General features: G+C 46.8%; 1 long non-coding RNA gene across 1 annotated transcript; it reads left to right on the top strand.

Annotated features, from left to right (window-relative positions):
- Positions 1 to 26,692: 26,692 nt before the first annotated feature.
- LOC129406765 (uncharacterized) lies at positions 26,693 to 66,662 on the top strand. The gene is made up of 3 exons (XR_008631222.1): positions 26,693 to 27,745; positions 28,477 to 28,592; positions 65,871 to 66,662. It is a non-coding gene; the product is annotated as an uncharacterized LOC129406765 (long non-coding RNA).
- The last annotated feature ends 5,254 nt before the right edge of the window (positions 66,663 to 71,916 follow it).

Below are 71,916 nucleotides of genomic sequence, written 5' to 3'. Positions count from 1 at the left end.
AGACTCGATTTAATCTGTCACTTGATGTCCTTCCTCAAAAATAGAGCCGGGGGGCCCTTGGGGGTTTTATTTAGAGGCTCTTAGGGCTTGGCAGTATGTAAATTATGTGTGAGTGTCCTTCATAGTTCCCGCTGGTCACAATCAGAGCGATTTAAACATGATTTAGCATTTCAGATGATTTGTAGGAGTGTTGGAGCCAGCCAGCGCAGTGGGGACAGCCCGGGCTGGCTTTCTCACCATTGAATTAAATTGGTTTCCATGTCTGGGCTGCACTGTCAGTTCTCCTCCTGGCCTTACACTTGATCTGTAGAGTTCCCAGGGTTGGTAGGTGGCCCCCTAACTGTCTCCCTATATCTGGGAATTCTGATATATATATATTTTTTTCAAAACCAAAGCTTTGTAACTTGAAAAAAAAAACTCAATCTATAGGGCATCCTCACACGTTCAGATTTATTCACTCCCTTCATTATATATCCTGTAAACTCACATGTATTAAGAACCAGTACATGTCAGTGTCCAGCCCCTGTGCTGTCGCTCCACAGTGGGTAGGGCATTTTCCTTGCATGCAGCCGACACAGGTTTGATTCCTCTGCCCCTCTCAGAGTGCCCGGCAAGCTACCGAGAGTATCTCGCTTGTACAGCAGAGCCTGGCAAGCTACCCGTGGTAAATCCGATACACCAAAAACAGTAACAACAAGTCTCACAATGGAGACGTTACTGGTGCCTGCTCGAGCAAATTGATGAGCAACGGGATGACAGTGACAGTGACAGTGACACATCAGTCTGTGTTTGAGGTATGAAGAATATAATGGAGAACAAGGTGGATAAGATCCTTGGTCTTCTGGAATTCATGAAGGGAGTAGATGTTTAGAAAGAAGAGATTCAGGAACTAGAGGAAGAACTTCATGACTTAGAACGCTTGTGTGGTAAGAGTAAGGTCAAGCGTTCAACCCCTGGGGCTAGACCATGTCCCATGTCCAATCCTGGCTGTGATCTTGCTGAGCACCGTAATTGATTTCCAGCCACGCAACAGCCAGGAGAGTTTAAGTGTCCGAACAAAAGGCGGCAACGCTCTGTGAGCATGATGAGCAAAAGGAGTTAGGCAAGCCTTATGGCCAAGAAGTGCAACACTTAGCAAGCACATTTGGTATGGACCCCAAACAATGTGGTCCCCATCCCCCAAAGAGTACCATAATTAGAATGTGTGAGATCATCACCGCCAAAGAATGTGGTCCTCAGCAAAGATCGCTGCTCAGATGCCCAGAGTAAAACAGTGCAACATGGTGTGCAGCTATCAGCTGCCACCAAATGTTTGAGCCACCCTGTCTGGTGTGTGTGTATGTGTACTAGTCTCAAGAACAGAATCAACAGTGGGGCTGGAGAGAAGCTCGACATACTGGGCACACCTTGGGCTTGAGCCCCCAAAATATCATGCAGTACCCTGAATACGGTGGGGAGAATAGCCCCTGAGCTCTGCTTGGGTGTGCCCCCAACCCCTAAGTGTATTTAATTAACAAATGACAGTAATCCTCAGAGAATCTATTAAAAACAAACAAAAGGGCTAGAGCCATAGTATAGCAGGTGGGGCACTTGCCTTGAATGCAGTTCACCTGGGTTCAAGCCCTTGCATCCCATATGGTTCCTTGAGTTTTGCCAGAAGCGATCCTTGAGCACAGCTGGATTTGGCCCCTAAAACTAAAACAAATGAACAAATAGAGTAAGCAAAAATGAAGGGAAGGAGAATGACTTTCTTTTATTGAAAAAAAAAAGCTTTTAGAAAATGTCAAGATTCAACAAATCATTCACAGAATGGTAAGTGATATTGACAACATAAAATTTGTGAAGTGATGGAAAATGATTTTCCATCATTTGAATGGAGGCATGGGAGAGGACATTGGAGGATCAGGGCAGATTCTGGGGGGCAGTGACCTTCAGGAGAAGGGGTTAGTTTTGGAGACATAGACACTCTAGTGCAGAGTTAGTGCACAGGGCACTGGGAACAAATGAGTTTTTTTGGTTTTGTGTTTTTGTCTCTTCCTCTTCCCTGTTATTATACTTTGGGAAGGATGAAGGAAATTTTTAAAATTTTGAATAAAATGAATCTTTCCAGTTGCATAGATAAAACAAATTGTGGACTTTCTATGCAATAGAATTAAATTTAAAAAATGTTTAATTTTTAGACATTAAAAAAGGGGAGGTGCAGATTGAGAATACAGCAAGTAGGGCATTTGCCTTGCATGTGGCAACGCAGTTCCATCTCTGGAATCCCATGTCTGTCTCCCCCCCACCCCCAGCACCACCAAGAATAATTTCTGAGTGCAGAGCCAGAAGTAACCCCTGAGCATCACTGAGTATGAGCCAAGAAGCCAAGAAGGGGCCAGAAGAACACACATGACTGATATGTACAATGATGTCAGTTAATTACAAAATAATAGTTGTGCTGTGGGGTGGAGCTATAGTACATCGAATAGGGTGCTTGCCTTGCACGTGGTTGACCCAAGGGAAGAGAAGGAGTATTCAGTATTGGGGGTAATTGAATTATGTGGTAGTGGCATAGTTACAGTCTCATCTCAAAACTGACCTAATGGTATATTTTATGCATATGTGGTTCTGAATACATTTCAATCTTGCTTCAGTAGAGTTGAAAATTAGGTTTCTCATTTTAGCTAATGTTGAAAACAAATGTTCTACATATATGGAATTTAAGCCCAGCCTTGAATTAGGTCCCTGCCAATGGCTAGAGAGAGGATCACAGCCTTGACCCATCCAGCAGAAAGTAAGGGTCTGAAGCTGGACCAACACAGTCCTGAATCCCCAGGCTTACCCCTGGCTTATTCTCCACTTGGCTGTTTTGAAATTCTGGGGCCCAATTATGATGAAAGGTCAATTTTTGAAAAACAATTGTCCTTTTTGCCCCTCCCCAATGTGTCATGGAGCCATGGTTTTGAGAATATAATGAAAATATATTAACTAGGGGAAAAATAAGGTAGAAAATGAAGTCATAGAAACTCCAAACTCCAAATTGTACTCCCATGCTGTATATATCCCACATGGCAGGGCTGTGGCTCATGGCCTGACTCATGTCCCAATGAAGCATTAAAATGTGTCTCATTCTTCCAGGTCAAGTCAACAACGGGCCATACCAGGCACCTGTCCACAGACCACAGTTTGAGTAGCCTTGGAGTAGACAGAGTTCTAGGCAGAGCTCAGCTGACTTTGTGACTTCTCTGGTCTCTGATTCCAGATGAGTTTATGACTGAAGCAGTGACCGGTCTCACTGGCCTTTACCATTAATTCTGCCTAGCATCTGACTCACTAAGGCAGGTGGATACTTCTGCTCCTTCTCTTTGCTCTGATGGTTGAAGTTAAAAGGCAACAAGTGTGTAGTAGAAAGAGGTAGAATGAGGGATTTGGGGAAGGGATGTCTGGGTTAAAACTCTTGATCTGGCTATTTGCAGCTGGATACCTGCCCCCAAATCTCTTAAGCTAGTGGAGCCTCTTTTTCTATGTAAATGAAGGTGATCTGTATCGTCACCAGTCTGGGGATGTGGGGAAAGAAGTGCAGATCATCCACCCCTGGAGGGCGGGACCCAATGGTTGGGGAGCTTCTGCATACTCTAGATAGTTGCTGGTTCCTTAGAGAGCTCAGCTCTCAAGCACAATCTGATTGGTGACAAGTGGGGCGGAGATGTTAATGGCAAGGTTAAGGTGGGCCTGATTCTCCAACAAGCGTTGGGTGTCTCAGCTGTTCCTGGAGCATACTGGGGTTAGTGGGAACGGAATGGTAAGGAACGCAGGGTGGAGGGTGCTGGGAGGTAGCCACTGCACAGAGCTTTTCATCAGGAACAGGGCTCAGTGCTCCAGCTGGATCTGTGTGTAGGATGGCCCTGGTCTGACTTTGTGCTTAATAAGGGAGGGAAGCAGGGGCTGGAGAGATAGCACAGCGGGTAGGGCGTTTGCCTTGCATGCGGCCAACCCGGGTTCAAATCCCAGCATGCCATATGGTCCCCTGAGCACGGCCAGGGGTAATTCCTGAGTGCAGAGCCAGGAGTAACCCCTGTGCATCGCCAGGTGTGACCCAAAAAGCAAAAAAAAAAAAAAAATAAATAAGGGAGGGAAGCAGGGTCCATTCCATTGGGCCACAGAGAGCCAGCCTGACAAAGGGGCACTTCTGCTCAGCCTGATTTTTGGTGCAAGAATGGTTGAGTTGCCAGAGTGAGACCCTAGTATGAATAACTACTAGTGCTTGCCAAGTATCTGTGGTATCCCACAGCTGGTAATAGGCACTTCAGAAAACGTAGCTGAGGAGGAGGAGAAAGAAGAGGAGGAAGAAGAGGAAGTGGTAGAGAAAGAGGAGCAGGAGGAGGAGGAGGAAGAGCAGAAGAAGAAGGAGCATGAGGATGAGGAACAGGAGGAGGGAAAGGAGGAAGAGGAGGAGGGGAAGGAGAGGGAGGAAGGGGAGGAGGAGGAAGAGGAGGACAAGGAGATGCTTTTGGAGACTCACCTCTGACTTCTGACATCTCAGGTGTTTAGGTGTGGGAAAACTTGTCTCCCCATCCTGGAGAAAGGGATCCTGTTCTTACCTCCCTACCTTTGCTCAGAGCTGTGGGCTTTTTCCTGGGGCTCTTTCTATCTCCAGGGATGATTGTCAATGTCTAGAAACTTTCCTCTCTCCTCCGCCCCAACCCTCAGGTTGGAGAATCTCCCCAGTAGCGTTCAGGAGACCAGGGGCTCCTCCTTGGTGCTACTGGTTGGGCTACTGGTTCAATACAAGAACCTGGGGATGCGCTACTGCTTAGATGCTGTGTTGCCAAGGATCCCCTGGGCCACCTTGGTGATGTTTAGGAGCCTCCAGGACTGAACCCAGTGGTGCTCAGAGGACCACACCATGCCAGGAGCATACCAGGTTGACTGCAAGAAATGCAAGTGCCTTAACTGCTGTACTAACTTTCTGCCCCCTGCTCCCCCTATTCTCCCCCCCAGACATATCTGATGGTAACATTGGAAGGTGTTGCTGGTGCCTACTGGGTGAAGACCCCATGTATTAATTAGCCCGAAGTGCAGAGCACTTGCCCCTCCCACTCAGCAAAGCCTTGTTGGCTCAAAAAGGCTGAGTGTGGGGCTGGAGGAACCCTGGCGTGAATGACTCCTTTCCTAGAGCAGCATCCCTGTTTCCACCTGCAAATACTCTGCACATGCCTAAGCTGGTTCAGGGCGGGTAAAGTCTCATTCTGTTACTGCTGCAGGCTCAAACTAAAGCCAGAGAGGGCTCCACGACCCTTCTTTGCCCCTTTTACCATCAGGACATGGTGGGTGGGAAGATCTTGTTTGTGCCTTTAGGGTGAGGAGGGAGACGGAGAGGAAAAGAGGACCCAAGTGGGGCTGGGCCTTTCCTGTCTGTTCCACAATGAGGCCCTGGGGCTCGCTGATCACTGTGGGCCTGAGTGGCCAGCATCGAGGTCTGCCTCTCTGGAGACAGGAAGTGAGGAATTGGCCCTCCTGAGACTGCCTCCCCTAAACTCACTTTTATTTTATTTTTATATAAGAGAGAAAAAGGAGAATATAAAAGTTAGGGAGCCAGCTTGGCAGGATAGAGCCATTTTCTCTACAGAAGATGAGGCAGGAGGGATACCCTGGGGCCCCTCTGGAGTCATGCAGTTGGGAATGTCTCTGCATCACATGTGAAGCCCTGCCATCATGTCTGCTGGGAGCTGAGGCCGAGCCTCCCAGGGGATTCCCTGGGAGACGGGCTCCAACACTCACCAGGACCAGGAAGAACCTCTTGAGCAACACACGGAAATGGGAAATGGGAGGTGGGAGGTTGCCATGGCCGCTGGAAATGGTTCCTGCACCACTTGCCAAGGAGTGGGGTGAGGCCAGGCCCGTGGTGGGCACTGTGTCCACCTCCAGGAGGCTATTCCTCTAGGTTGAGGTGTCATCAGGACCAGTTGGTTGGGAGAAGAACATGCCTGCTGGATTTGCTATGTTCCAGCCTGCAGGTCCACACCTTGCTCCCTGTCCGTCATCACGCCGTGGCCCCGCAGACCCAGCCCTGGCCCACCCAGCCGAGAGGGAGGAGCCTCGCTAGTGCTGAGCACCGGGGGAGAGGGGCTCATGGCTCCAACCAGTCAAAAGCCCTACCTGTCTGCGGAAGTCACACAAGTTCTATTCATCTCTTGCGACACAATCCTTCCTGGCCTCTCCAGACTTTTGCAGGACCAAATGGATGGAAATTGCAAACCGGGCCTGGGGGTTGAACCCAAGAGTCATTGTGCCCAACTGTGATCAACATACTGCCATCAACACTGATAAGAGCCAGCTGCTGCTGGGGAGGGTGTTGATGGCGGTGGTGGTGGTGGAGGGGGGTGCCTGGCCATCAGGTATCAAAGGTACTGGATGATGAGGAACGTTTGGTCTGTATCAGTGTCAGGCCAGAAACCTGTTGCACAGGGAACTTGGTGCAGGAAGACCAGGCTGGGCACTTTCAGAACATGCCCTGTGTGTGTCTGTGTGTCTGTGTGTGTGTCTGTGTGTCTGTGTATGTGTGTGTGTCTGTGTGTCTGTGTCACTGTTTGAACTCCAGAGCTGGGCTTTACCTCTGCTCCTGCTGTCCACAGGCTGTGTGTCCCTGAGACCATAAGGTAGCTTTAACCTTAGGGCTAGAAAGTGTGCCAGACAAGGGAACTCTTGACAACATGGATACTCTACCTACTTTTTAAATTGCTTTCTGGGGTGGGGGGGCACACCTAGCAGTCCCACCAGTGCTCAGGGGTGGGTCCATGCTTGGATGTCACACCCATTGGTGTTCTGGGGATTGAACTGGGATCAGCCCCATACAAGGTAAGTGCCTTAATAGCCCTATAATGTCTCTTGGTACTGATACTCTGCACTCTTTGTGTGTGTGTGGGGGGGGGAGATGTCAGGGTAGGCACAACAGGGAGTACTCAAGGCTTACTCCTGACTCTGCATTTAAGAATCACTTTTGGGGACCATATGTGGTGCTGGAATCAAACCTGGGCCCACTTGTGCAAGATAAGCACCTTTCTTTGTTTGGAGTCACAATAATTGGCAGTGCTCAGCCCTGGATCTGCACTCAGGGCTCACCCCTTGCAGGCTAGGAAGAGCATTTGGAATGCTTGGGATCTAACTTAGGGTCATCTGTGTGCAAGATAGACTCCTACCTGCTGTACTATCTCTCTAGCTCAAGCAAACAAGCAAGCAAACACCTCCCTTAACCACTGTTCTCTCTCTCTCTCTCTCTCTCTCTCTCTCTCTCTCTCTCTCTCTCTCTCTCTCTCTCTCTCTCTCTCTCTCTCTCTCTCCTCTGTTCCTTTACTCTAACTTTTTTTTTTTTTTATTTTGGAATCATTCTCTGGAGGATCTGGGCCTTCATTCCACCATGTTGCCAGTTTGGTGAATTTGGCTTTTGGAAAACTCCAGACAGCCAGAGTCTGAGTGGAGAGGGAAAGTTGCCAATTTGACCACTAGGATTCTGTGTACTCTTTTTTAAAGGTCAATTAAAACCTTGTGTTTAACTCAGATCATCCCGTCATGGGGGCCATCTGAGCCCATAATAATCTCAATAGCTGACATGTTGAGAGCCAGGCGTTCAATGAAATGCTTGACAAGTGCGATTTCAGCTCAGTTTCTCAACAGCCTCACAAAGAAGGCCCTTTTATCCGGCAGCGTTCTTGGCTGTAAGCAACTGAGGCCAACTTACTAAACCAGGAGGGAGTTTGTAGGAGGGAGATTTGGGGAGGCCAACATTGCCAGGAGGCTGAAACACAAGGTTCTGAGAAGGGTTGGAACCTGGTAATGCCCAGAAGGACTCGGAGGCTGGCAAGGGCTCCCCCATGTACTACCTCCGCTGCTCCAAGTCAATAGCTCTGCCCACCTCTCCCAGCACTGGGGAGGGCATCTAGGGTACCAATCTGTACTGACTGAGCTGCCAACAGAACTGCCAACTGGTGAGGACATGGCAGGATAAAAAGTTCTTGTTTGTGAAACATCAATAATTCTAAGGAGGCTCGTCTATCTTTTATCAAAACTATGCACGAAAGTGGTCTTGAACCGGGGTAGCAACTAGGTTCTAGATAGCCAAAATTGACAAATTCCCACCATCGTGATATTTATGGCCTATTGTACAGATGGATAAACTGAGGTCCAGAAAGGTTGAATAAATTGCCCAGTATCAGAGCTTAGTGTTACTGTCAGAATTCTCTGGGCACGTAGGATCTTTCCCTTTCCTCTGAACTGCTGACGCTTGGATGAGCTCTGTCAAGGGTCACACTAGACTCAGTGATTTGACAGGAAGGGAGTTGATCAGCTGCCATCCAGCAAGTTGGTTTATTCTGGGTCTTCACCATGGCATTAGGAGCCTGTTCTCAGGGGAAAGAGAGTAGACTTTTGTTCTCTCCCTTCTTCCCGCTCTCTTTCTCTTTTCTTTCCTGCTTCCCTCTTCCCCCACTTTTCTTCCTTCTCTAGTTCATTAGGGAACTTTCACAGAAGCCTCTGCAACCCTCTTCTGGAGTATCATTGGCCAAAAACATTGGCCACATCAGGCTAAAGGGATAGTACAGTGGATAGGTAATTTGCCTTGTGGGCAGCTGACCCAGGTTTCATACCCTGCATCACATGTGGTTCCCTGTCAGGAGTAATTACCGTCAGGAGTAATTCCTAAGTACAGAGCCAGGAGTAACCCTTGAGCATTGCTGGGTGTGGCCCCCAAACCTAAATAAATAAATAAATAAAAATGTAAAAATAAACCAGAATTGGACCACATGACCACAATTAGAAATGTGCTTGTATGATTGACCACGTTATGATTCAAGATGACAGAGGAAAGATGAGAATATGGGGTGGTGGGGATAGGGCATGTGGAATGAGCTGATGTGGTCCACTACAGGAAATCAGAATACATTTAGGTAATCATAAATATAAGTTGGACTCACTTTTAACTGAAACAAGGACCCGAAGCAGCCGATATACACACCTTCAGATACCCATCATCCACTCCAGCTCTTTCACCAGCAGCTGTATCAACAGAATGAAGGTATGCAATTTGTCCCTTCTTTCCATGCAGGATTTCAGAATCTGTGGCTAGAACACACCAGCAGATGCCTGCCCTAGAATCTCAATAACTTCCTTCCAGCACCATGAAGGATCCTGTTGGTTTTCATCGTTTTATACAGGGCCTGCAACTTGGTCTCCCTCTACGATCAGTATAGTCCTTGGGTGGTTTAGCTTGGGACAGTGGTAAGGGAAGGTCAGTGGGAAATTTCACCAGAAGTGAGCCACTTTCCAAGTGGAGAGCATGCCCAGAGTGGTTAGGTACCATTGGTCAGGATGATCTGGTTTGCAGAATCTCTAGTGCACTGATTTTTTTAAAGTGGGGGTTGAGAAAACCTAAACGGGACTCGGGAGGGTTCAGACACTATGGAAAGGAGGGGCTTAGAGTCCCCTCTCTTGGTCTGCCTCTCACCGAGTGTCTGCCCCTACTTCCAATGACAGGCTCCTGGAAGGAAATGGTGCTGCCTGCCGGGCTGGACCTACCTCCCGAGTTCGTGTGACCCTCCCAGTACTCTTGAAAGCTCTCTGAAGGGCTCGGTATGGCTCCAGGCTGGTCCTGGGACTGTCATACTAACTTCTCTGGTGTGAACTTCTAAGTGACTGTGTGAAGGGTAAACATGGAGAGCAGAGCAGTTTCTAGAAAGAAAGTTGAGAGATTCCTGGGGCTGGAGCGATAGCACAGCAGGTAGGGTGTTTGCCTTGCACATGGCCGACCCGGGTTCAATTCCCAGCATCCCATATGGTCCCCTGAGCACTGCCAGGGGTAATTCGTGAGTGCAGAGCCAGGAGTGACCCCTGTGGATCATCGGGTGTGACCCAAAAAGAAAAAACAAACAAACAAACAAACAAACAAAAAAGTTGAGAGATTCCAGTTCCATGGATTCCCAAGTCTTATCATTTAGTCTGTGTGTGTGTGAGGGAAGTGGGGCAGGAGAGCAGGCAGGGTGTCCCCAGCTTTCATGCAAACAGCCCTGCTTACCACTTTCCTGGAAGCTCGGGACCCCTTGAGTTCATTTCTTCCTCCTGAGGATTCGCCAAGAAGCAGCTGCATCTTCCAGGAGATGGTGGCTAGCAGAGATGGACAAGTGGACAGGACCCAATGCTCACCGTGAATCAGACTCCAGACTGGTTGGGAGGACCAGAGTGGGTGTGCAGGAACCTTTGTGGGGATCCTAAGAGGTGGAGTGTGCAGCACACAGGGCCTCATGCTTTCTCAGCTGTATCTGCCCCTCCTCCGGGCTCCAGACCCCGATGTCTTTGCTGCCACTCCAGGCCTCTGCTGGCCCCGGGCAGAGTGGAAGAGGTGTTCTGACCCAAGCAAGCTGGATGCTTGCAGGGGGAAGAAGTCGGAGCTTTCAGTATGGCGGGAGGGGGAAGGCGTCCCAGATGAGTACCAAATGGGCCCTGAAGACTCAGTAAATGGGAAAGGAAGAGCTGGCGGGTCAACTAACTCCCTCTAGATGATTTTGGAGGCACCTTGGTGCTTTGGTCTAGGCTCTGACACCTCAAATAAGTACTCCTTTAGAACACCACCTAAATTGCAACCAGGAAACCTGAGTTACTCCAAGAAATAAACAATGACTTGGTATCTATGATACCCTTTGGGTTCTCCATGTATTTCCATCTGGACATCACTTATTGACCCACAGACTACCCCAGAGGAGTGGGAAAGAAGAAGGAGCAGCTGGTGAGTAGGAGGGTAAGGAAGCCCAGTGGGACTTCCAGCTGGGTCAGTAGCATATCCCACTAAGGCCAGGTGGGTACCTTCCAGGGACTCTAGCTCCCTGTATACAAAGAGGAGTAGAGTGTGGTTCTGACCCAATAGCATTAGTGGCACCTGGGAGCTTGTTGAAGATGCAAATTGTCCAGTCTGTCCTCTCTATGCAGTACCAGAAGTTCTAGGAACTGCCAGGTCACCCCAGTGATTCTGATCCATGCTCAGGTTTGAGAGCAACTGCATTATCTATACTAGACATGTCTCATCTAGTTTATAGAACCGTCATTCTCAGGTCCTGCCTTTGGGGTTTGTTCAAAAACCATGTTACCAAACTTTCTGAACTCCTGCCGGGACTCCCTATCCAAACTCCTCTTGCCCAGCTGACCTTGACACCCTTGTATTACATGTTCTTGTCAATCTTGCCAGGTCACCTCTCTGGTTCATACATGGAATTTACTCCTGCTGGCAGGCACACTGACCTCACGGTGAGTTTCTGTTTGTCACTGCCCTCAGCACTGTTGGCTCTTGTCTGCCTCTACCTCAATGTTAGCTGCATCAGACAACGCCCAGCAGCCTAGTAGGTTCTCAATAAATACTCAATAAAGGAATTAATGAGTATCTTCCGACCTGCCACACCTGAGAATGAGTCACAGTCACTTGATCATTTCTAATCCACCCCTCCCCTCTCCAACAAGGCCTCTTCTTTTCGTGGGTAGCAATGAAACACCTTCTCTGATTGACCAGGGCCTGGCTGTATTCCAGAAAATCCATCTGACGTTGAAAACCTCTAAGTCAAAAACCATTGAATACACCTACGAAATTTCTAAATCCTATGATTCTTTGATTCCCTAGTCCTCCAACTTAATCTGTGTGGGATAAAAATTCCACTGAACTCAACGTTAGAACGTTGGGGTTTAGGGCTAGTTTCCAGCACAGCCTGACTCATTGACTGAGCAAGTTCATGAATACGGTTTGGCTTATGACAGTTGGGATCACACCTGCCCAGGTTTCCTTACAGAGATGGCGAGGGGCAAATGGGAGAGAACCTAGGAACGTACATTCACACACTTCACACCTAAAACACAAATTAGCATTGGGGTACTGCCCTTCCCAGGAAGCTGGGTGTGTAAGCCCACCACGGTGGGAGCTAGTGAACAGGAAAATACAACCTTGTCTTCTAAAAGGCATCCATCCCTGAGCCACTGGGTTTAAAGACGGGCTGGTGGAGATTTGCATAATGATTTGCATCTACTTTGCAAGTCCTTTGAGACAGGTGGGTGCACACCAGGATCCCTTTCCTAACATCCGTGGCCTCTTCACCTTCAAGTCCTCCCTGCTGGAGCCCAGCCTGGAAAAATGGTGGGTTGGGCTCCCCCTGGGGGATCCCCCGAGGGTCTCCTTCTTCCAGGCACCAGGAGAGCCAGCCCAGTACCACCCGCCTGATAGATGGCAGGCTTTAAGTTTGACTGAGCATTCACAGTTGAAACCATTAAAGGTTATTCTCCTTTTAATTCTTTGTGGTCGGTCTCACTCCTTCCTTAGAGAAACCTCTGATTTTCACTTGTGCGACGCTTGGCTGCGCTTGTCATACCCTAAAAGGTGATTTCAGTTCTCCGATGCCAAAGAACCTTTTCTGCTAATCAAAACACAGCTGCAGAGGCCCGTGTGATCTGCTAATGGGCACCCCAACTCTGGGGTATGTCTGTCTGTACCTGGGAAAATAGATATAATTAGGATAACAGATATCATATGCATATGCAAATGCAGCAGGTAAAAATGACTAGCAGTGAGACAGGGCTGGAGTTTGCCAAATCCCATCCGCCCAGCTGTGCCGCTTCACCAGACACCCACAGCCTACTCCCATGCCTTCCCCAGAACTGGCATGAAAGTCCTTCCTTTACCCCCTTCCCCTCTAGGCTGGACCCCTGGGCATATTTTTCTATATACCCCTCCCATTCCTTCCTCTTTTTTGCTGTTGTTTCCCTAACAGGGGCGCTTTGGATGCAGAGCTGCAGCACTCAGCCTTGGTGCTTCCCAGAGCCCGCGTGTTTCTCTGTTGCTGTGTCCACCACAGCTGTACTCCCGTGGTGGTGCTGGGGACACCATGTCCAGCACCTATGAGCAGCTCTGGGATTCAAACCCACAGCCTCATGCTGGGAAGGCAGATGCTTTTAGCTTCTGAGCCATCCCCAAGTCTTTATGATTTTTCCTCTTTTAATATAAAAATAGCTGCCCGCAATTTTCCAAGAAGGCTCCTTCCGTAGTCCCAGCTCGTAGGGGGCTGCAGCGGTTCTAGTGTCTGAGATCAGATGAGGGACAAGAGGCAAGAAGAGAGATTGTCAATGGTTGGCCTCTACCAAGGGCTTTGTGTCCAGAGTGACAGCGTTATGGACCGGTTGAACCTGGAAAATCCTAAGAAGCCCATGTTGCTTGTTTTCTTCTGAATGTTTGGGGTGAGGGGCATCAGCTCACCCCAAAGTTGTGCATTTGCTTCTTGAAGGTGGTGGGGGTTTGGGCAAGGACTGCCCGTACTGTTCCTTGGCATCCCCACCCAGGGAAGCTCCGGCACCTGGAACAATAAGCCTTGAGGCAGGTGGACTTGGCACAAGAATCCGTGTTTAAATCTCATGACACGGTCTACTAGCAGGGACTTGATAAGAAAATGGTTGAGGGGCCAAAGATATGGTACAGAGGTGCTAGCCTTGCACACATGGGTGACACCAGCATTGCACCTGCTCCCCTGAGCACTGCTTAGTGTGTCCCAAAGGCCCCCCTCCCCAAATGAAAAACTGATCGACTTTGGTGTGCTTCGTCCATAGAGCAGGGATAGAAGTACCTCCTTCTGGGGCCAGAGAGATAGGAAAGAGGGTCGGGCAATTGCCTTGCATGGGACTGATCCAGGTTTGATCCCTGGCACCCTGAGCCTGTCAGGAGTGATCCCTGAGTGCAGAGCCGGAAGTTAGCTCTGAGCACTGCTGGGTGTGCCCTCCCATCTCTGGTCAAACAAAACAAAACAAAACAAAACCCAGAGCTATTTATTTGATAAGGCACTATGTAACTCTTGGGCTTGTACTGACCAGTGCCAAGATATTCCTTTTTTTTTTTTTTTTGCTTTTTGGGTCACACCCAGCGATGCACAGGGGTCACTCCTGGCTTTGCACTCAGGAACTACCCCTGGCGGTGCTCAGGGGACCACATGGGACGCTGGGAATTGAACCCGGGTCGGCCGAGTGCAAGGCAAATGCCCTACCTGCTGTGCTATCACTCCAGCCCAGCGCCAAGATATTCTTAATGGAAGGAACTGAAACCGAAGGGCCTCCCCTTCCTACTCCTCCCTTCTCCACTTGCTCATTACGAGGATTCCTGGGATATGTCCTACCTCCTTCAATCCAGGCCTACAAAGTGAATCTGACTCTTTATCTAGTTGTGACATTGATGTTCTTTTTTTTATTGTGTTGAAGGCATCAATATTTGTTCAATAGCATAAGTCTTAAATAAGCATCTAAATGACGTATTACAAATGATGAAAGTCATTTCCTCACTGAAGATTATCGCACACGATCATGTTTCCATCGCACTCGGGGGAGCCTCTGCTGTCGGCAAACCCCAGCCGCTCTGTAGATGATAACATTAGTCCTAATCCCATGTAAAATGACTAGTTCCTGGGCGTAGGTTTATGTTTAATAGTGGATGTCAGCAGCAAATAGCTCGGAAGACCCCAGAGGAGAGAAAGCACAGCCCCTCGCTCTCGCTGAAGCGATGATATGGATATATTTAATATCTATATTAAAACCCTTTTAGACGCCATGGTGATAGTGAGCGGGATAGTTAGATGTGTGCAAGTCCAGACTCGGGCTGTTTATGGAGCAAGACGCAGTGTGTATTACAGGAACCTCTGAGGAGGTTCAAAGTCCGTTTGGGTCTTCAAAAATCTTGGACAGACATTTGACCCCAGTAGTAAAATACTCTGAAACACAAGCTGGGAAAATAAAATTGCTTCCTTTATTTATTTTATTTATTTATTTTTGGGTCAGCCTGTTGATAAGTTTGCTGGGCTATTAAAACGTTTAATCACTCGCCTCTAGCAAGCACAGCCTTCCAGCTGTAGTTGCAATTTATGAGAGTTCCTGGAACATACCAGCTCAAGTACCCCCACAGATAGCCAGAAGATCATGAGAGGGGAAAATAAATGAGCCACAATATGAAAACCAAGGTAGAGTCACATCATATGAACAGACTGAAAACAAGAATCCTTTCGGTGATGACGTCAAGGGAAGATCAGGTGGAGCTTGCCCCTTCTTCTGTGTGCTCAGGGTGTCATCACAGAAGGGGACCAGGTAGGACCCAAGTGGGACTGGCTAGGACAGTTGGTCAGAGGCCAGCCACCTCCGCAGCATGGAAGGGAGAGGAAGCAGCAGTGACCATGATGGCTTGCCAAAAAGGGACATAGTTCTCGGCTTCAAGACAGAACAGCCCAGGGGTCAGAGCGATAGCACAGTGGGTAGGGCGTTTGCCTTGCACACGGCCGACCTGGGTTCGATCCCCGGCATCCCATATGGTCCCCCAAGTACTGCCAGGAGTAATTCCTGAGTGCATGAGCCAGGAGTAACCCTTGAGCATCGCTGGGTGTGACCCAAAAGGCAAAAAAAAAAAAAAAAGACAAAAAATCCCAGTCCAGAAGGGCCCTGAGCAGATGCCCAGTGGCCCAGTGATAGCAGCTGTTGCCTCGATGTCCCTTCTCCCTCAGTCTTCTATCTTCTAGGTGTGGGCCTCATTTTGGCCTTCAGATTTAACGAAAGACAACGTGAGTGCTGGGCAGGGGGCTGCTGCCCGAGGAGGGAGCACTGTTAGAGGATGACAGGTGCAGCTCTTGGGTTGCCGCATAAGGCTCAGTTCCTTTGTCCTTGCCCTTCGGCAGTGGACTCTCTCTTCTATCCAGTCAGCTAAGACTGTGCCTTGTGTGGCAGCTGGACCACCAGGAAGACATCAGATCCAGAGTCTCTGGGAGACAGAGAGTCAGAGGGATTTCCCTGTTCATCACCCTGCATATGTGTTCCACAAAGCACCAGTGTTCCCTCAGACCATTGTATGACTCTCCCCACGCTAGTTCCAAGGAAAAATAGCCCCAGAGTAGCATCTTCCTGGCTCTGTGAGGCATCGGTCTGGCCATCAAAACTGGTTTCATTCTTCTTAATCCCATGTCGCCCACAATTATTTCTTCACAGAACACCTACCATCATCTTAGCCCAGTAAAATGCAGCTGACATGTGAGGTAAGCAGAATTCTAAACGTGCAGATCTTTCAGATCCACCTCCTCTGGATATTTGCTAGCAAACCCTAACACAAGGACTTAGATGAGTGGCTTTTGCTGAAGGAATTAAAGTCCTAAATAAATAAACTTGGGTGGATCTGCCTAGGTCCGTTGATTGCTTGATGGAAAGAGTGAGAATGGTTAGCAGTGCCCTCGCCAGCTCAGAAGGCAGAGGAGACCTGTGAGAAGGAATGGGAGTGACCAGCACAAGCACAGACCCCTGTCCACTTCTAACGGCCAGCAAGGCAGCGGTACTCAGACAGACCAGGAGCAGGACTGTACCAAGGACTTGAAAGAGTCTGGAAGTGGAGTGAGCCAGAGCCTTAGTTGAGAGCTTTAATGGATGCTCTCGCTCCCGCCTCGTAAGATGCTATACAGAAAACGCAGGTGAACGCACCCATCTCCTAAACCCTCTTCCTAACTCCGCCCTCAAGCTGAGATAATAAAATGTTCTTGTTTGTTAACTTTGTTCTGGGCCACACTCAGAGGTGCCCAGGGGTGACTCCCACCTTAGTGCTCAGAACTTATGCCCAGTGGTGCTCAAGGAACCAGGTGATGCTGGGAATTGAGCCCAGGCCTCCTGCCTGCAAGACATATGCTGAGGCCTTTTGAGCTCTCTCTCTCTCTCTCTCTCTCTCTCTCTCTCTCTCTCTCTTTCTCTGGCTCTGGGACTTGTTTTCTGAAGTATGTGAGATACCAGGTCTTCATTTGATAAAGATCTGGTATAGGATGATCTGGAGACATCCCCCCAAAAGAATGAATGGTGGCATATTCTTCCTTGCCCATGGCATTCATAAAGTGTTCCAATTGTCACCAATTCCTTCTGTCTTGCTACTGCCTCCCACCTGCAGGGCTCAGATCAGGGCTCTGCTCTTAGCAGGGGAGGGAATGCTCAGGAAGACCAAGGGGTTTAGACACTCAACCAGGAACGGAGGCGAGGGGCATGCCTATTATGACATAGAGTACTTGGGGTGTGTGTGTGTGTGTGTGTGTGTGTGTGTGTGTGTGTATGTGTATTGGGTTGTCCTTTACTTTGTAGTTTTCACATAAAAATAGGAGCAGGTAGAGACACCCCTCTGGGGAGCTTGGAGTAGAGGGAGAAAAAAAAAACAACTCTGAGAAGTTCCTTTGAGTGAGCAAAGGATTTGCCTGCATTAGCTGAGAGCTCTTCTTTCACTCTTGGCCAACCAGAAAAGCTTATCAGAATAAAGAACCCACAGCAGTGGTTTGTGACAGTGTGTGGGGGAGGGTCGGGAGGCTGCCGGAAGTGCACTGCTGGGACGTTGCAGTAGGATGACCAGGCAAGAGGAGCAACAGCACTCGGGCTGCCAATATCCTAAAAGCTGTGCCTGTGGGGCCTGTGCAAAGGTGGGGACTGCAGGCAAATCCAGCTGGCTTGATGGGCACAATGACTATTTCTACCCGTGTGGCTACACCCCCTTAAAGAGGCCCCTAACCTGCCCTTATGGAGCAGATAAGTCAAGTCGGACCCGCCCCAGTGATGCAAGAGGAGACTGAGATAAGGCACCTTAAATCCAAGGTACCCCTCAAGAATTTCACCTCTCTCTCTCTTTCCCTCCCCCCGCCTCTCTCTCATACACACACACACACACACACACACACACACTGGGGTATCAGAGCAACCTTCCATGTTGGTTGTAATGATGAGTCAGATCTCCTCCTTTGATCCCCTTCAGTGTGTGAGTGTGTGAGTGTGTGTGTGTGTGTGTGTGTGTGTGTGTGTGTGTGTGTGTGTGTGTGTGTATGTGAGCGGGTGCACGTGCTCTGTCCAATGAGTCAGAACCACATGAGAGTTTATACTTCTAAGAATATGACGTCAGTCTGCAGAGTACAGACCAGTGCTGGCTACTGCCTGGAAAATGCCCCGAGTTAGGCCCAAATTTGAACAGGAACCTACAAGTCTCCAGGGAATCCAGGCAGGGTTCGGACACTTGCTTCTGACCAAAGGCAGAGCCAGTCTGGAGCACATGTGATTTTTCAGGGGAGGAGTATATTTTTATCTATTTATAATGGAATTTATTTGTATAATTTTTTGGGCCGCACCTAGAAGGGCTCAGGACTTACTCCCGGCTCTCTGCTAGGGGCTCACTCCTGGTGGGACTCAGGGACCCTAGGGGGTACTTGGGATGGCACTGGGCCCAGCCTCCTGCAAGGCAAGCAGCCTACCCTCTGTCATACCTCTTCTCCAACCCCAGGAGTGTGCTATTGAAGGAAAAGGAGCCTCAGCTGCCAGTGCGTGCCAGGCCCGAGCCTGACTCTGTTCCTCTGTCTCCCGACTCACGGATGGTGACCGCCCGCCCCGGGGAAGGATCCCTCACATCACCACGCGCCCAGCTACTCCGAATAACGGCATGTGAGTAAAATGGAGGGGTTTCACCTCCGACTGGACGTGCTAAGGTTAACTGGGTGATTCTCCATTTTCCTCCCCAACCCTGATATTCACAGACCCCAGACTTCCAAAGGCTTAGGAACCTCTATGCCATGGGACTTAAAGTCACTGCAATGACCAGCATTGTTTCTCACCACCCAACCCAGGAAACAGTGAACCCCAGAGACCAGTTATAATTCCATTAATTTATTAATATTTTGGAGTTTTTCCTTTTTTTTTTCAAACCACTGCCACACCTAGCAGGGCTTAGGACTTCTTACTCTGACCTGTTATAGGTAGCACTTTAATTTTTCCAAATTTTCATTTGAAAAATCAAGTCACGAGGGACAGACATAGAGAGATTGCACTCATTTGTGAAATATAAAGTAACAGAATGGGAGACTAACACCCAAGAAAAATAGAGATAAGTACCAGGAGGATTACTCCACAGCTTAGAAGCCGGCCTCACATACAAGGAGAAAAGGCACCTCAGATAGAGAAGGGACCACCAAGTAAAGGGTGCTAGGAAGGCCTGCTCGAATGCGAGATGCAGGCTGAAAGTAGACTATAGACCAAACATGATGGCCAGTTAATACCTCTATTGCAAACCACAACACCCAAAAGGAGAGAGAGAGCAAAAGGGAATGCCCTGCCACAAGGCAGGGTGGGGTGTGAGGGACGGGGTGGGGGTGGTAGGAAGGATACTGGGATCATTGGTGGTGGAGAATGGGCACTGGTGGAGGGATGGGTACTCGATCATTGTATGACAAACGCAAGCACGAAAGTTTGTATGTCTGTAACTATACCTCATGGTGATTCATTAATAAAAAAATTATTAAAAAAATTTAAAAATAGTAAGGAGATTTTTTCCCTTACTATAAAAATACATATTTCTATGTATCATGGTTCTTTGGAGCATCTCATATTAATTGACACCTAATTAAATTAAATATGTAAATGCCAAGGTTTTATATTAAAAAAAAAGAAAGAAAAGAAAAATCAAGTCATGAAGACGCTTACTTTGTAGGTTTCTCAGATCATCTAGCTAGTTAGCTGTGGCCTGAGATAATGGCTCAGGGTTCTACTTTCCCAGGGACATCAGGGAATGGAGGGGACATTGTAAACGAAAGATATTTGTCCCATCTAAAGGCTGCTACTCAGCTGCAGCTGATGGTTGTAAAAGAGGAATGTGGGCCAATTGCTGCCAGATCTTCTGATTTTTTAAAAGAGAGGCCATAAATCCAGAGTCTTAATGTGCAATCCTGATTATTATACATAGGCAACTGATTGAAGTCCTTTTCCTTTTTTTTATTGAGTTCCCCCCCCCTTCTTTCTCTTTGTGAACATTGAGAGGCCAAGATACCAATGGGCTTGATCTGGTTCACCAGCTTGAGATCTTACAACATCTTAGTAAAAAGAAAACAAAAGAGAAAAGGCTGAAAAAACGGAGGCCAGTGTCTGTGGTCCGGGATGGGCGGGAGTGGGGGTGGGGTGGAAAGTCTGGGATGACTTTCTGGGGATGGAAGACTTCACATGAGCACCACCATTCTCTCTCTCTCTCTCTCTCTCTCTCTCTCTCTCTCTCTCTCTCTCTCTCTCTCTCTTTAAATTTTATTGATTCACCATGAGATATAGTTACAAGCTTTCATGTTTGGGTTACAATCTCACAATGATCAAACACCCATCCCTCCACCAGTGCACATTCCCCACCACCAATATCCCGGATATACCCCCCCTTTCCCACCCTCCCCCTGCCTCCATGGCAGACAATATTCCCCATACTCTCTCTCTACTTTTGGGCATTAGGTTTGCAATGCAGATACTGAGAGGTTATCATGTTTGGTCCTTTATCTACTTTCGGCACACATCTCCCATCCCAACTGATTCCTCCAACCATTGTTTTCTTAGTGATCCCTTCTCTATTCCAGCTGTCCTCTCCCCGCCCGCTCGTGAGGCAGGCTTCCAACTATGGAGCAATTTTCCCAACTCTTCTATCTACTGCTCTTGGGTGTTGGTCTTGTGTTACGTTATTTTATATTCCACAAATGAGTGCAGTCCTTCTATGTCTGTCCCTCTCTTTCTGACTCATTTCACGTAGCACTCTCTCCATGTCTACCCACTTATAGGCAAATTTCATGATTTCATCTCTCCTCACAGCTGCATAGCATTTCATTGTGTAGATGTACCAAAGTATCTTTAACCAGTCGTCTGTTCTAGGGCACTTGGGTTGTTTCCAGATTTTGGCTTTTGGAGCACCGCCATCTTAAGTTGGGTGTGCAGAGAGAGCTCATGTCGAAGGGCACGGGGGCTTGAGGTTGCGGAGACCCAGTCACACGCACTGGCAAGGATTCCAGCTTGCAGCTCCTCATTGCTCCCGAGGCTGCCTTCCTCACGTGGAGACTCCGGGGCCGCAAGCAGTTCTGTAATAGTCCCCGTGAGGCTGTAAGCAAGCCTGGTCAGGAGTCCTAGCCAGTTTGGCACTGAATGGCCTTCCTGGGGGTAGGGCGCCTGCTCGCACCCAGAGGAGCCCGTTCGTTCCGGGGTCCCTGAGAAGGGTTCCTCCTGAGCTCCTGCTGAAGGTTCAGCTCCTGCCCTGGGGTGAGGAGACGGGATTCCTGCACAAAGGCTCTGCCAGGGAAAGTCACTGTGGGTGGGAGACCAGGCACGCGCAGAGACTGACCCTCAGCTACTAACTCAGAGGGCCCTGAGCAAAGAGGGGACGTGGGCCACCCCAGAAAGAATCCTGGAGGTGAAAACATCCAGAAAAATCACAATGAAGCAAGGCTGCCTTTGACTGCTGGACATTCCAGAGCATTTAACTGACCACCAGTGCTGTGCAGCCCTCAGAGGGTAGCTGCTGTTTTGTTTGGCTTTGAAAGCTCCTTCCTTTCTTCCTTCCTCCTTCCCTCCCTCCCTTCCTTCCTTCCTTCCTCCCTCCCTCCCTCCCTCCCTCCCTCCCTCCCTCCCTCCTTCCTTCCTTCCTTCCTTCCTTCCTTCCTTCCTTCCTTCCTTCCTTCCTTCCTTCCTTCTTTCCTTCCTTCCTTTTTCCTTCCTCCCTCCCTACCCTTCCTCTCCCTCCCTTCCCTTCCTCTCTTCCTCCCTCCCTTCCTTCCTTCCTCCCTTCCTTCCTTCCTTCCTTCCTTCCTTCCTTCCTTCCTTCCTTCCTTCCTTCCTTCCTTCCTACCTTCCTTCCTCCTTCCCTCCCTCCCTCCCTCCCTCCCTTCCTTCCTTCCTTCCTTCCTTCCTTCCTTCCTTCCTTCCTTCCTTCCTTCCTTCCTTCCTTCCTTCCTACCTTCCTTCCTCCTTCCCTCCCTCCCTCCCTCCCTTCCTTCCTTCCTTCCTTCCTTCCTTCCTTCCTTCCTTCCTTCCTTCCTTCCTTCCTTCCTTCCTTCCTTCCTTCCTTCCTTCCTTCTTTCCTTCCTTCTTTCCTACCTTCCCTCCTTCCCTTCCTTTCTGAAAAACCTTTCTCTGAGACAGGCATTTAATCTTTCATCTGTGACTTTTCTCCTCTCTCAACATGTTAGTTTCTTTCCAGGCTTCTTTTAGAACCGAAGTGTTTTTTTTTTTTTTTTCTATCTAGGAACTGGACCATTCCTCAGTATCTGTGCGCATGGCACCATTACATGATCCCTTAGGGGGCTTGTATCTGCATGGTACTGCCCGTGGGTGGGTGCGGGTGTGGAGGTGGGGGTGGGCACTACCCCTAATTTCCAACAGTGGCTCTCGCTGCCCTTGGAATTCGCAGCCGCGGAGGGGTGGGCTCTTAGCGGCAAAGGGACAGAGGTAGGGCGGGGAGGTAGGGCGGGGAGGTAGGGGCTTTCTCAAAGGGCCGGTGCCGGGCCGCGGCGGGCTCCTGCGGAGGGGGAGGGGAGCGAGGCGTCCCTGAGTGGCTGACCAAAAGGGGCCCCTTTTAACGGCTTTCCTGTTTATGGCTGAGAAGTAAACAGCTCGGGAGCCGGGGTGTCTCGGGCAGCAGCTGGGCGGTGGCTGCCTGGGACCCTGCCTGGGACCCGCCCGGGCTCCGTGCGTCGTTGCCGGGTGGCAGGGTGGTGGGGATGGGGGTGTGTGGGGGGAGGGCGGTGTCGGGCAGTCTGTCATCCCTCCTGGAAGTTTGGAACCTTTCTTTGTCCCTGTCCAGCCTCCTCTTCACTCTCTTTCTGACCCTGCTCCTCTCGGGGCATCTGCGCGTGCAGGTTGGAGGCGCCAGTCCCCCTGGTGACATCCAGCAGCTGCGTGACCGACCCCAGGAGCGCTTGTACCTCTTCCCTCTGTAGGGACCGGGAGGGGCGCTGGGGGACCCGAGACTTGCTGCCAGGTGGTAAGTGTCTGTCCACTGTGGTTAGAGGAGCCACAGCCCTGGGAGGAGGTGGAAGGCTGGGGTGGGGGTGGGGGTGGGGGCAGCCCCGCCCCTGCCCCCCCTCCAGGGGGGTCTCGGGGCAGTTATCTCTGGTCTGGAGCAGAGTGTCCCGAGAAGGTGTGGGTGAGGATGAAGAACAAGGCACCCCCATCCCCCCACATCCTCTCAGCCCCCCACTGCTGCAGCCAACAACAGGAGATCAATAAACTATAATTATCAGAGCAGGGTCTGCGGGCTGCTGGGGAGTCCTGCAGGCAGGAAGAGGCGAGGGGGTGGGGCCAGCCGGGAAGAAGGGACAGGGAAGGCGAGCCCGACACCCAGGTCTGTCCCCAGAGCTGCAGAAAGTATGCCCAGGAGGCGGATGTCCGGGACTCAGAGAGGGGTGTCACCACGTGCCCCGCCCCCTCGGCCCCCTGCAACGCCTAGGGGCGGGGCAGGTGTGGAATCAGAGTGGAAGAAGCTGCTGCCCTGCTGCTGTCCAGGCCAACTTGGAGGCGAGCAGCTCTTGGAGTTCCTGAGTGCTTCGAAAAGCAACAATTTAAGAGCCTAGGTTGAGGGTCTTAGCAGAAGCGGCCCCGGGGGCTGGCTCCAAAGTAAAGCTGCCCTGCTGAGAGAGGCTGCTCCCCATCTCCTGCCCGTGTGGCCGGTCGTCTGAGCCGAACCCCAAATTCACAGCCCCTCCCAGGCTCACCCTCACAGCTGTCTCACTCAGGTTTGGGTTGGGGGCCCATCTCTGTTGGACACAGGCTGACTTGATGGGGCCCCTCTCCCCCAGCCCCTCCTCTGCTTGTGGTTCATCTCAGAGGAGCTGCCCCTTCCCAAGTGGTCCTCAGCATCCTCTTTCAAACGCCCCCTCCCCCCCAGCTCAGTGCCAGTAGTCTGTGCCTGCTTCCTGACTCTCTGGGCCCCCATGGGTCCCGGACCTTTCCTGGCACACAGAGAGAGGCAGAGATCATTTGGGGGTTGACATAGCTCCTCAATGTAGTAGAGACCCTCCTGGGACTTGGATGACCTTCCAATTGAGGGGTACCCCCTTTAGAAAGAGATAGTGGGTTTTGCAAGTAAACCCAAGTGCAAAAGTGCAAAGGAACTTGTTCTCCGTTGCACTGGGCTTCCTTGTGTGTGGGTACTGGGCCCGGAGTTTTGCAAGCATCTCAGTCAGCTGGTGTAATCTCAAGGGAGCTGGAAGACATGAGCGGTGTCCCCTATTTTTCACGGGAGTGGGGGTGCTGGCTGGAGGCATCACCTCCCTGTATCCGAGCTCACTTGTGGCTGAGCAGAGCCCAAGGCCTTGAGAAACAGTCTTCCTCCCCATCTTGCCCAGGGCAGACTAAGGCTCTGACCTCCAGCCTGGGGTCAGAGGGAGCCCTCTGTACCCTGAGAGACTAAGGAGAAAGCAGGGATGTCCAGTGAAATGCAACCTGCCCTGGGGGTGTCCACTCCCACCCTCTGCTCACCCGCTCCCAGGAGGCACAGACTCAGCCCTAAGTGATACACTTCGTAAGCACCTAGCAGCCCCCGCCCAGGTTTCCCTGCAGTTTTGCCTTTTTCTGCTGTTTTCTGAGTGGGGTACCCTCATCCAGGAAGGTCCCCAATGCCAGGAAGCAGAAGGATTCCCCCTCCCTCTCCCTGCCTCTGCCGCAAGCGCGCATGTGCTCTCACACACACACACACACACACACACACACACACACACACAATTTTTGTTTGTTTTGAGCCATCCCCTGTCCTGATCAGGACTTACTCCTGACTCTGTGCTCAGGAATCACTTCTGGCAGTGCTCCAGGGATCATTTGTGATATGGGGATGAAACCTGGGCTGGCCTGTACAAGGCAGGTGCCCTGTCTTACTATCTAGCCCCAGGGGGAGCCCTCTGTATGCCCTCAGGGCTGGATCTGTGGGGGACTCCTAGCCCTAAGATTTCTCCTGCTGCTCTATAGCTGGAGAAGGTGGGTGCTGAGGAGAGGCCCCACCCTGCTCCAGTGGTTGGGGGTCTTCTCTCTTAATTACAGGTTCAGACCTACAGGCTGGAAAGAGAATGTGATTTCTACTTTGCTCCTTTCTTTTTTTTGTTATTTCAAGTTGACAGGATGACCTCGGGCAAAGTGCAGGAGGGAACCCTCCTTTTATTATTCTTATCTTTTTGTATACAAATGTTGAAGAGTTTAATTTGGATACAATGAAGTCAGATATCAGAAATATAAATTCCCTGCCAGACCGAGTTTTTGAAGCACAGGTAGGATCCTTCCCCTTTCTAAGTGCAATGAAAGATGTTTTTGGTTGGGAGGGGGCGGTCCATTGTGTGTGTTAGTGACTTATTTTCCTGCCTTGATAAGATAGGGAATGGGTGGGTACAAAATGAAGTTTGTGCTTTCCAAACTTTAATTCAAAGAAAAAGCAAAACAGGGCGAGATAGTTTTCTAAGAAGCAGCCTTTCTGCTTGGCAAATGCTGTCCTTTTGACTATTTATCGTTGATTAAGTACCAGAACAGTGTTTATTCCAAACCCAACCATGCTCTCTCAAATGCCACTCAGAAATACCAGTGTGGGGTCTATTTATTTTTCTTTTTTTAATTTTGGGGCCAACTTCGGGGCTTTCCTCTGGCTCTGCTCTCGGGGGTCACTCCTGGCTGGCTCTGGGAACCATATGGGGTACTGGGGATTTAACTGGGTTGGATGCATGCAAAACAAGGACTTTGTCTGCTGCGCTATCTCTCTGACTCCAAGTGTGAAAATTAAAAAAATATATATATTTTTTCTAATCGAGGCATGGAGATTTATAAAGCTATTCACAGTCAAGTTAGGCATACAATATTTCAACACCAATGCCATTATCAGTGTCACCTTCCCTCTACCAGTGACTCCAGGTTCCCTCCCATTCCCCAACCGACCTTCCTGACAAGCTCGATTTTAAGTTTTTAAGTTTGGATCTCGTGCTTCCGGTTTCGTCGGTTCTATGGTTCAGATATGTTTTTATGGAAGGTGTACATTATGGAGGATTTGGAACCTTCCCTCCTTATATTAAACAAAGTGTAGCTGCTTAAACAGAATACATTTTTTTTCTTATGGAGTCAGCCTATTCATTTCTGTTTCCTTTGGTCTTGAAGGGTTTTATATGTAAACCCAAGCAGGGGGACCAGCTCTCATGAAATGTTTCCTACTTGCTTTGATGAAGGAAGGAGTTTGAAGCTCAAGCAGAAAACATGCAGGGGGCCGGGGGAAATAAACGCAAGTAACTACTTGACTGCATCGTTTATCCAGGCCCTGTCCTGGTTCATCCTTGGTAGCTCTGCATTGGCTTATTGAACCTTGCCTGCCCTTCCAGCCCCATCCTAGGTCCAGAGGCCTGCTGGCTGGGAGGCACAGGTGAATTGGGGGCAAGTGTTGCGGAGAGAAGGAAGATTGGGGGAGCAGAGCAGTTCCCATCAGCAGAAATGGGGGCCAAATTTAAGCCAAGGGCCACTTTTCCTTGGCTCTGGAACCGACTCAATGACCATAGATGAGTGTCAATCAACTCTCACTGTATGCACTGCTTAAGTTTACCAGCGTGACTACTGCTTACTGAGTATTGGAAGAAAAATGTAGTACTTGCTTCAAAATAAGCCTGACATAAGCCCCTCCTAGAGGCGGTCAGGGGATCGGGTACTGGACAATCACATTGCTGTGCTTAGTTCTGGTCTTTTGATTGGGGTGGATCTTCCCTGCCTCCCCCCCATCTTCCTGTCTTTTTTTTTTTTTAAACAATATTTGACTCTCTCTTTTTTTTTTACACTATTTTATTTTATTTTTATTTTTTTTATTTTTTTTTTTTTACACGATGTGGAAGCTTTGGCTTTGGCTTTGTTTCTTTACTTAGTTCTTTCCAACCTGGAGATTGAGATCATGATTCTCAGCTCACCTTGGTTTCCCTTGGGGGCATTCCTGCAAGTCCCCACTGGACTTGGTTCTTAGCAAAGTTCCATCCCAGTGACAAGCGGGAGAGCTCCAGCTCTTCCAAGTTCGAGAGAGATCTCCATCTCACACCTCCCGACTTTCTCCCGGCCGCGTCTCTGTGAACATGGACCCAACGCCCTGCTTTGGGGGCTGATTTATGGTTGAATTAGGGAAAAGTCCACGGAGGGTGTAAAATACAATGTCCACACTGGGGCCTGATCTCCCACTTTATCGGTGATTGCAAGTGCGGTTTATAACCCCGGTGCCAAATCGAAATCAAGGTGATTTGTGCATCAATCTCCCGGATAAAATCAGGCCACGCTCTATTGTGGTTTGACCTTCGGGGTGCCTTTGGCTGGTCTGTCTCGTCTAAGTCCCTTGGACAATTACCCAGGGACAGCTGGGAAATGCAGCGATAATGGCCGGAGCTGGGATTACCAGCTGAATCAAAAGGCTTAACTGCTCACCCCACAGATGCCTGAGCGCCCCAGAAAAAGCCCAGAGAGGTAGAGATGAAGCTCTAGGATCATTAAGACAATCAGGTGGCCTGGCCGGCAGAGGAGGGGAGTGACCTGCTGTCTGTTTCTTAGACCTTTGGTCAACTCTGCTGAACTCCACAGCAAATCTGAAAGGTGAAATTTAGCATCACACACACACACACACACACACACACACACACACACACGAATATATAGATATAATGCAGAAAAATGGATCTAAGAAGAATCTGCAGAGGCCCTCCTCGCCTTCTTTATAAGCTCAAGAGCTCAGCTGATCATGGAATAATGTTTCTAAAATGACCAGAAGGCTGGGGCTGGGTAGGAAAGGTATTGGTGGCAGCTGTTTTGCCTGGTATCACTGACTGTCTTTTCTGATTCTGAGCGAACGCCCTGAGAGACTTCTGGAAAGATCTGCCATCTCCTTTGGGAAAGTCCTAATCCTAAGCTGAAGTTTTGTTTGATTTGTTTGGTGAGTTTTTGGTCACATCTGTAGATGCTCCGGGTCTACTCCTGTCACTCAGGGGTGGCTCCTGGCAGGGACCATGTGGTGCTGGGGACGGAACCTGGGGCTCCCCCATGCAAAGCCTGTACTCAGCACATTGTGCGTGTTCTCTCTCTCTGGCTGCAATCACAAACCCTAGGTAGAGTTAAAAATATTGTGAACACAGTTGTGGAAATTGTAGATGTTTAGTCCCCTAAAGGCTTTTTTAGAAATGGACAGAGGGGGTATTTAGGATAAATATTTTTAAATCAGGGTTTTATGCCTATAATCTGAGTTTCTCAACTTATATTTAGCCCAAACGTCTTTTATAGAGGAATTCCATCTCTTTTGATTGTGTAGCCTCACATAGTCCAGGGGAGGAAGTTTGGATGGTCCTTCAAATGGTGAAGCCCATTTTACAAATCCCTTTAAGATATGCTAATGTCTGTGGGCTGATTATTAAGATAAATACCTTGTGTTGGAAACTGGAGTTAATTATAATATATATAATTAGTCACTGGTCAGCTAGAAGTTATAATTTATTGTTCCCTAATTTGCATTTATTATCAAAGATATTTAATTTAAAGGAATTACCCCCCAAAAAAATAAAAAGCCTGATTTGAGTGGTTATGGAGATGGTGGGCATTTAGCGGACTTCAAAACTGTTTTTTTTTTTTCTCCAAAACTTTTCTTTCAAGACCCATTATATACAATTTCAGGAAATAACACATTACATGAGGAGATGGCTGGTCCGAGTTGATTAAAAACCGAGAAAGCCATTTTCAGAAGAAATGATGCTGTTTTCTCTCCCAGAAGCTCCTTTGTGGAGCATGAGGTAAGCACTCAGGATAAGAGGGTGCAAATTCCAGTGGAGTCCAGTGGATCTTCTGTGTTGAGGGTTTGTTGGGGTGGGGGCAGGGGGAGCGAGATGCTTTTCCTATCTGAGAATCATGTTCTTTTCTTCACGGTGAGGAAGAGAGCTGAGTTTCCACCCAGGTTTAGCTTCAGCTGGGAAAGAGATTGTCAGGTCTTTCCCCAAAGCCTGTTTACAGAAGGGAGCCCGCAAGTTGATCTTGCTGTTACCACTCCGCCACATCGGGGTGCCTTCCTGATGTCCCTTTGTCTCTAACTGAAGGTCTGTGTGAAATCAGGCCCTGGACCAGTTTGAAGCAGTAGTCTTAGCCCTTAGCCATCTGCCTGAAGGCCATTATATGTGTTCTTCAAGGGTCAGAGTACAGAGGGCAGGGCCCATGCCTGGCACATGACTGACGTGGGCTCAATCCTGGCATCCTGTGTGGTCCCCTGAGCCCCACCGGAAGTGCAGACAGAGTAATCACCACTAAAAGCGCAGAGTGAGGAGTAAACCCTGAGCATTGCTGGGTATTGTCTTAAAACAAACAAAAGAGTCCTTCAGCACAGGAAGAGAGGTGCGCACCTCTCGTCCTTTCTCAGGGATCCCCAGCCCCCAGCCCTGCATGGGAGCAAGGCCTGGGGAGCAATGGGGTAGAAAGGCAGTGTGGACACAATTGGAAAAGCGTTGTGGGGGGAGCCAGGGTGGCCAGAAGGGAAGCATGAATGGAATGAAAATTCAGAGCAGGGCCAGAGAGTCCAGGGGTTCAGGCACTCGACTCCAGGTTTAATCCACATCAACCCACATGGTCCTCTGAGTTCGCAAGGCATGATCCCTGAGCACAGAGCCAGGAGTAATCTATGAGCACCGGTGGATGTGGCCCCCAAATAAACCAGAATTTCACAGCGACTGAAAAGTGCTCTCCTTTTTTTTTTTTTTTTGCTTTTTGGGTCACACCCGGCGATGCACAGGGGTCATTCCTGGCTCTGCACTCAGGAATCACTCCTGGCGGTGCTCAGGAGACCACATGGGATGCTGGGAATCGAACTCGGGTCGGCCGCGTGCAAGGCAAACGCCCTACCTGCTGTGCTATCACTCCAGCCCCAAGTGCTCTCCTCTTCATTCCTCCAGTATGCATGATGTTTGCTAGATGGTTTGGGGTGCTAGTGGCTGAGCACTAGCCACTGGGGAGATGAGAGCTTGTCTGCCCCAGGAGATGTGCCAGTGCTTACTCCTCCCGCTCACCACAGCTGCCCTGAAGGGACAGCTTGTCATTTATTTAAAAATTTGGGACTGGAACAATAGCACAGAGGGTAGGGTGTTTGCCTTGCCTGCGACTGACCTGTTCGATTCCCAGCATCCCTTATGGTTCCCTGAGCACTGCCAGAAGTAATTCCTGAGTGCATGAGCTAGGAATAACCCTGGTTCATTGCTGGGTGTGACCCAAAAAGCAAAAAAAAAAAAAAAAAAAGTTTTTTTTTGTTTTTTTTTGTTTTTGCGGCGGAGGGGTGGAGTTGCACCTGGCTCTGCTCAGGGATTACTTCTGTTTCTCTGCAAGGATCACTCCTGACAGGGTTTCACAATCCCATATGGGATGCTGTGGATCATATAAGGCAAGGCCCTACACACTGTCCTATAGCTCCAGCCCACAGCTTGTGTTTTAGAGCCCTTCCCCCTGGGAGCCCCGCAGCCTTGCTCCGTTGGTGCCCATCTCTCACCTCTTTTCTCCACTGTGTCCCTTGTGTACAGGTGCCAGGCTCCGCCTGCGCTTCTAGGCAACACCCCTCAGTCGGCTGACTTGCAGCCTGGAACAAAAACCTTTGTCCCCCATCCTCAGCCCCTGGCTTTTCTGCAGGGTGCTGGTGACAGCAAAGTCTCTAGGGCGTTCAGTTCTTTCTCTGCCTTAACTTCTGCTCCAGACTTGTCAGGGGTGTTCTGTATGTTTCCAAGGGGCTGGAGGTGACAGAATCCTGTGCTTGTCCGAGGATGTCACAGTTCTTGCTCAAGGACTTGGTTTGAAGGCTCTGAGCAGCCTCTGGGAGGCAGGAGAAGATGAGTTTTGTAGCCTGGCAGACCTGGGCTTAGTCCAGACTCCCTTATGTGTTCTGTGCAGGGCTGGGCAAGAGGCTAAGTCTGCTCTCTCTGCCCGCCCTCTGCCCTGCTGGTGAGCAGGAGAGCCAGAGCCCCACTCCGCAGCTGGCTTTTAGCCTGATTCCCACCTGGGTCCAAAGGTTCCCTTCCCCCACACTGTGCAGGCAGCTCATTAACTGGTGACTATGGAAAAGCTCATCTTCTGATGAGATGCCGAAGAGGATGTGATGCGACCAGGTAGATTCATTCACTCATGCTGATAACAGAAGGCAAAGCCAATGGGACTTCTACCAGCATTTCCCCGAAACTGCCCCCCCCCCCACCCTTGAGAAAAGCCAAAAACCAAGCAAGCAACACCTCGAGGACTTGGAAGGTGACGGTCTTTAGAGTTGGGTACTCACTTTTGGTGACTTCATTGGTTTGAACCTTGATGTACTCAGCTATAAAATGGGCAGTTAAGTGAGGATCACAAGAAAAGATAAACTCTCTGTGCTGCTGTGCTTAGGCTTATACATAGTAGGTGCTGAGCTGATGTGTGCCGGTTAGAAGACCAGGTCTTGGGAGAGATGGTGACTCAAGAAAAGTAACGCACAGTCGCTCTACCTTCCACTTGAACAGCAGGGGGCAAGGGCAACTGTGTGAACAGCTTGCAGGAATCAAAGGGCCCCAGGGGTGAGGAGAGGGCTCAAAGAGTTGGAGCTCATGCTTGGCATGAAAGAGCTGCAGTTTCATTCTCAGCACCATGTAGTCGGTCCCCTGAGCACTGCCAGGAGAGACCCCTGAGCAGAGTTGGGCATAACTCCCCCCACTAATGGGTGTGGCCCCCAAATTAAAACAGCCAAACACTTAGAGAGCCCAGAAGACTCTGTGAGAAGACCCTGGAGCCTCTCTGGCTTGATTGCACTTGAGGGTCCTCTGCTATCTCCATGGGCCTATTTTCTTTCTTTTTTGCTTTTTGGGTCACATCTGGCGATGCACAGGGGTTACTCCTGGCTCTGCGCTCAGGAATTACTCCTGGCGGTGCTCAAGGGACCATATGGGATGCTGGGAATCGAACCTGGGTTAGCCACATGCAGGGCAAATGCTCTACCTGCTATACTAGCGTTCCAGCGCCCCCCCCCCCCCCTTGCGCCTATTTTCACATGTTTTGGCTCCCTTAATTGACAGTAAACTCCCCATGAAAAAGCCCAGGAGAGCTGAGATTTTGGTCTGGATTATTGTATTCCTAGAATAGTACAGAGCATAGACGAGCCCATAAATACCATTGAGAGGAGTTGTCTTAAGATTCAGGTCTAAGTGTGACAGGAACAGACTTTTCACTGGAAGCCAAGAGGTCCCAAAGTATGTCCCTTCACTGCTAGAAGATTTTGGCAAAACCACTCAACCCCTCTTGTCTTCATGAAGTGACTTAGCTCTACCTTATTGGGGTTGGGATAGATCAATTAAATCTGACTGGCTCTTTGAGTCTAACAGCTATGAAATTGATCCGGAAGGGACAATTTTAGGTCATTTAGCCAGTCCCAGAGTTTGTACTAGATGCCATTTCTAGAAATGCCACAAATTTTCTCTTCTCAAAATATCACCTTTCCAAACAAGCTCTTGGGTTAAAAAGTCAAAACCGAAATAACTATTTAGAAATAGTTCAGAAATGTTTAAAAATTAATGGTGCCCCATACCAGAACTTATGGGAAATGGCTAAGATTTTACTCAAGAACGTTTTATAGCCTTCACTGGATTTATCAACACTTAAATTTGAAAATACTCCAAGTAAACATTCAACTCCAGAAGTTGAAAACCGGGGTTGGAGTGATAGTACAGCGGGTAGGGCATTTGCCTTGCATGTGTCGAACCTGGGTTCAATCCTGGGCATCCCATAGGGTCCCCTGTGCACCACCAGGAGTAATTCCTGAGCATCGCCTGGTGTAGCCCCGCCTGCTCCCCCCCCAACACTCCCTGCAAACCCTAACTGTCTCATGTCCAGTGCACAGACACTAGATATGTGTGATCACTGCAACCAAGTTGTGAAGGGAGGAGCACTGAAGCCAAAGTATGTGTGAGCCCCCCAGCCATAGAACACAAAGCCCCGTGAGTGTGTGTGCAAGTGCTACGACCAGAGCATGTGACCCCACTCGCTCCAATCATCGAAACAAAGAGGGGAATAAAAATAATACAGTGGCTATTGTCAGAGGATCGTGGGATGTGTTTGTACCAGATTTTTTTTTTTTTTTTTGCTTTTTGGGTCACACCTGGCAATGCACAGGGGTTATTCCAGGCTCTGCACTCAGGAATTACTCCTGGCAGTGCTCAGGGGACCACATGGGATGCTGGGGATCGAACCCGGGTCGGCCGCATGCAAGGCAAACGCCCTACCCGCTGTGCTATTGCTCCAGCCCCATGTACCAGATTTTTTGAAGTAACTTTTGGATACGTTTTCTGCTAACAAAAAAATTGATCATTTTGTGTTCATATACATATATGTGTATATAAATGTGTGTGTGTGTGTGTGTGTGTGTGTGTTTGGGGGCCAAACACAGTACCACTCAGGGCTCACTCCTGGCTCCCTGCTCAGGGATCCCTCCAGGGGGCCATGCCGGGGATCAAGCCTGGGTTGGCTGCATGCAAAGCAAGTACTCATTTACCTGCTCTATTCTCTCTCTGGCCTGATGGTTCTGCATTGCCCTCACGCAGCGTGTAAGGGATAGAGGTTAATAGCCAACCATGCTTTATTTACTGTAGAGCTTCTACGGGACATACCAGGGGTCTCGGGGTATGGCCAGGTCTGCAGAGAGCACAGCACAGGGGGCTCCCTTTGACCTTGGATGGGGCATAGAGGCAACAGCACAGAACGGGGTGGCGGAGGCATGAAGAGTGGCACCTAGGAGGGACTTGGTTGTAAAAGGCAGGTCCCAGGGGCTAATCTGGGCAGTCACCCCAAGCCAAAATGCGCAAGGGAGAACGTGCTGGCTCCCTCTTCTAGTTGCGTTTGGTGATGAGCTGGTGACTAAAGGAGCAGTGGGCTCTCAGCTCCAGACAGGAAGCTGCACCTGTCCCGAGATGCTCTCTGGGCTCCAGGCTGAGCCGTGCACGGCTCACACATGCCCTTCTTCAAGCAGAACCTGACTGTGGCTTCCAGGTCAGAACGCAACTTGTGGCACTGGCTCTGGATCCAAAATCCACTTTGTGTTTTCTCTCCTGGGGTCTGGCAAAATGCCTGCCTATTCTCTCCTGCCCTGAGAAAAGAAACTGGCAACTACAAAACCAAAGTCTTCAACTCATTTTGGTTTTGGTGTTTTTTTCTTTAAATAATTAAACATAATTTTTTAAAATCTTTTTGGGCGATACCCGGCGATGCACAGGGGTTACTCCTGGCTCTGCACTCAGAAATTACTCCTGGCAGTGCTTTGGGGACTGTATGGGATACTGGGGATTGAACCCAGGTCGGCCATGTGCAAGGCAAATGCCCTACCTGCTGTACTATAGCTCTAGCCCCTTAAAAATATTTCTTAAAAAATTCAATTACAGTGAGATACACCATTGCAAAGTTGTTCTTGATTGGGTTTCAGTCATAGAATGTTCCCACACCCATCCCCCCACCAGTGTGCAATTCCCAGCCCCTAGACCACTCATACCTGGCTACAGGCTGGAATTTAGGGCCTCTGGAAATCTCTCCTTTGTAAGGAGAGATTTTGTAAGGCCAGTAAGTGCTTTGAACTGGACCTCTTGCTAGGCCCTGGGATCTTTAGATGGAAGTGCTGAATGAGGTCTCTGTTCATGGAACCTGCTTTAATTTTGCTGTGACTTTGTCTGTGAAGAGACTGAGGTGGGGTGTCCCGAGACATGAGTGCCTGTGTGCCCACAGAGCCACAGAGATCGTCCCGCCAGAGCTGGATTTCTCCCATTCTAAGAGGGGAGAGGGAAGACCATGGGGATGTCCCTGAAGCTTGCTTTGGATGAACACAATTTCCATCTAAGAGGGTCCTACCTTGGCCGTTCCAGTTAAAACTTCAGCTGGGAAGTAGGATTCCAGCACCCGCACCGGGGTGGACACACACATTCAGACGATGGGGCCAGCTCACTGACTGGGGCTAGTTGGCCAGGAGAAATTTGTATAAAACGTTTCCATTGAGATTTATGCTCCAACTCACACTGCGTGGTAGCTTCCTGGGACTCCCTGCTTTTGTGCTCATGTCCTCATTGAAAAATTGGATTAACAATAGCCATCATATTCTACCTCTGATGGGAGTTTGAAAATAGAGACTTCGGACGAATTAGGAGCGTGGATTGTTACTCTCTCTCTGCCTGCTGGTTGCGCAGAGATATGACAAGATTAGACATCGGTTTCTTCCGCTCTCTCTTTGTTTCGCTTTATTCACCTTCCCACTCTTCCCTCAACTTGCTCCTAATTATATCTCACAGAGCTCTGTGGGGGTCGGGGGAGGGGGTGGCCAGCTCTGGTAATCAGAAATATCCCTTCGAAGCCAGGAGATTGGTTATATTTTTGTGTTAAGTTGCTAATTGATTTGAAAATTGCCCTGGGAGACACACACACAGACATAAGGCACATGCAAAACAAATGTCAGGCCACACACTTCCCTCTCTCTGGACAATGAAATGAAGATGTTTTAGTTATTGGACTCAGATGTCACCTAGAAGAATAAGAGGAGTTAGGAGGCAGGAGTGGGGCGGGGAGAAGGGAGTGGGACCCGCGTAGTGGGGGGTTGGGGGGGGGCAGGCAGGCCATCCCTCTTGGTTATCAAGTGAAATGACTCCCCAAATATGACAATAAATCACCGCAGGAATCAATCAGCCGGGAGGCCACTGCTCCATGCTGATAATGCATCAATCAATATTTAATGTTTACACTTTAATTAATCCACACATGGGAAGCATTCTTTCAGTGACAAAAATAAAGGGATGAGAAATAAAACACCTTTTATATCAAGGAGTGGGGAGTGCCTGGCCTATCTGGGTGCCTTTGATTGGAGCTGCCATTGATCACTCGAGCCCCGCCAGCATCCAAGGCAAGTCACACGCGGAGGGAAAGCACCTTTGGGGGGAGGGGCCGAGGTGTCAGCGCGGCAGGGCTAGCAGCACACAGCAGGGTCCAAGGATGGATTCCGGCGCGGGCAGAACAAAGCCAGACTATTGGATTCTAAACCTTGGTGACATCTCCCCAGAAAAGATTTCTGTCTGCAGCTAGTGATCTCTAATTCTTGGAGAGGAGAAGGAGCAGGAAAAAGAACGTTTTACGTGGGAAATGGAAGGATCCGAGTGCTGACTTAGTGCACTGATTCGAGCCTCAAGTCCCAGGATGGCTTGAGCACGTTCACAAGCTCTGGACAGCACTTTTCATGCGCTGCACCCGATGTTTATCCGGGTGTGGTAAGCAGTGTGTGCGTCCAGAGACCTGCTTCCGGGGCTCGAACTAGCAGGAAGTCTGCCCGCAGAAAGCCCGGGCTCCATCCCCACAACCACATGCTTCCGGAGCACCAAGCAGGGAGTAAGTGAGCACTGCTGGGTGTGGCCCCCTCAAGAAACAAATAAATAACGGCAGCCACTTGAGTTCTGTAATTCTTATCCAGTGGCACCAAATCCGTGGGGGCTGTACTTGCCTCCATGGGCTCACACCCATTCTGTGGATATATCTTCATGTATGTATTGGCATGTAATACATCGGCGTCTTCTGCTATTCTGGCGCCATCAGTGCCTTTTGTCTCAGGTCTCAAACACGTCAATGCTTCTATTTGAAAGCAGGTTTTTTGTTTGTTTGGGTTTGGGGGCCACACCTGGCAGTGCTCAGGGTTTACTCCTTGCTCTACACTCAGGGATCACCCCTGATAGTGAGGAGAGAACCACATGGTTTGCTGAGGATCAAACCCAGATCAATCGTGTGCAAGGCAAGCACCCTAATAGCTGTACTATTGCTCTGACCCGGTTTGTTTGTTTGTTTGTTTGTTTTGGGGCTCAGGGCTTAGGGGGTGGTGCTTAGGGATTACTCCTGGAAGTACTTGGGGAATCATGTGCAGTGCTGGTGACGGAACCTGAGCTGGCTGTATAGAAGGCAAGTGCCCTACCTGCTGTATTATCTTTCTATCCCTTATTTGAGAAAATGGAGTGTAGACAATACTGGATTTCCACTTTGGATATTGTGTATTCACAAAAGGGGCAGCATCGCTCTATCTCTCCTGCTGCCCGCGTTCGGTAGTCTTACACCGCTTGCTTCCTTGCCACTTGCTTCCTTCCCCCACCCCCTTCCCCCACCCCCTTCCCCCACCCCAGGGAGGTTGAAGGTGATAGGTAGGCAAAGGAAGGAACAAGGGCCAGGCTGGTCGGCATCAGTTGCAGTTTATTGCAATCTCCATTCCCCTCTGCTTCTCTCTCTCCAGCCCCTCTGCTTCTCTCTCCCGAGCCCCTCTCGCTCTCACTTCTGACTCTGACTCTCACTCGCTTTGTGCTCTTTCTTTCCCCTGCTTCTGGCTCTGATGACTCCCTGATTCTCTTTCACCTTGTGCTCTGCTTCTGTGTCTTCCCCCTTGCTTCTCCTCCAGTCTTAGTTTATATAGCAATCACATAGGGTGGTGACACAAAGGTGGGTTGAACATTAACAAATCAACAAAGAGGGGTAATCTCTAGGAGATTAACAAAATTTCATCTAGGGAGATTATTCCGGATCTGCTCAAGGGTGGGATCCAAACAAGGGTGTGTCGCTTTCTTCTTTCCTCAGCTAGTAATCCATTTAAATAGTTGTAAATCTCCTTTTAATATTCCTAGTAATGCCATTCTGTATGAGCACAGTAAAAGATACACCAAACTTAAAGTTTGGTTCTTCCTGAGGACATCTTACTATATATTCTAGACCACAGTCCTCAGGCCAGGTTAGTCTTCCTAACTCTAGCAGGGTCCTGGTCTTGTCGTTACATTTGGATCATGACAGTATTTGTCTGTGATCATGCCCTCAATTTATAGTTGAGTATTGTGGTGGTTTGGCCTGGCCCATTTTGATGCCACAGCTTGCCCTTGGTCCATTCTGTCCCTTGTCGGGACCCTGCTTTTGGGGTGCTAGGAACTAAGGGCAACTGAGTCGAGAAATCAGATGCCCAGGAGTAAAAATTATTCGGAGTCAATCAACTCCCAAGTTACAAGAGCATAACATTAACTGTCTTCCTGTGTCCATACAGAAAGGACACTGCTTTAAAGTAAACTATGCAAAAGACGGAGAAAAGCAATACTTAATTTACAATACAAGTTCAATATCCTAGAAGGATCTGATCTTACAAGTTAACAGAATCTGATCAGGGGAAAGGTGATTAACTGGTTGGGAAGGAGGGGGCAGAGAAGAGTTTACAGATAAACAAAGAAATGGGAGTGACTGTGAAGGGAGCACTGTGATGGGTGTTACCCGATAAACCTAAGTTCCCTGCAGCAAGGCTGAAAGGACAAATCCAATTTTATCCTACAGAATATAGTCTGAGTTGTTTTGCCTTTTGTTTTGTTTTGGGGCCATCCCCAGCAGTGCACAAAGGTGTACTCCTGGCTCTGTGCTCAGAAAAGTATATGATGCCAGGAACCAAACTCCAGCCTCCTGAATGCAAAGCATGTACTCAGCCCATTGAGCTGTCTCTCTGTCTCAGCTGTGAGGTTTCATAGATTCTTGGTGGCTCCTGGTGGTGCTCAGGGAACACTCAAATGTGAAGGGTCAAACCTGGGATCCTGGCATGCAAAAGCACGTGCTCCATTCCATTGAGCCACCTCACGGGCCCCTTTGCTGTTGTTTTAGGAGCACAGTCAAGTGAGGGTTATAGACATGGAAAATGCAGGAGCTGTGGTTTGGGTTCCCTCAGAAGTTGATCCAAAGATTAGAATTTGGGAGCAAGAAAGGAGACAGAGAAGCCAAATCAATCAAAAGCAACGTGTTACTGTGGTTCATGGGGACAAGTCTCCCTGAGAATTAGAACCAGAGTCAGAGAGTCACGGGTATTTTGGAAATATACCAAAATGGTGGAGGGCTGCTTGGTGCTTGGCTCACTACTCCCCACCCTCAAGGTGACAAAGAGGGTGCCCAGGCAGCCGAGTAAACCTCGACTGGTCAGGGTTCAGGCCACTCTATCAGGACATAGATACATATAGATACATATTGATAGAGGACTGATCAAGACTGCGGAGTGCTAATATCATCATCATCATCATCATCATCATCATTCAAACAAATGAATCCAGACCAAAGCATTTCTGTTAACTCTGACCATCTTCTCAGCAACTGTTAGGATGCCCTCGAGAATGGAAGGCAAACAGCTGGTGGAGCATTGGATGAATTGGTTTAGGGGCCACATGTATCCCCACATGCTCCTTACACTGGAGCCAGGTGTCAGAAGCAACAAGAAATTGAGATCAATCAATTCATGAATTCTGCTTTACACGATAGCTGGGGCAGCACTTCCGTTTAGATTTCTTCTTCATTCTCTTATATTTCTACCAGAATTGGTTTGCTGACTTTTAGCACAGCCAGCTTTTGAACAATGTGATGCATCCGCATCTGCATATTTACAAACTCTGCTTCCTAACTTAAGAACACCTTCGGACCCCCTCTACTTAAGCCAGTGAAATGCTCTGCTAACGGTTATTTAATGGTGTTGGGGACAGACTACAGTTGTCCGGGGCTGACTATATTGATTTAAGCTTCCCTCTTTTGCATTTAAACTACCTGTCTCCCCTCACCATAATTCCCCCTGCAATTTAGTAAATTAGTAAACTTACTTCCATTGTTTCTGTTGTTGACCTTAACATATTGCTAGTTGGCTGAAACCAAATTAACTTCTAAAAGCTCCTGTTACAGGAAGCTTGATGGGTGTCACTCCTGGGGTTCTAAAAGGTGTGTGAGTCTTTGCTTTCAGATAGCATGGACTGAGCTTCATGGACCCCAGGGAGCCAAAGGCATTCCGGGAGGGATACAGGTCACACCGGACCCTCTCTGGGCAACTCTTTCATGCCCCTTCCTTTGGACACACAGCCTACGTCTCCTCTGTGAACACCAGTTCTCATGAACCTCTCTACTCAAGAATCAAGCTCCTAGCAGGAAAGCCAGTCTGTTCCCACTCTGGCTGAAGCTGATGGGAAATCTGAAAACCTGTCCCTTCCTTAAAAGAAAGATAAACACTATATAACCAGAGAAGGAGGGAAGGAATACAAAGCTGATGGAGGCAAGACAACCTATATGCTGTCCTTCAAAATTCTGTTTTGTAACACGGGAATAAGAAAAGATGAAACCATGTCCTCCTCTCTTCTTCCCTCCAGCTTTTCTTTCTCATTTTGAAACGAGCTCATGCGCATTTACAATACTCTCTAAAAAGTTCCTGGAAAAAATAGACTTGCCAAAGAGCAAGAATATGACAAGGAAATGGATGTGCCTACGTTTTCCCTGAGCCGCTAGGGTTAGGGTGAAAACCCCAGGCTCTCATTTCTCCAGGACAGAGTCCTCATGGCTTGACTTGGCTTTGCACGTCCTTTTGCAGAGATTTTCAGCTGACCAGAATCAGTAAAACAATGACGCAGGAATTGAGGGAGGGTGGGAAGGATAGAAGGTAGGATGGATATGGGGAGAGGAAAAAGAGAGCAGATACTTGCCCTCACCTTGATCTTTAGACTCAGGAGCTCAGGAATGGATCAGATGATTAATAACACCAGTCTTGGGAAACTAACTTCCTTCCTTCCTTCCTTCCTTCCTTCCTTCCTTCCTTCCTTCCTTCCTTCCTTCCTTCCTTCCTTCCTTCCTTCCTTCCTCCCTCCCTCCCTTCCTTCTTCCTTCCCCCCTACGCCCTCCATCTCTCCATCCCTCCCTCATTTAATTATGTATTATCTATCATCCATCTTCATTGTCATCATCGTCATCATTATCTAGTATGAAACACTGCTTTGTTCTACCTTTTGGGGTACCATGATTTTCTAGTATTGTGTGGAATGTTCTCAATGCTTGGGTCCGGAAGGTGAGAAATGACCGGACCTCCTTCAGGAAACCAAGGCAGAGATCTGAGGGACTTCATCCCCAATTCCTTTTCCAGCCTGGTACTTGCAGAAGGATGACTGTTGAGAAATTAAGGGATCCATGATCAGGCCTCAACCCCTCTACTTTTCTTCCCCTTGTTTCCCCCTCACCCCCATTCTCTCTAGACACTGGGAGCAACTTGTGTGTGTGTGTGTTTGTAATTCATTCCTCTCACCATTGAACCAGGTCTGGTTTCCTCCCAGAGGGCTCTTTAAAATGAGAATAATTCGTTGGAATCATTCTTAGGACTCACAAACTCCGTTCCGGATGAAGACTGTCCCCGAAGGATGTGAGGGAATAAATGGGTCTGGGAGACTCCCCTTGTCCCTCCAAGGTGGCAGTACTGCTTGGACCCAGGCCTCTGCTGCTCTCTGAGGAGCTGGGCAGTCAAGGCTTGATGGTGCCAGTAAACCCTCTGACCTTTGGTTTCCCATGAAGCCAATATTCAACACCCCCATTTAATTTGTACACAGGCACGCAGTTGGTCCTTGAGAGCACTGGAGTGTGAATGCATCAGGACCCCCACCTCGTTCTCACTGGGGAAGTTCTCAGGCTGCTGGCATGGATGTATGCTTCAGTGAAGATTCTGAAACTATGCCCCAAGGTTGCCAGCCACATGCAGACACGGGCATTCTAAAGTGGGCCTGGATTCTTCTACCACCCGCAATTCTACTGGTTTGTAGTAGCCTATTAATAAACTCCCTTATGTCAGAAACACATATGTTCTCTTTTAAACTGGTGACCAGGTTTGTCTTTCTCCTATCAGAAACCTAATTAGGAAAACAATCAACTAGAATTTTATTTTTGTGTAAAAATCCTAGGGGGGGTTTTCAATGATGTCTGAGAATTTCTGAGAGTGACTATAATAATACATTTTGTAAAGTTACTATGGACTGGAGCGATAGCACGGTGGGTAGGGCTTTTGCCTTGCACATGGCTGACCTGGGTTCAATTCCTCTATCCCTCTTGGAGAACCCGGCAAGCTACCAAGAGTATCCCATCCACATGGAAGAGCCTGACAAGCTACCCATGGCATATTCGATATGCCAAAAACAGTAACAAGTCTCACAATGGAGACATTACTGGTGCCCGCTCGAGGAAATCGATGAACGACGGGACGACAGTGCTATGACAGTGCTAAAGTTACTATAAAATGGTGTTTCATAAAAATTGGATTCTAGCTATGGGTGGTTCTTAACTCTGCCAGTTCTTGAGGAAGAACAGTGAGTTCTGGAAAGCCAGTGGAAAAAGGGCCCACTCTTGACTCTAAAGGATGACCTTTATCCTTTTGCTAACAAGGGCTGAGCTCTTTGAGGAGGGCAAAATGGGCACCCCGGAGGGGATCTCAGCACCCCTGGAAAATGTTACAATGCAAAATCAACTAATGTTGCTGCAATGATGGGGTAATTAAGTAATTTCAAGAGTCTGCATCCAAATATTAGCTTTAAACCACTATGTTGGCCTAAGCAAGGATGTTGAAAATTAAGTGCCGGTCAAATGTCTTGTGATTAGAGTCAGAATGAGAGATTGAGTGGGTGTCTGGTAAAAAAATTTTAAAAAGTTAAAATTCTGAAATGAGGTCAAGTCATTTTCTTGTCTTTTAAAAGAGAATTCCAGAATTAATATAGTTTTGAACTAGAGTGTCTTTGAAATTGAGAAGCAAAGAAAGTACTGAGCAGTTCTTTGCTATACTAGATTCACAAACAACTCCAGGTTTTACAGGGATTCTGTGATTTTAAATACAGGAGACCTCCTTTGTCCTTTTATCCGCACAACTATCTGTCAAACCCGAGGCACCTCATAAATTTCTATCACATGGTCTTTCCCATCAGTAATAGAAATGGAATTTAGGGGCAGTTTATAGGGTGACATTGTAGCTGACAAATTATCCATGCCAAAATTCTGCTGTGAATGCTGATTGAGTGCCATGTACACTTCCTACAAAAGGTGCTCAAAGGGTATGGAGTTCAAGTTATGCGAGAGAGAGAGAGAGAGAGAGAGAGAGAGAGAGAGAGAGAGAGAGAGAGAGGATTAGGTTCAAGTAACTCAGCAGGTTTGACCACTTTGAAACATTTAATAAATATGTTCACTAAATTTGACTTTTGACAGGTCAGTTCCATCAAACATAAGTATGCTGTACATGTTAGAAGAAGCATGATAAAATCTAAATCTAGATGACATTTGGAGAGGACGAGACCTCATACACTTTCCAGATGACACTAGGTGCCAGTAAGAGGAAATTACCTGATTTGTGGTAGAACCAATGGTTCTCAGGTCTCCTGAATTAGACTGACAACAATCTAAGAAATCACATCACACCATTTATTTATGCACAGGGGTGTTAAAAATCATCAACCACCCATCCATGCATAACGACATTTTAACCATATTTTCCATTTTTGTTATTCTGATGGATCCAGGGGTGCAGGAAGGAAAGACATCATCTGCAGGTCATAAAATTCAGTATCTGAGTACTCTGCTCACCGTTTATACAGTTTCCTATGGAAACACAGAGATGTGTTGAAATGTGATTGTAGGGAATCAAAGATGGCTGAACTGAATATGAATACCTGTGCTGAATCTGGGAGATCAGGGAGTTTTGAGTGTCCCATTTTTGTTCCTCTTTCTCAAAAGTTCTTAGATTATTGGAATTTCTTTGCCTTTTCACATATATATTAAGTTTATTTGGGCAGGGGTATCCAGCCAGCGCTCAGGAGTCCAGGAGCCACTTTTAGCAATACTTGGCCTAAGTAGTTCAATGTTCAGATCCAGTAATGTGATGCTGCTTGATCCAGTGTCCCACTGTTGTTAGTGGGGCCACCAGGGCCATATCTGGAAGTGCTCAGGATGCAAGAAGCCTCTCTCTGCACACAAGACATATATCCTACTGTTTGGGGGCTGGAGCAATAGCACAGCAGGTAGGGTGTTTGCCTTGCACACAGTCAACCCAGCCAGGTTTGATTCCCAGCATCCCATATGATCCCCAGAGCACCATCAGGAGTAATTCCTGAGTGTAGAGCCAGGAGTAACCCCTGTGCATCACCGGGTGTGACCCAAAAAGCAAAAATAAATAAATAAATAAATAAAAATAAAAGGCATATATATCCTACTGTATCCTACTGTTTGGTATCTTCCTCATCCTCTTCATATGCTTCAGAATCTGCTAATCACTTTATTGGTATTTCCAAAGAACTAATCTTTGATTTTATTATTTCCCTTTATCTATTTCATTTATCTCCATTCTGTCTTTATTATTTTTTTCATTTATTTTTGTGTTTAGTCTTTTTGTAACTTCTCCGACAAAACTTTGCTTTTATTATTTGAGATCTCTTTAAATTTAGGCATTTGCAACTCTAAGCTTAGGTTCTCTCTAAGTGCTGCTTTACTTTTACCCCATAGGTTTTATTGTGTTGTGCTTTCACTTTCATTGATGTCAAATCATTTGCTAATTTTCACTGTGATTTGTGTGTTGACCATCTTGTCAAGGTAGGAGGGCATCATTTAATCAGCATATTTGTGTTTTTCAAATTTTCTTTGGTTACTCATTTCTATTTTTATTTCATCATGGTTAAAGAGCCTGGATTTCAATTGCAGAATTCCAATTCTTTTTTCCCCCACCCTGCCCTGCCCATTCCCTTTCCTCTGTTGATGTTGACGATGACCAGCAGTTGCACATGCTTTGTTATGGTGGTCACTTATTTTTTGGAACTCATTGAGGGCGGGAGGGGGGAGGGTTACACATCTGATTGTGGAGCGTACCCACCCAACTGACATGTGTTTCTCATACTCCTTTAGTTGCAATTCTTACATATGTGCTCAGTGGATGATGCACTATTTATTTATTTTTTGATATCTATCTATCTATCTATCTATCTATCTATCTATCTATCTATCTATCTATCTATTTACTTTTTGGGTCACACCCGACAATGCACAGGGGTTACTCCTGGCTCATGCACTCAGGAATCACTCCTGGGAGTGCTCAGAGGACCATATGGGATGCTGGGAATGGAACCTGGGTCAGCTGCATGCAAGGCAAATGTCCTACCCACTGTGCTATTGCTCTAGCCCCATGATGCATTATTTAGTAGTTGTGCTTGTGCATGTTCTGGTTGTTCTTGCTGACGTTCTAGTAGTTCTTGCTGGGCTTCATTGTGGTGGGTCACACATATGAACTCCTGGCCATAGTTCTGTCATATGTTCCGTACTCGCCATGCTTGCTGAGGGTCGTGCCCTCTAGTTGTGGTGCTCACACACTTTTGATTGCAGAGATCACTCGCAGCCCCAGGGTCTCAAATAGAAGAGTTTAAAGACACTGACTATTAATCTTCTGGGATTGCACTCCCATGTGGCAGTATTTGGGATCAAACTCATGTCCTCATACTTTCAAGGCAGGCACTGTACCTTTTTTATGGAACCATATGACACTTTTAAAATTTCAATTCTTTTAAATTTATTGAGGTTTGTCTTAGCGTGTAACATATGGTATGTCCTGGAGACTCTTTCCTAAGTACTTGAAAAGAATGTGTATTCTATTGTTTTGGGGTCTATGTGGTCTAAGAGTTTATGTTGCTATTTCATTCTTCTAGCTCCTTGTTGATGTTCTAATTGTTCTATTCATTAGTAAAGTGCTGTGTCGAAGTCGACAGCAATTACATTTTGCCTATTTTTTCTCTCAGTTCTGTCAGTTTGGGCTCCATCAATTTTGGGTTTCTGTTGTTATATATGTTTATAGTTGATAAACATATATCTTATGACTGGTTTGACCCTTATGCTGTTACACAATATCTTTCTTTGTATCTAGATCTTATACTTATTGACTCTTTGAATGATACTGTTATTGAAATTTTATCCTTCTGCACAAGGTTTTTGTTTCATGATCTCTGATATTAATAACTTACTATATTGCTTTTCATACCACTCGTTTCAAGTCTTGTATACAACAACATTTTACACTTGCTCTTGTAAAGTCAATCTCCCAGGAAGAATGACTAAATTTGTTTTAAATGTACTTGCCCTCTTCCTTTATTGATTCTGTCAGGTGGCTGCTCTTAATGTCCCAAACCAGCTGGCTGAGGTTACTTGAGGCTAGCTTGTTTTTCCTGAAATAGTACTGTTTGTTCAAAATAAAGTATCCGAGAGAGACTTTTACAACATGAGAGACTTCAAGCAGATTTAAATGTAATTCAATTCCCTCTTATTCAATAAAAAATTCAGGGAAAAAGAAGTTAGCCTAATATTCAAACAGATTTGTCCTTCAACATTATTTGCTATTGTTTTTTGTTGCCCTTCGGATGGAAGCCCAGCTGGTCATGAACCCTATTCTAACTGTTCTTTATCCCATGGCTTTTGAGATTTGGAAGTTGCCCCTCCAGGGCATAGGACCTTACCAATACAAATTTTGAAGAGCAGTTCCGGGTTCCAGCTAATCAGGCAGCTTGATGTTCAGGCCTCAGGAGCATCTTGACTGTCCCCCCTCTCTAATATGTTTCCTTTGCAAAGAATTGTCAGATAACTAACAAGCCTGTTGGGGTAAGCAGGAAGCTTGGGAAACAAAAGCATAGCCTTGTTTTCCATAAAGAGCGATTTTCTTCAGGACACCAAGAAAGGTGTGGGGCATTCAAAGTCAATATTACCTTCTCTGAGCTCCTTGTTTCCTTGCTCTTTGGACCACCCTTTGAAAGGCATTCCCAAATTCATTTGCTTAGGAGAAAAGCACATCTCTCTCTCTCTGTTTCTCTGTCTCTGTGTGTGTCTCTCTCTCTCTCACACACACACCACACACACACACACACATATTTAAATTTTTTTTAAATTTTATTGAATCACTGTGAGATAGTTACAAGTTTTCATGTTTGGGTTATAATCTCACAATGATCAAACACCCATCCCCTCCACCAGTCCACATTCCCAATCACCAAATATCCCAGGTATAACACCCCCTTTCCACCCTCCCCCATGCCTCCATGGCAGACAATATTCCCCATACCCTCTCTCTTACTTTTGGGCATTATGGCTTGCAACACAGACACTGAGAGGTCATCATGTTTGGTCTATTATCTACTTTCAGCACACATCTCCCATCCCGACTGATTCCTCCAGCCATCATTTTCTTCGTGATCCCTTCTCTATTCCATCTGCCTTCTCCCTCCGCTCATGAAGCAGGCTTCCAGCTATGGGGCAATCCTCCTGGCCCTTGTATCTACTGTCCTTGGGTGTCAGCCTCATGTGATATTATTCTCTACCCCACAAATGATCGGCACATCATCTTTGGAAATGCCCATGGTTGTTTGGAAAAGTGTCAGACCTACCATTTCTGGAAAAATATGTTCTTGTCCCTTCCTTCCTTTCCTTCCTTCCTTCCTTTCCTTCCTTCCTTCCTTCCTTCCTTCCTTCCTTCCTTCCTTCCTTCCTTCCTTCCTTCCTTCCTTCCTCCCTCCCTCCCTCCCTCCCTCCCTCCCTCCCTCCCTCCCTTCCTCCCTCCCTCCCCTTCCTTTCCTTCCTTCCTTCCTTCCTTTCCTTCCTTCCTTCCTTCCTTCCTTCCTTCCTCCCTCCCTCCCTTTCCTTCCTTCCTTCCTTCCCTTCCTCCCTCCCTCCCCTCCCTCCCTCCCTCCCTCCCCCCTCCCTTCCTTCCTTCCTTCCTTCCTTCCTTCCTTCCTTCCTTCCTTCCTTCCTTCCTTCCTTCCTTCCTTCTTCCTTCCTTCCTTCCTTCCTTCCTCTCTTTCTTCTTTCTCTTTCTCTCTCTCTCTTCTTTCTTTCTTTCTTTCTTTCTTTCTTTCTTTCTTTCTTTCTTTCTTTCTTTCGTTCTTCTTTCTTCCTTCCTTCCTTCCTTCCTTTCCTTCCTTCCTTCCTTCCTTCCTTCCTTCCTTCCTTCCTTTCTTTCTTCTTCTTTTCTTTCTTTCTTTCTTTCTTTCTTTCTTTCTTTCTTTCTTTCTTTCTTCTTTCTTTTCTTTCTCCCTCTCTCTTTTTTTCTTTCTCCCCTTCCTTCTTTCTGGCTCACTTAATTGTAGAGCAGAGATGGTTTTTATTTGAAAACCTCGGAGGACAAGTCTGTTTCAGGAAGGGAATGGGGGTGGGGCGGCGGTCCTGTGCTGTTTCCCTTTCTGAGGTGAGAGTAGGGGGCAGGGACTGCTCAGAGCCTGGGCTCTAGTAGTCTTGGAAGAATCTTAAACAGAGTTTTAGTTAAGTGTGTGGACCCTAGAGACTGACAGGTCTGGGCTGCTGCTCTAGCTTCAGTAAGCTCCAGTTGTGCAAGCTTGGACAATTTATGCAAGTGTTTGGAGTCTGCGTTTCACAATTTGTAAAGTGGAGTTTGGCTTCGAAGGTCAGGAAGTATCTGTGAGGCAACTTATGTCAATGCCAGCAGGGCCCCGGCCCAATCCCTGAAAGTCAATTTCTCTCATCACCTAGTTGGAAATGGCTTATTTCTTGCCACTTTATTTTTGATGCCGGGAGAGGGGGCATTTTGGGTGACAGTTTGTAGCACTCGGGGTTACTTCAGGTGCAGGGATCACTGCTGGTGTGTTTAGGGGACCATATGGGGTGCCGAGGATTGAATCCGGGTCACCACGCTCAAAGCAAGCACCTTACCCGCTATACTATCTCCCCGGCCCCTTCTTGCCACTCTCCTTAGACTGAAGGCCACTGCAGACCAGCATTTCCATCCATGTCATTTTCTGCCAAATCCTCAGGAAATGATTCCCAGTACCAGGGCACATCACTCTCTGCTGAAGCAACACGAGAGCTCAGTCTTAGAAAGTCTGCGCAATGGTCCAATGACCTGGAGAGGTCTATCATTCAAAATCTTGCCAGGCTCACGCATCTCCCGTTGACACACCATTGACAAGCGGTTGTCTAGACGCTGACTGAACACCCCCAGAGGTGTGGAGCTGACTACAGTGAGCATTCCCTTTTAGGTGGGGAAGAGGGGGCATCTGCCAATGCCTGCTGAGCTGTGGAGAGAGGCACAGTGCCAGGAGCTCTAGTGCATGCGGCTATGTTGCTTGGCTCCTAGAATCTCTCGGTCTTTGCAGAAAGGGGGCTGCACAAAGCGAGTCTCCTGCCAGCCCTGGAGTTTCATGGGTATCATTGGGGGTGGGGGAGAGAGGTGGAAAATGAACCTCGAGAATCTGGCTATAAAACACATTACCTGCATTTATGGTGCTCATGCCCCAAGACCTGGGCTACAGTGAAGAAGGAAAAACATTCCACTCTGGCTCTCAGTGACCCCTAAAAGGAACCCCCCATGGAGTCATTTAGGATAGTAATTTGAGTATAAACTCAAGCATGTGTTCCTAGCCTCCCCTCTATAAACTCGGGAGCCTCATGATGATCGGCACCAAATTGCTTGAAAATGTGACCCAGAACCCTTCCAGATGAAGGCCGAGCTCAGAGAAATAAAAAGTTAAGGGCATGTTGCTATGGTATTAAAATCAAGGGAGTATGCACGAACCTCAAACTGTGCACAGAAAATACGTTCATTCTGTATGCCTGCCCGTGAAAAGCTAAGCCAGCAAAAGTCATTAAAATGTCAGACAGGGAGCTGGGTGGGAAGAATGCGTGTTTAAAAGTAAACATGTATCCCTGTAATATCGTGTTCCATGAAGAGCAAAAGATGACGGAGAGAAGGGAAAAAGAGACGAAAAGGGGATCAAGAAAAAGTCAGGGAGATTATAACCTCCCAGGTTCATCCTCCCTCTGTCTTTGCAGTTGGAGGACAGAACGTTATCTGTTCGTGTAAGTTAAATTCCGATGGGCATCCTTGATTTCTTCCTTCCATCAGTTTCTTGGATCTGATCAACAATATGTCCCGACTTATTGCTAAAATAATAGAAGGAAACAGCTGAAGTTGCCAATATGGTAGATCCTTTGACCTATAAAAAAATCGTAGCTCTAGGGGCTGGAGTGATAGCACAGCGGGTAGGGCATTTGCCTTGCATGCGGCCGACCCAGGTTCAAATCCCAGCATCCCATATGGTCCTATGAGCACCGCCAGGGGTAATTCCTGAGTGCAGAGCCAGGAGTAACCCCTGTGCATCACCAGGTGTGACCCAAAAAGAAAAAAAAAATACAAAAATGGCAGCTCTATACTAAATTTCACATTAGCACTATAGTACTGTAGCACTGTCCTCCCATTGCTCATGGATTTGCTCGAGCAGACACCAGTAACATCTCCATTGTGAGACTTGTTACTGTTTTTGGCATGTCAAATATGCCACGGGGAGCTTGCCAGGTTCTGCTGTTTGGGTGAGATACTCTCAGTAGCTTGCTGGGCTCTCCTGGAGGGACAAATTTCACATTAGCTCCTTTTTTTTTTTTCTATTAACATTGCCAGCATCTTGGTTCAAGCCTCCATAATACTTAGACTATGCCGTAGTTTTCAATTGATCTCTGTGTTCCCAATCCATTAGTTTAAAGAGAAAAAAGAAAGTAGACCACCTTAGGATTCTGATTAAAATATATTAGGGTTAATTCTGATTTAAAAGACTGCTAGGCTGCAAACTACAAAACTGGAAGAAATTTAAAACAGTAAATGGAGAGATACCCCATATTCATGGGTCAAAAATTTCAGTATTCTGTTAAAGTTGATTTATAGATATATAGAAATGATTTAATACAAACCCAATCAAAACTATAGCAAGTTTTTAATTTGTGGTAGTTGACAAACTGATTGGATTTTAATCGAATTTTTCTCTTTGTTTGGTTTTTGAACCAGTTGGTTGTGCTCAGGGTTTATTCCTGGCTCTATGTTCCGAGATCACTCCTGGTGGCTTCAGGGGACCATACGTGGTGCTGGGAATTGAACCTTGATCAGCTGTGTGCAAGGCAAGCATCCAACCTGCTATATACTATCGCTCTGGCTTGATTTTATTTTAAAAAGTATTATGCTGTTTTATTTGTTTATTACAATGCTGCTAATGTTGGCTTCATGCATAAATCATGACACCTCACCCATCATCAGAGTATCTGGTTCCCCAGCCCCCAAGGTCCCCCTCTTCATAGCCCTCACCCCACCTGCTGCAAGCTCAGTTCTGTGAACAAACTCTCCTGTTGCTTTTGGCCCTTTGTTACCACCTTACTGTGTATCTTAATCCTACATATGAAAGAGATCATTCTGCAGCTATTCCTTTCTGTCTGACTGACTTCAGTTAGCATGATACCGTCTAATTTCATCCATGTCACAGCAAATTGCATAATTTTGTCCTTTTTAAGAGCGAGCTGCATAATATTCTGTTGTGTATATATACCAAAACTTGACAAGCTGATTTTAAACTCATATGGAAATGTAACGATAGCACAGCGGGTAGGGTGTTTGCCTTGCACACGCCGACCTGGGTTCGATTTCTCTATCCCTCTTGGAGAGCCTGGCAAACTAGTTTTCCACCTGCACAGCAGAGCCTGGCAAGCTACCCATGGTGTATTTGATGGTGTATCGGATATGCCAAAAACAGTAACAAGTCTCACAATGGAGACGTTACTGGTGCCCCCTCGAGCAAATCGAAGAACAATGGGACAACAGTGCTACAGAGCATGGAAATATAAAGGACCTAGGACAAACTTTAACAACTTTATAAAGAACGAAATAGTAGAGTTGATATTACTTGACTTCAAGACCCCTTAAAAAGATGCAACAATCAAGATAGTGTAGTTTTAGATAGAGCAAAGGACGGAATAGAAAAAAAAAGAGGTCAGAAAAAGACTAACATAAATAGCAACTCATTTTTGACAAAAATTATTTATTTATTTGTTTGTTTGTTTGTTGATTTGGGAGTTACACCTGGCATTACTCGGGGTTTACTCTTGGTTCTGAATTCAGAGATCACTCCTGGCAGGGTGTAGAGGACCATGTGGGGTGCCAGGGATTGAACTCAGGTTGGCTTTATGCAAGCCAAGCACCCTACCTGTCATACTATCTCTTGGGCCCCACAAAAGTCATTTCAGAGAGAAAGGAGTCTTTTTTTACAAGTGGTGTGGAACAGTCATATGCAAATAAGTAAACTCTGGTGTGTAGTTCAACATTAAATAAGCAAAAGTTAAAACAAATTGTAGGCATCCATACAACATTTTATGGGATAAAAATATCTAAAAAGTATGATAAAAGTCTTATTATCATAGGCTAATCAAACATTCTTAGATATGACACCAGAAACATGATCTGTAAAATAAATTGTATTTCATCAAGATAAAAATGTTCTGCTTTTTGAAAGATATTCCTAAGAGAATTAAAAGGTAAGCCATACACTAAGTGTAAGTGTTGGAAATTGTATATCTGATAAAGAGCTATCCTCCAGACTGTGTCATCTATACAAATTCACAAACATTCATGCACATACAGCCATGCATGCATATATTCTTAAAGCCAAGGAGACAAAAAATATATATATTCCACACTATTAGGCATTCGGAAAGTGTGAATTAAAATCCCAGTGAGTTATTACTACTCTTTGATCAAAATGGCTAAAATTGAAAAGTTAAATATATGAAATGTTAGTAGGATGCAGAGAAATTAGATGCTCACTCACTGTTGGTAGGAGCAGAAAACTAGTATAAATACTTTCAATAATGATTTGGCAGTCTCTCTGAAAACTAAACAGGAGGCCTGGGGTGATAGTACAGTGGGTAGGGCATTTGCCTTACAACCTGCCAACCTGGGTTGGATCTCTGGCTCTCATATCATCCCCTGAGCATGGGCAGGAGTAATTACTGAGCACAGAGCCAGGAGTAACCCCTGAGCATCACTGGGGTTATGTTTTAAAAACAAATTAAAGAACTGAACAGATACTCCTACTTTTGCACAGTGATCTCATTTCTACCTATTTGCCCAAGAGAAATAAAAGCTTGTGTCCATTCAAATACTTGCACTCTCTTTTTGCAGTTATTTAACACAGATAGATACAACTAAATGTCCATCAACAGATGAATAGATGAAAAAAGAGTGACATCTCTCTGCAATGGAGCAACACTCACTGAGAAGCAAGAATGGTTACTGATGCAGACTACATTGTAGATGGGCCTGAAATACACATGCTGAGTTAAAGAAGAGAGAAGGAATATAGACCATCTGATTTCATTTCTGTGACGTTATACAAAGAACAAGTCAATCTATTGTGAGAGAAAGCAGACCAGTGATTTTCCGGGAATGGTTAGGTCAAGGTGTGAGTGGGAAGAAGTGTGAAGGGTCTCCAAGAGCCAGTCAGAGGAGACTTGGGCTCAAAAAAGGATCATTATGATCATTATTCTGACGGAGGTGATGTTCTCATAGGTGTGGCATACATGTGGCAAAGTCAGCTGATCACTTCAAGTATACAGTTTTATCAACAGTCTGCTTTATCAATTGTACGCTTTGTCAGCATATGGATTATTCTAATCGATTATAACTCGATGAAACAATTTTAAAATACTTTAATGGTCTGTAGGATAACATAGCCTCAGGTAGTTTAGGTTTATTGGGTTACTCCCGTTATGGTGCTCCCATTCCTCTGTGCTTATTTGTAGCTTCTTTCTTAGTGTTCTGTTGACTTATAAATATTGTTTTTCTCTTCTCCTTGAGTCCTTTGCATAATTTATTCAGAGCCATGTCCTTTTTGTATGGACATAGGAAGACTTAGCAAATGCCATGCTTTTGTAACCTGGAAGTCATTTGACTCTACATGATATTTTCCTCCTGGGCATCTGTTCTCTCGACCTAAGCCTCAGCTGTCCTTACTTCCTAGCACCCCCAAAAGCAGGGTCCCGATGAGGGACAAGACGGACCCAGGGCAAGCGGTGAGTTGTGTGCTACCCTGGCATCGAGATGGGCCTGGCCAAAGTGCCTAATGCTTAACCATAAGTTAAGAGCTTGATCATGGACAAAAGTTGTCATGATCCAAACAGTGATAACTAGATTTGGACCCTGCTAGGGTGAGGAATGATTAATCTGGCCTGAGTGCTGTGGTCTGAGTCTGTGGCAAGATGTTGCCAGGAGAGCTGCCTTGCAAACCTCAATGTATCTCTTGCTTTGTCCATACAACAATAACTAGTATTAAGATGTTATTAAGTGTTTGGACTAAGGAAAGAAGAAGGGCTTTGGAATGCCCTTAGGTAGTGTTCCCTTTGAACCTGGCTGCCCTCAGGAAGGGCTTTCTTATGTTGATTTTGCTACCTGGCTGGGTGTAGCCTAGAGGGCAAGGTGGGAGAGGCAAGTAGGGAGAGAGACAGAGAGATAGGGGATCCAGAGAGGCTTCAGTAGATCCAGAGAGAGGACGGAGCTGGGAGTGCGGGAGAGGAGAAAGATGGAAGGTTGAATAAACGGTAACTAATCAGCAACCAGCTTGGTCCTCATTCCTTCCGTCGCCTGCCCTTGACCGACAGCCATACACAGCGATTCCAGAGCACCGAATGTGGGCGGGGAGACAGAGCCGCCCGGAGAGCCCACAAGTGCTCACGCCCCTCGGCATGCCTTAGTTTTTACAATGGTCCACGGAGGAAACAATTTTCTGTGAAAAAAAAAAAATTCTTCCTGTGCCTTCCTAACTTCCCTCTGATTTGGAGATTTTTATCCTGAGATGTCTTACCAAGACCAAGTCTCAGGCAACCAGGCTGCCTTTCTAGGTAGTCCCCTCCCAGGCTGTGATGGTTCTCAGGAAACACTGGTTCACAAGAACTTTCTGCTGAGTGGGATATGGGCAAAATAGCAAAACAGGAAGCACAAAAGATTCTCATTCCCCAGGGGAGACATTAAAAAAAAAAAGTCTACCCACAAACTTGCTATGTAAACTCATGGGAATTTGGGAAACAGTCAAAAGCCTACAGGAATCCAACACAGACCCATCCAGAGATTTGGGTGGGAGTAGGGATATGGCTCATTGGTAGAGCACTCGCTTCGCCTGTGTGAGGCCTTGGGGTTCATGTCCAGCACCACATGGTGCACTGTGGTAGATACGGCCTATACAACCCTCTCACGACTCCTCTGCCTCCCTCCATCCTCCTCCCCACCAACACACACACACACACACACACACACACACACACACACACACACAAATGTAGGGAGCCTTTTTACCTTACTGATCTTATCCTATCGCCATTTGTTTATCACTAGCTAATGCCCATGCCACACCTAGCAAAGGTTGCCACTCCTAATCTTACGGATCTTATCCTATCACCATTTGTTTATCACTAGCTAAGCCCATGCCACACACTGCATTTTTTTTTTTGTTTTTGTTTTTGGGTCACACCCGGCGATGCACAGGGGTTACTCCTGGCTCTTCACTCAGGAATTACCCCTGGCGGTGCTCAGGGGACCATATGGGATGCTGGGATTAGAATTCCGGTTGGCCGCATGCAAGGCAAACGCCCTACCCCGCTGTGCTATCGCTCCAGCCCCACACCCTGCACTTCTACTGGGGGTCCCAGCATGCATACTATGCCACCTCCTCCCAGCAGGGAGGTATAAATACTGTAACTGCCATAGAATAAATGCCTTTCCTCCCTCCTCCGGGCTCTGCATCTGTTCATTCGGCTGCGTCCCCTTCTCAGCCCCACGAAGGGTTCTCCCTGCTGAATAGAACGAGACCTCCACATCGACTTCCACACACACAAAAAAGGAAAACATGGTAGGAACATGTGTGGCCCTTGTGCTTGCTCCATGCACCTTTGCTCAGGTCAGTATGGTCTTGGTATTGAAGAGGCAGTAGCTCCCTTTGAATGGCAAGGGCAGAGCAGTGCCAACCTGTGAAGCTCATTGTACCTCATACAGATCCAGGGGGTGGGGAGAACGGGGAGGCAGACAATATCCCTGAGAAGGTTGCAGAGACTTATATCACAATTGACTGGGACAAATGATTATGGGAAGCACATCTGAGAGTCTATCTAAGGCCTGAGGTAAGGCTGGATTGGATCCTGGGATATTAAACCATGAAAGGCTGCATATGGGGGAATCAAAAGTGGTGCATTGGGCCAAGCAACAAGGTCCCCCGTGAGGAACTAACAGCAAGGCATGGGGGGAGCTGGTTTCAGCCTCGAACCCAGGAAACCTGTGTCCAACAGGACCCAAGAGACCTTCTTCGTTGTGGTAAAATACACACAGCACTAAGAATTCTAGGAGTTTTGACGCAAAGTTCTGGGGCATTAAGTATATCCATAATGTTGTGCAACTATTTCCACTACAGTCTCCAGAACTTTTTTATGACTTCCTGCTAAACCCTGTCCCCACCAACTTTGAATCCTCTTTCTTCTCCCTCTGAAGCTCTTTGTAGTCATTCTTTTATTTTCTCTCTCCACAAATATGATTACTCTGGTCCTCCATAGAGTGAAATCACACTTATCATCCATCCTTCTGTGTCAGTGTTATGTCCCTCAGCATAATGTTTTGACAGGTCTTCTATATCGTGACATGGATTAGAGTTTCCAGTTTCACTGGGGATGGAAACACCTAGTGATGCTTCGGGTTTACTTACTTCTTGCTCTGCACTCAGGAATCACTCAAGGCACTCAGGGTCTGTATGGGGTGCCCGGGATTGAACTTGGGTCTATTATGTGCAAGGCAACTGCCTTACCCACTACATTATCTCTACAGTCCCACCCGATTTTTATGCTTACATTTTTTTAGGCAAAAGAAATTTAATTATTTTTTCTTTTGCTTTTGACCTACACCCAGTGATGCTCATGGGTTTCCCCTGACTCTACACTTGGGAATAATTCCTGGAGGTGCTCAGGGGACCATGTGGGATGTCTGGGATCAAATTCTGATTGCCTACATGCAAGGCAAGTGCTCTCTCCACTGCACCCTCTTTGGTCCCCAAAAGATATAATTTTTAAAAAGAAAGGCTTTCTTTTTATTTTTATGAGTTGGATTTGGGGTTTGGATCACAGTCAGTGATGCTCAGGGTTTAACGCTCAGCTCTGTGCTCTACGCAATGCGTGGAGGACCATATACAGTGCCAAGGATCAAACCAGGGTTGACCATGTGAAAGGTCAGTTGCCTTAACCCCTGTGCTGTTTCTCTGGTTCCAAAGGTTTAATTTTTTAGGTGGAACCATTTGGGGGTATGGTGGATCACAGCTGGTGGTGTTCAGGGTTTACACCTGGCTCTGTGATCAGGGGTGACTCCTGGTGATGCTTCAGGGACCATGTGCAGTGCTGGAGATTAAACCCAGGTTGGCCACGTATAAACAAGAACCCTACCCTTGTGCTGTCTCCCTGGTCTAATTTAAGCAAAGCCATTTCAACAGGTATATAGTACATAATAGTGTACGACATATAGTATGTAGCAATACTTCATTGTGGGTTTAATTTATTTTAAAAATTTTACTTATTTATTTTTGTTTCTTGGGCCACATTTGGTGGTTGTCTAGGGCTACTCCTGGTTCTGTGCATAGGGTTCACCCCAGGTGATGCTCTGTGAATCAAGTGTGGTTCCAGGGATATAACTGGGATTGCACACATGCCAGAAAATGGTTTGTTTCTATGCTGTCTCTCTAGTTTCTCATTGTAACTTTACTAAAAATGATTCCAGAAGGCTAGATAAAATATACTGTGTGTGTATTTCAGAGAGCTTCTTGATTATCAGTATCCTTAACTCCTTTGGGATAGGGAAGCTAGAAGAGCTAGAATGTAAACTCTTTGAACTTAGAGGTCATGCTTATCTCGTTCACCAACTACCCCCCACCTCCAGCCCCTGCAAAGAGGAGGCACTTTATACGCTGAGAGAGAATGCAAAGTTTCTTGATCGCCTGTGAGCTTTCTAGCAAAGGTCCACTTCAATATCAGTGCGTTTCCCCATTTCCTGGAAGTGAGGCACGGGTGGAAGAGAGCTCTCGGATAGCATTCAACTCCATCCTGGGGGGCCACATGAGGTGAGCCCGATGGATCCTGATTTAGTTTCATTCAGTTACAGATGTCACTGCAATAGATGGGTCATTTCATTCCTATGACTAAGGCAGAAGGCCCACAGGACAGGAACTGGATCATTGGGTCTAGGATCACCACAGAATTGCAGAGAACTTTGCCCTCCTCTCTTCTACTGGCAGAAGGTCCCTTCTCCCTCATCTTCTTTTCCTGCTCTCTCTTGTGTAGACTCCCTTTTCAAAGGTGCAGGGGAGGGAGGCCAACAGTGCCTCCCCTGTTGTAGAACCTAAGGGAACCTGGTCCCCACGCACCCGACAGCCATTCTTCCTGGCCTCCAGGCCATGCCCCAGTTCCCTGTAGCCAGCAGTGCTCGGTACGGAACCAACTCTGAGAGACTCCCCCAAAGTCCTGTTTACACTGTCACGCTGTGCAAATTGGAGAGTGTGTTTCCAGGAACATCTGGGAGGACCAGCTGGACACGTGTTTCCCTTCTCATTAATTTAGGCTCCTAATTAATCGTGCAAAGCCCAAACCAAATAAGCAGGAAACCGGACTGAAAATAATCATTAAGCCCCCCAAACATGCACATATTTTAATGAAAACTTGGCCCAGGTGATGGGGTCTCTCTTGGCTCAGGGCTATGGGTCTAGATGGGAGTTCCGCAGCGAGAAATGCATGGGGAAGAGACAGATGTGTACCCAAAGATGAGCAGTGCTGAGTCCTAAAGTAATTGGTAGGCCAGAGATCCTTTTCCTCATAAGACCTAAGGAATGGGTCCAGCATGTTACAAGCTTTGGATTTAGATGGCCGGAGACCAAGTCCTCCCAACAGCACTAGCTCTTCTCTCTGGATTCCAAGTTTCTCATCTGTAACACAGGATGAGTCATATTATCTGTCTTACAGGTGAGGATTAGGTGGGATTTGCAGTTAAAAGTGCTTAACCCTGGACCAGGTACTTCGTAAATGGGATGAGAGGCAACGACTTTTGATCTGTTTCATTGATCTGGTTACTATCATTATAATCCTTTTAATTTTATTTGTATTTTGCTTTGTTTGGGGGCCACACCTGGGGATACTCAGAGCTTAGCCTGGTTTTAGGCTCAGAGATCACTACAAGGGGGCCATATGGGCTACCAGGGATAGAACCCGTGTTGGCCATGTACAAGCTCCCTGCCCACTGGGCTTTCTAAGGTCCCAAATAATGCCCTTCCCCCCTTCACTTAATCACCATAGTTTACAAAGTTGTTCATGATATATTTGTTACAGGCATTAAACATTCCAACACCAGACCCACCACCAGTGTGACCTTCCTTCCACTGTTGTCCCTGTTTTCCTAACCGCTGCCCGCTTAGCAGGTACAAAATAATTTCTTTTATATTGCTTGTTATAACTAAATGGCTAAATAATTCTTCATTATTGTTCTGATTACCAGACTGTTATTATTTGTATTCATAGTCTCCTATGATGATAATGAAGATGAGTCACAGAAAAAGAAAACTGGGCTTGGGTGCAGTACAGGAGGGCCTCACTTCTGCGTGTGAGGCCCTGCATTTGATTCCCAGCACTGGAATAAAGGAAAAACACTTTCTAACTCAAGGTTTAACTTTTCTGGGGAGCGGGGGTGGTGGTGGTGGTGACTGGGGCTTTGGACCTTATCCAGTGGTGCCCAGAGACTTACTCCTCATTCTGCTCAGGGCTTGGTCTCTCCTGCCGTACTCAACCGTAAGTCCTATCCTATCTCAGTCCCCTAGCCCAAGATTTATCAGCACGGTTTACAATGGGCTGTCAGAAAGGAATGGAGAGGTGGGAAAAGGAGAGGAAAGGGCAGAGAGAGGAAGGAAAAGAAAGGGATGAGAGCAAGAGAAAGGGAAGGGGAGGGGAAGGAAGGGAAGGGAAGGGAAGGGAAGGGAAGGGAAGGGAAGGGAAGGGAAGGGAAGGGAAGGGAGGGAAGAGAAAGAGAGGGGAGAGGAGGGAAGGGAAGGGAAGGAAAGGAGAAGGGAGAGGAAGGGAGAGAATGGAAGGGAGGGCAGGGGTGAGGTGGGGAGGAAAGAGAAAGGAGGAGAGGGGAAGGGAGGAGAGAGGTGAGGAGGGCAGGGAAGGGGGCAAGAGTCAGGGTGGGCAACTCATGCATATAAAAGCCAACGTTCTACCTCTCATTGGTCTGGCCAATGGTCAGACATCAGACCAGACCCATCTTCTGGTCCTCCTGAGATGGTGACCCTCCAAAGCATGATGGCACCTAGAAACAAGGTTCTTGCTGCATGCATGGGGGGTGATGGCCACGGGTCAGCACAGAGCAGGGGGCTTGTTAGGAGTGGTGGCTCTGCCTGCCTGGGAAAACACTGCTGTAATCATACCAAATCAAGGTTAAGAAGACATACCAAGACAGTTCCAGGGCGTGTAGAACATCAAGCAACCATGCACAGGGCAAGCTTTGGTGCATGGACAGCCCAGGGCTGCTCTTCACTGGGCCGCCTGCGAGAAGAGGTTTGGTCTTCTGCCCGTCTTTCTTTCCCTTCGTGCCCAAGAGAAGAGACTGGCAAAGGAGTTCAGAGCTGTGACCAAGAGCAGCTGTGGGCAGAGCTCTGCTCCTATCACTCTGAGGGTTCAAACTGTGCCCCTAGGCCTCCCTGAGCTCAAAGCAGCAGGGGCATGACCTGCCTGCCATTGAGTGCCCTGCCTTGCTTCCCCTCCGGGCCCTCTCCCAGCTCTCAAGGCTCCTTCCTGCTTCTGGCGGTCCATGAGTCCCTCTAGGTCCCCTGGAGAAAGTGCTTATGAATCTGTGTCAGTCTTTCCCCGTTCTGCTGACCCTTGCTTGGACAAGGGAGATTCCTCCCTTAGGGCTCATGGCACTTCCTTCAGGCAGTTGGTCTTGATTTCTCTTCTTACATCTTCCGACAGTCTTCTTCAGACTGGCAGCCTCCACCTCTTACTGCCTCTGCCAGCTCCATGCTCTGCTTGAGAGACGCCAGCAGGAAACAGGATGCTGAGGACTGCGGGCATCCTCATTCCATGGCAGGGACAGTGGTGCCCTTTGTGCCTGCCTGGCAGAGCCCATTTGTGGCATGAATGTTGGCAGCTCTAGTTCTGCCTGGAGTGAGCTACTCCTTCCCCGCAACCCCGGTGCACCTCCTCTGACTTTGGGCCTAAGCCTCACCACTCCTGCCTCCTTTCCTCTGCCTCTGGGGTCACACTCCATCATTTTCCTGGGTGTTTCCATGGATTCCCCCCACTCCCACCCCCACCCCTCCTGACCAGGGTCCTTGAGTCACACATTCCACAAGCTTTTGGGTCCTTCCCAGCTTCTGTCAGGGACGGAGAGGACCCCTTCCTCGCACCTTCAGTGACGGAGACCACCTCACTTCCTTGCCAGGACTCAGAGGCTAGAAAAGACAACCCCTCTCTGCTGGTAAATGCAACCCTGAGGAAAGGGATAAATATTTGCTGATCCCATACATCATAAGGAAATCATGTCCAAAGTGTACAGAGGACTCATACAACTCAATAAGAAGAAAGAATTTGACTACCGATTGGCCAAGAAACTGGATAGACATTAAGGAAGAAATGTATAAATCTTTCCCCTCCCTTCCTTTCCAGTAATTGTTTTGTTGGCCAGGGGTTGCATTTACTTGGCTGTGGGGCTCATTCACATTTCATGTAGGGTGCCAGAGAGGAGGTCACACATTTGGTGGTGCTGCTGGACACCCCAATAGCAATGCCACAGAACTGTACTCAAGCAGGGTCCTGGGGATCCAACTTGCAGCTTTCTGCTTGCAAGGCTTGACACCACGGCGCTATCCTCAGGCCTCTAAGCTGAAGCTTTTCGACATGTCAATGAAGATATATAGACCACCATGGAAAACGCCCAACATCACGGATTAGCAAAATGTAGATCCAACTTCGAATGGGAAAGCCCTTCATAACTAGAAGGGTCAAACATGAGAGGCTGTGAGTGTTGGGAACTACGTGGAGAAAAGGGGCCTTTTGTGCATTATTGATAAGATGGAGTATTGGAGCAGTCACTGTGGAAAGTTGGTCCCTTAAAAACTTAAAAACACAACAAGCAACCCAGAAATCTGGCTATTTATTTGAAGGGAGAAAAAACACTAACTTGAAAAGGTATAGGTACCCCTACACTCATTGTTGAATGATTTACAATATCTAACACATGGGCAATGTCTAGAAATAAAAATCATCATCATCATCATTATCATCGTCATCATTATCATCATCCTGTTGATTGTTGAATTTCTCGAGCAGTCTCAGTAACGTCCTAGCCCTGAGATTTTAGAAGCCTCTCTTTACTTGTCCTTCCCAATGGTGCCACATTGGAGGCTTTATCAGGGTCAGGGGAATGAGACCCATCATTGTTTCTGGTTTTCGCATATGAATACACCATGGGGAGTTTTTGAGGCTCTCCCATGTGAGCAGCAGGAAACTCTGAGAAATAAAAATAATTAATAGAATTATTTCTCCCTTTAGGAGAACCTGGCAACCTACGGAGAGTTTCCTGCCTGCATGGGAGAGCCTCGCAAACTCCCCATGGCGTATTCATATGCCAAAACCAGTAACAGTGATGGGTCTCATTCCCCTGACCCTGAAGGAGCCTCCAATGCGGCACCATTGGAAAGGACAAGTAAGGAGAGGCTTCTAGAATCTCAGGGCTAGGACAAATGGAGACGTTACTGAGACTGCTCGAGAAATTTGACAATCAAATGGGTGTTGATAATGATGATGAAATATGTATATATACACACATGACAAACAATGGGATATCTATCTGGTGAAAAAGAATAAATTATTTTGTAACAACATGGATGGATTTTGAGAACATTATGCTAAGTGATATAAGTCAGACTCATAAGACACATATTGGGCCAGAGTAACAGTACAGGGAGTACTGCCTTGCACCCGGTCAACCCAAGTTTAATCGCTGACACCATATCTGATCCTTTGAGCCCCACCAGGAATGATGCCTGAGCACCTCCGGTGTGGCCCCAAACAAACAAAGACAAATAGTCTATGATCCAACTTAAATGTGGAATCTGAACAACCCTTCTCCCCTAAAAATCCAACCCTAGGTGTAGATACAGAAAAAAAAATTGGTGGTTGACAGAGTAGGGGCTCAGAGTGGGCAACATGCAGAAGGGGTCAATAACTGTAAACTTCTAGTTATGGAATAAGTAACTCTAGGGGATGCTATGCCCGATGTACAGACTAGAGCCAGCACTGCTGGATGTATGAGGTCAACTAGAAGGGACATACGGTGGTGGCAGAGGGTCTTTGGCACTTAACCAGTGGCAGAGGTGCAGTGTTTTTTGTGTGCTGAAGGCATTAATATTAACACTATGGTTACTTGTTTACCTCAATTATAGTAAAGTAACAAATACATTTAAAAGTGGTTGAGTGAGATGTATGTTTTTTGGGAGTGGGCAGGGAATATACCTGGTAATCAGGGCCTTTTTCTAACTTGGTGCTCAGGGATTCATATGTAGTGCTGGGGATCCAAATCATGATTAGCATCAACACAGCCACAGGCAAGGAAAATGCCTTATCTCCTGGCCTATCTTTTTGGCCCCATGGCAGGCTGATGCCAGATCAGATTTAACTGCTATATTATTAGTGCTGGGCTGGAGCGATAGCACAGTGGGTAGGGCATTTGCCTTGCACGTGGTGGACCTAGGTTTGATTCCTCCATCCCTCTTGGAGAGCCTGGCAAGCTACCGAGAGTATCTCACCCTCATGGCAGAGCCTGGCAAGCTACCCATGGCATATTTGATATGCCAAAAACAGTAACAAGTCTCACAATGGAGACGTTACTGGTGCCCGCTCGAGCTCAAATCAATGAGCAATGGGATGACAGTGATACAGTGATGCAGTGTCAATAGATCTTAAAAAAATTTCTCAGCACATGAAAAATTTGTAGGGGTGGAGACATAGTTCAAAGGTCTGAGCACATGCTATACATGTAGGAGGTCCAGGTTCAATCCCCCAGCACCAATTCTCGGAACATTGCCAGAAACAACCCCACATCACCAAGCTGGGAGTAGCCTCTGAACACTTCCAGGTGTAGACCCCCGCCCCAACCTCCACCCAATTATAACTGTGAGTAACATGTATGAGCTAAGTTATCACAGGGATCTTCCTCACAGTATGTGCTTTCATCAAATCATCGTGCTTTGCACTTATATCTAACACAGAGCTATATCTCAATAAAACTGGGAGGAAAAAGAGATGCTATGTCAGAACACAAAGTTTGGGCTTGGGTTCAAGCATTCTATAGATAAAACCTAGAAGAAATTTTTATTCTTTTTTTTTGTTATTTTTTGGGTTTTTTTTTTGGGTTTTACCCAGAGATGCTCAGGAGTTACTCCTGGCTCTGCACTCAGGAATTACTTCTGGCGGTGCTTGGGGGAACCTATGGGATGCTGGGAATCAAACCTAGGCTAAAGACCCAGCTTCTTCCTTCTGGGTATAAGGTAGACTTCAGTAGCACCTGAGGCTTCAACTTCATCATTCATGTTTAAGAGGGAATCTCTGGCTTTAGTGGCTTGAGGTCTATGACCTGTTTTTTAACCAATCACTGCAGGGAGGGAAGTTACAGGTAACTGAGGTTCAAGAGTGTCACTCTTGAAAGTGGGGATGAAATTGGCTTATTTATTTATTTTTCACATTTAAAAAATTTTTTTCACAAAAATTTATTACATTCAATATTCCAACACCAATTCCACTGCCGTTATACCTTCCCACCACCATTATTTAGAATTTTCCCACCACCACCAGCCTGCCCCCAAAGTATGTCCTAAATAATTCATTTTGTATGACTTGTTATGAATAATCTGCTAAAAATGATTCAAGATTGTTTCCTTAGAGGAAAGTGTGTGAAGATTATAGTATCTTATCCTGGAATCATTAAGCTCTTATATAAGATATTATTAACACGTTATAGGTTGAGCCTTTATTATATAATACATTATATATTATGTTTTTTATTAGGATGAGATTAGTTTTCTTCTACTTTACACTCCATCAAATATAGTGTGTTACTCTTGGAACGTCAGTGATGTAGAGTCTGAGATGTGGCCGTGCACTCCAGAAATTCTAGAATTTTAAATAGGGTGATAGAGTTGGAGTTAAATTTTTAACTGGATGGTGACTCTGGGGTCTGGAGGCATCTCTGCAGCTTGTGGCTCTCTCCTGAGATTTCTTTGTGAGTCTCTGGATCACGGTAATTAATGAGCGTATATGGCCCAGAGGCAGTTTGTGAGTGTGACTGCCTGGCTCCCCCAAGAAGAGGGAGATGGGGGGGGGGAGGTCACTCATTCCTGACTCTGTAAGAGCCCGGAGATTTCCGTGACAAAACCTGCTTACCTGAGTTTTTCAGCAAATTCATGATCATGAATGAGGCTCCTCCCAAGGAAATTGGCTTCTTTTAATGACGCGGATTTATAAGTTGGGAAGGGGCAGGGGGCGAAATATGCCAGTGAGACCACCGCAGATCACACACCAAGGGTCTGAGCGTGACCTCTGCTGGTGCTGATCTGGGGCCGCTCCCCAGCATGAGACAAAACTAACTAGAATTTCGGGGACAGAATAGGCACACTGGGGACTCTGAATTCTGCCTGGAGCCACACTGTGTTCTCAGGAGAGGTTTGTTTGGTGGCTGGCACGCACTGCCCTCTGCCAGCACTCGGGCAGGTAGAGGGGTGGTTTGAGAACAGAAGCCTGCACGTGACTCCGGAATGCATTAGGTCGGAACAGAGCGGGGCTCCCAGAGCCAAGAGCTGGCGCCCCATTCAGCCACTCCTGTGGCCAATTCCCCATTGTCTCCGTGGCAGGCGTGGCAGCATGAGTGTCTCTCACATTACATTTCCTTATAATCTGGACATTAATCCAAGCTCAGCAAGTGTAATGCTAACCCACACAATGGCCCCCGAACAAACCTCAGGCCTTCCTGTTGTCACAGGTTACAGTGCACAATCCCATGTAAGAGCTTGTTTACTTATAGGCAATACACAGGTTTTACTTGGTTCAATGTACTGTGTTACAACAACCTAGCAATTTGCATGTTCTTCCTGATTATCTGGCAATTAAACCCAGTAAGTACAAACATACTGTAATTATCGTGTAACCGACCATCTGGACGGAGAGATGGAAATAACTATGTATTTACGCTATAGCTGTATGATAATTATGACGTAATGGAAGGATCAGCCATGAACGAGAAGAAACCTTTGCAAGAGGCACGATGAAGCTTTTGCATGGTTCTACCATTAATTCTTGCATTGATTTTTTTTCTTCTATAGCCAGTCAGATATGTAAGGCAAGTTGGCTGATGAATCCCACCCAGACGGAAACAGGGAAGAAGCAGAAAGTTGCTTACACATCATTGGATACCCCCAAGCATGTGCTGATTTGAATTGTTTCCAAATCTGCTTTGGACTCATCTGTATCTGTTAGAAAACGGTAATATATTTGAGTTGGCTTAGTATATTTTATTGTATAGGTTCTTAAGCATATGAGTTAAATTGGTGTTTGAGCCCCAGAAAAAATTTTAATATATTGGTATTTAGTATTGTAGAGGTCTAAAATGCATTGATTTTTCAGATAGAGCCACAAATAATATCCTCTCCAGTGACTGAGCTAAACATTTTGGAATTCAGCCAACTTATTTCTGTCAAACTTAGGGTGCTATCAGTGTTCAGGGGTCATTTTACAAACAATTAAGGAGAAGACATGCAAATAAATGAATATGATATAATGTTTTCTTAAAATTAGAATTCTTAAATCTATTCAAAAACTCTGTATACTTTGGGGACAAATACATTGATAATCTAAAACTATCATTACTTTAAAGTTTCTCTCTTTTAGTTTGCTCTTGGTCTCTGAGTTTTAACATCTGTGTTCTCCATGCAACCTTGTCCTCCGTGCCTTTCTCTGCATTGGTGATTCAGCATTTCCTGAAAGAGTACTTGGCTATTGGTTCTGGATTTTTCTTCCCAGGAAATTATATCCCTCCAAATTATGCAGTATTATTTGTGGCTTAAACATTTGTGATAATTAAACATTTTGTTATTCATACTGAGTAAGATTTTGAAAGTTTTTCTAACTGCAAGTATTCATCTGAGTGTTGTGAAAATATTAGAAATATAGTAAAGTAAAATAGTCTTTAAAAATTCACTGCGAAGATTCTTTCAATATGAATCAGGCAACAAAATCTTGATTAAGGCATATTATCACAAGTTAATGGAGCATTACAAAATATATGCAGTTATAAATTAAACATTTTTTTGATTAATCTTTATAATTTCACTTGATATCATTCTTTGAGGTTTTTTTCATATTGTTAGTCATAATAAATAACATTCAAATTTTTGTAGACATGAAAAAACACTCATCTGACTAAGCTCCTATCCCCTGATGACTGAGAATTAATTTCTTTCTCTTTTTGTTCATTTACACTGGACAAGAATGCCCACAGGGCTTCCCAGAGTAATTCTGTGTAAGCTAGTGAAAGTAAAGGATGAAGATCACATGGATTCATTTAGCTAAGACCCTTCTAGGTTAAAAGTTACCCATTAACTTAAGAAAAATTAAACAAAGACATGAATTTCTTAAGGCTATAGGGCATCATGGGCATAATTGGTTGTTTTCCTAGCATTGGTCCAGTCTCCACCCCAAAGGCCTGATTGCCCTTTAGGAATTCTTTTTTATGCTATGTTCAATGATACAGAATGGGAAATAATAGACTTTGATCCAAGGAAGAGTCCTGATTGGTTCAATTAAAAAGAAAATTACCCATAATTTCCTTGTCCACAGTGATTGGTCCAGCGATTGGGATGTGGCCTACGTAGGACCAATCAGCGTGAATCCAAGAACTTGGACAGAGCTAACTGGAAGGGTTCTCTCTTCCTCTGGAAATCATGGCTGAGCTGTGAGCTCCAGATGGACTGTAGCCGTTCACTACTACTAAAGAACCCAGAAAGTGGATGACTCTAGGGATCCTGCGGAGAAAATCTACAGCACAAAAAGCAAAAGCAATTGTTGGAGATACTCTCTATCCTTGATCATACTATTTCAGCTACCAAATCAGCTCTACTTAAAGTCAGAACGAGGGACTGGGGCAATAATATGGTGGGTCAGGCACTTGCTTTGTACTCGGCTGGCCCAGTTCAATCCCTGGCATCCCTATATGCTCCCCTGAAGCCTGCCAGAAGTGATCCCTGAGTACAAAGTCAGAAGTAAGCCCTGAGCTCTGTCAGATGTGAAACCCAAAACAAAACAAACAGAAATCCCCAAACAAACAAAACCCACAAAAACAAAACAAGAAATGAAACCCAAATCAAATAAAGTCAGAATAACCTCTGTACTCTTCAAAAGGGGTGGAGACAGTCAATAATATTTTTTATTACATATATTGTGGTTTGCTAGTTTTCTTTCACTTACAGAAAATAAAAGCCCAAACTTCCTTCTCTTTGCAACCATATCCTGGAATATAGGTCATGTATGCAAAAGGGTCTGAGGGGATGACTATAAATCAGTACACAAATGTTCCAGGACACACGTGTTTTCCTGTTGCCCCTACTGTGCGTAGCTTTTTCTCTTCTTTCCTCTCATACATGCATCCCACTGGCAGCCTCTGATCATACATGTTGCCTCAGTTGCTTTCTCATAAGCAGTTCTACTGTTCAGGAGAGACATGCTTAGGTGAAGGGCTACTCAAGACACCAATTAGAATGGCAAGGTCCCAGGACTGAAAGAAAACATCTGGTCAACCTCAAAGGCCAAATGGCCATTCTGAAAGGGAGACACAGGGAGTGTTGTGAGGTCCTGAGACATCCCAGAAAGTGCCCTTTACAAATGATCTCTCTGAAGTCTCTTCATATCTTGGAGCCTCTTATAACATGGGAATGCAAAACCGAAGCGTGCGCGCACACGTGTGTGTGTGTGTGTGTGTGTGTGTGTGTGTGTGTGTGTATACATACAAGTGAGGTCTCCTAAGCAGTGCTCAGGTGATTTTGGAGACCTCTTCTGATAATTGGCGGCCAACCAGACTGGTGGTTCAATGCAAAGGCTCAATGATGAGGTGCTTTTTGTGCCTGGCAGTGCTGGGAATTATCTGGGCCACCCTGACAGTGTTTCAAGGCCTCCAGAGCTGTGCCTGGTGATGTTGGTGCCAGGGATCAAACCAGAGTCAACTGCATGCAAGGCCTGTCCTGTAACTCCTTCACGATCTCTCTAGCCCTAAAATAGTTTTCTTGTGTGCAAAAGGTGAGCACTATGGTCAGGAATGGGAGAGGTCTTTTCCAAATCTTGGCACTCCTAGCAGTGCAGAAGTGCTGAGAACATGCATGGGCTTCGATAAATGAGTTACTTAACAAGTACCTACAGTTTATCACAGTGACTCTGGGAACTTTCAATAGCGTTGTTAGGAACAACTCAAATTCATCTGGTACACTTCTACATCCAGAAACAGTCACTCTTCAGAACCACCTTGTGACCCTCTCCCTGGCTCCTTTTAAATGAAAAACAATTATGAGTCCTCCTAAGCCAATGATTCTTACAATGCGAGCATCTGTTGAGGATTTTCTGGAAGCGTATAAATTCAAAGGTTTCTTCAAGACCTTCTGCATAAGCAATCTGATTCCAGGTGAAATCATATTCATAAAAGCTACTAGTACAGTAGCTCTTGCTGTGTGCTGGGGGCGGCAGTACCAGGCACAGCAGATCTGTAAGGCGGGTAAGGTACTGTTATCAACAGATTAGGAAATAGAGACCAGTCACTGTGCTGTGGCCCAGAGCCAAGCTTTGAACTCAGGGCATCTGGTTCCAGTGTTCAAGCTGAGCTGCCACTCAAATAAAATATCAGCATAAAATATCAGCATTTCTGACTCATGCCCAGTTCCCTGTATTCTTTATTGGCACTTATTGACTAATATAAACCATTTTCTTTTTCTCTTTTTTTTTTCTTTTTCTTTTTGGGTCACACCCAGCGATGCTAAGGTATTACTTCTGGCTCTGTACTCAGGAATTACTCCTGGCTATGCTTAGGGGGCCATGGGATGCTGGGGATTGAACCCAGGTTGGCCGTGTACAAGTCAAAAGCCCTACCCCCTGTACTATCACTCCAGCCCCAAATTAGTCATTTTCAACAATTAAAAGCAATGTCATAAACATTCTTCTTTTCCTGTTATCACAAGCCAGTCATTGTTAGATTTTTTTGTTTGTTTGGGGGCCATACCTGCCAGTGCTCAGAACTTACCCCTTGCTTTGCATTCAGGGATCACTCCTGGAGGGCTCAGGGATTCACATAACATAACAGGGGTGGAACCTAGGTGGGCCACATCAAGGCAAATACCTTACCCACTGTACTATCTCTTTGGCCCCAGTCATATAATATTTTTATCCCTTTAAGAACTCAGGCCTATAGAGTCAGCATGGCTCAGCCCTGAAATGTTAGCTCTGCTCTGGATAAAAAAGGAGGACTGGGATCCAGATAGGGCCCACTGTCACCTATCAAGTCCTGTGGTCCTCTGGACTGGGCCTAATGTCCAGAGGTCATTACAGTTGACTGGGGTCAACTGAGTGTTTCATTCCTCCAGGCTCTTTCTGGTCAGTGTAGCCCATAGTCAAAACCACAGGCTCATAGACTGATCACCTGCCAGTGGCCTCAGGGACTTGTCATTACGGTGCAACCTCAGCCTGGAAGCCTCAGATTCTGCCAGGCTGGTGTGAGTCTGTGGACTCTTGCTGCCAGCACACTGGCCCGGGCCCTTCCTTCAGCAGGGCAGCCATAGGGCAGTGAGTGGTCTCCAGAGAGATGACTGACCCTGAGGTCGTGGGAGGGTGGGCTGCTGGGAAACCCGAGAATAGGCAGCAGTGAGGTAGAGGCCGCTGATGGGGCAATGACCAGGGCAGTACAGGGGCTCAGTGAGGCAGTGACATATTCTGAGGCTGTGGCTGGCTCAAGGGGAGGGACAGGGTGAGGGTTTTTAATGAGGTGTGGGGCAAGGAAAATGGACAGAACTCTGGGTAGATTCACGATTGTGTCTCTGAAAATGCTGATCAGGGCAATAAGATCATTCTTGAGTGCCCACATGCCCACGGACTGAAATAAGGGCTTTGCCTGTGAAACAAGATGCAACGATTATCCCTATTTTATAAGTGGGCAACGAAGGTCTAGAGAGGTTGATGATAGCGGTGCAACGTTTTGAAAGCAGTGTCATAAGCATCGTGTGGAAGACTGAGTCTGAATCCAGGACACTGCCAGCGAAAGCTGTTAACTGTTGGACTAAGAAGACAGGGTGGAGTGTTGGTGGCCTGTGATTTCACTTGAGCTCTGACAAGCAATTCTATTAGGAGGAGTGGGACATCTTCTGTCCTGTCCCCCCTCGCTCCATAGAAGAAGGTTTAATTACTCGTGATGTAGACATCTTCAATCTACCAGCCTGCATTTCCCTGTGTAACCTGAGCCTGGCCTCAGACTCCTTTTCAACAGTGTTTTGTGTTAATGCAGATCAGAATTGGCACATAGGATGCAAACAATTTTGTTGAATGATATGAAGGGTTTGCCTGGGTTGGCAGGAGCCAGAGGTGCCTTTGTGGGGAATAAGTGAGAAACTCATTGGCGAACAGGCTGAGTGGGTATCGCAAGTGTGGACGTTCAAGACAGGACCATGTTTTAAGTACAATGAATCTACAAGGGAGGGATTTGCAGAGAAGTGATGGTGTAGGAAGACCTACAGATAATATCAACTTTACAAACAGAAGATAATCAACGAATAAGGTAGGTTATCACAATACTTTCCCCGAAAACGTACACTACATGATTATAAAAGAGTGTGATCATTATAGTGAGTTCCCTGCAGCCTAGTTTTGTTAGAATTTATTCCTCATTTACCGTAATTTAAGGTTGTTTATAATATAAAGCACATAGTCTTTAATTGGACACTTAAAATTATATTAAATTATGGGAACGGAAGAAGGAAAAATATTTTTGCCATGAGTTTCATGCAGTATAATTGAAATGTTTCAAAATGCAGCCTACCCAAGAGTTTGCTGGCAGTCAGATAACAAAGGGAAAGAAGATGTGTTGTATGCCTGCTCCTGACTTGATGGGAGACTCAGGTCTTGCCGCTGAGTCTGGCTTCAAGGTTGCTGTAACTACAAAAGATTTCAAATCAACAACATTCACTTCAACCTCCAGCTTCCCTTTAAGTCCCTCACGGGAGCTAAAGGTCTCAGCTTCCATTTAAGTCCCTGATGAGATATAAGTGTATAGCTCTTCCAAATGCTGACACGTGACACGTGAGTGCTAGTGTGTTGGGTTGTAGTCAGTTTCCTGTCTGCCAT

Source organism: Sorex araneus, chromosome 8 (genome assembly GCF_027595985.1).
Source record: "Sorex araneus isolate mSorAra2 chromosome 8, mSorAra2.pri, whole genome shotgun sequence".
Classification (NCBI taxonomy): domain Eukaryota; kingdom Metazoa; phylum Chordata; class Mammalia; order Eulipotyphla; family Soricidae; genus Sorex; species Sorex araneus.
Note: the sequence above shows the minus strand (reverse complement) of the source record. Positions and strands in the feature narration are given on the sequence as shown.